The sequence below is a fragment of the Mobula hypostoma genome, chromosome X2 (genome assembly GCF_963921235.1).
Source record: "Mobula hypostoma chromosome X2, sMobHyp1.1, whole genome shotgun sequence".
NCBI classification, from domain to species: domain Eukaryota; kingdom Metazoa; phylum Chordata; class Chondrichthyes; order Myliobatiformes; family Myliobatidae; genus Mobula; species Mobula hypostoma.
Window position 1 is genome coordinate 23,453,239 of NC_086129.1, and position 72,089 is coordinate 23,525,327.

Below are 72,089 nucleotides of genomic sequence, written 5' to 3' on the forward strand. Positions count from 1 at the left end.
TTTTACATTCTAGTCCTCTTGAAAATACTGCTAACAATGCATTTGCATTCCTTACCACTGACTCGACCTGCAAGTTAACCTTTAGGGAATCCTGCATGAGGACTCCCTTGACCTTTGCACCTCCAATTTCTGAATTTTCTCCCCATTTACAATATAGTCTATGTCTTTATTCCTTCTACCAAAGTGCATGACCATTCACTTCTCTACACTGTACTGTATTCCATCTGCCACTTTTTTGCCCATTCTCCTAATCTGTCCAAGTCCTTCTGCAGATTTCTTGCTTCCTCAACCGTGTCTGCCCCTCCATCTATCCTTGTATCATTTGCAAATTCAACCACAAAGCCATCAATTTCATCTTATCTTGTTTAGCAGCCTTTCATTCTGTTCAGAAATCCTTTGACAAGGTGCTGAACTACTGGTCATAGAATGGTCTCAACCTCTGACATAACTAAGGTGATGAATTGAGTGTCCTGTATGAAAGTTATAGAAGCACTTTCCCTAACTTGGCTAGTGCCATTTACAACTTATTTTTTTTTCCTGCAGGTTCCAAAAATGCACATTCTTCAGTTTCTCATTCAGAAATTGTGATTCCAACTGGTACAAGTGCCTTTATTTCCATGTTCAGTGGTACGTACATTGACAAGTAAACTAAACTGTTTTGTGAAATCCTCAGACTGACAGGTGCCAAGGATCTATCCTCAGTACAAAAGCATACAGTGTAAAACAACTTGTAAAACTTTATACAAGTTCACAAAACACCACACATTAAGATATGTTTTTATTTTAAAATTAACCAGCTTTAGCTTCCTGTAGTTTGAAAGCAACATGCTTTATGAAGTTTATAAATGTACATTAGAGATAGTTTAACATTGTCCTTCATAGAAATAAGTACAAGCAGCTTGCCAAGGAAACATTTTAACTCAGTCTTTCAGCACACCTGTAACCACATATTTAACATCCCTTTTTCGGTTTGTTGTGGGAAAAGTATTTATCATTGTGGATATATCCCCACCTCAAACCACTCAGTTGACATTGTTATAGCCAAGTAACTAGGGGCAGCACAACCAATTGCTAGACCTGCACCGAGATGAGTAACAGTTAGTGTTCAGCGTCCCTGCTGCAGGTGGTGGATGTTGGGAAGAGGTGATGCCCTGAACCCACCCCTCATCTTTAAACACCCTGCATATACATAGTGTTAAACATGTCACACAGAACCAGCATCAATGCAACAGTACCCCTGACTGACTTGGCCTCTCAAAAGGTGGGACTTGGTTAAAGAAATATTTCATTAGCTTTGTCCAGCCCTCAGTAATTTAACTGCAGAAAGATTTCATCAGTCAGTGCAGCAAGTGTAATTTGATAGCTGCAATCTGTATTACAAAACATCAGAAATGGAAGTAGATGAATGAAATAGCAGTGTTTGGGAGTTGTGTGTGCAGTGGTGGGGTGAAGGAATCTGAACTGACAACATCTAGTTGAACCTTTTTAAGCTTCAAGGATGAAAGTTAAAACATACATTTTTACAGAATGTACAAGGATAGCACAATAATCCATCAATTACTAGAACCTCACAGCTTAACATTTCACATTTAGAGATGGTGTTTCAAATGCATGATAAATCGCAACCATATAATATAAACAAGATTCCAAGTTATGTGCAATTAATTACATCAAACAGTAATGCTGTGAGGCAGATGCAACAGTCTAGAGGCAACTTAATGGAGAAGAAATATTCACTATTAATGCTTTTCTTCAGCAGACAAGACATGATCACTGCACAGTAAATTTAAGTAAATGCTGTTACAATTCCCACAGATTAATTCTTTACAGGAAATCTACAATGCCATCAACTTCACTCATTCATGGACCAAATGGACTGAGGTGGGGGGGGGGGTTAAGGTGAGGAAGACTGAGGACCAATGACATTGTGAAGTTTCTTCACCTGTAGTTAGTTACAACTGCATGTAATGAGGGTGGACTTCATTCTCAGTACAGGTGATCTCTGGAAGTGAAGACCACATGCAATAGTTATAAACCAAAACCAAACCTACTTTGCTTGGAGGGCTGCTGTTAATCAAAGATATACTAATCACACCAAGGCAGTCTTTTTTTGGATCAACTCATTTGTTAATTAAAAAGTGAATAATAATGATGAATATATTTAAGCTACAGGCTGGAGTGAATCATGCTGTAAAATGTAATTAAGAATTTCGTACAGAAGTCCCACAGTGTCAGCTACAGAGAAGTATTCAGTATAGGGAAGTGATGGATGCATTAAAAGGGGGAAAGAAATATGAGTAAGGAAAAAAAAAAATCAACATCTGAGAGAGTCAATGCAAATTTTTGTCTTTATTCTAATATGGCCCTTTGCTGCAGTCTGCACCTGAGAATGGCCTTCCATTTAATTCTACACATTCAAGGTTAAGAAAGCTTGGTAATAACTAAGCAACCAGCTTGATGAACAGCATAGATCAAATAAACAAAGTGCAAAATAACTAAGACACAACTATACTAGTTATGATTTTGCCTCTGACATTGAGGTTTATCATATTCAAAACTTTTCTTTGCAGAATTATGCACTAACATCATTACTGAGCTAACTATGCATATTAAGCTTCATATTATTCATTTGAGAACAGGCGATGCACAGCATCTCAGTTGGGCAAAATAGCAAATCTCTTCCACACATTTGTTCTCCTTCCTTGGTACACGTATTATTGGCAGAACTAGTTGTGGTAATTGGTGCTTCCAATCTCAGAGCGGGCAGCAGGGGGAGGAGAAGAAAACTCCTTATCATCATTCCCATATTTGTTAGTAACCTTTATCCAATGTCTCTGAGATTATCATAGGATGGGCCACAGGAGTCTGTTGAATTTGGCCAATGGCCAATCACTAGGACAGATATAGAGGGACTAAGAGGTACATAAAATATAAGTTTTCAAATACCAAGTGCATTAAATCTCAGTGTTAGAACATGTTTAAAAGCATTTTACCCCCACTAGTTGAAATTAGTTGAAGTAGATTTGTTGCCTCCACCTGTAATGCTGACTTCTGTTCATTGGAGTTGCAAAGTATTCAAAAAGCCATGTTTGGAGAACAGTTAGGTGGAAAGGCTAGAGAAATAACTTTTCGACAACAAGGAGAAATAACAAACAACAACCTTACAAAAGCATGTCTGGCCACTAAGACGTGGAACAATTTTAAACTCTAAACGGATGTAAGGGGAAAAAATGGAACTCATTCCAGGAAATTTTTTTTTGTAACATGATCTATCCACAGTGGTAAGAATGTGAAAATGAAAGCCCTGGAACATTTGAATCACATTTAGCAGAGACCTTCAATGTCTTTCTGGATAGGTGAATGGTCTTCCTACTTCATACCTGTACAGTGATCTGGTTGTATGTTGGGTGCTGGGTTAGATAGTACCCTATCCCTCACCAAACAGCTATCACTTTTTATGACGATGATGGGAAAGCACAAATTTAATAGAAAAATCTGTCACATTAAGTCATGTGGAATTGGAGGTCAGGGAACAAGTATGGCCAAAACTTGAGTCAAGTTCACCTAAAGCTAATTTTACAGTAACTTTATTTAGCTTCAACCTGCAGCCCTCTGTATACACAATGCAGTAGATTATTCTGTTAATCAATAGCTGCCCACATCACTGACACAAGCAGTCGATTTCATACATGGTGGCTTTGATCACAAGTACACTCAGTGGCCACTTTATTAGGTACACCTGCTCATTAATGCAAATATCTAATCAGCCAAATATGTGGCAACAACTCCATGCATAACCGCATGCAGACATGGTCAAGAGATTCAGTTGCTGTTCAGACCATACATCAGAATAGAGAAAAAGTTTGATTTAAGTGACTTTTAACGATGAATGGTTGTTGGTGCTGGATGGGGAGCTTTGAGTATCTCAGAAACTGCTGATCTCCTGGGATTTTCACACATAACAATCTCTAGAGTTTATAAAGAATAGTGTGAAAAACAAGATAACAGACTGGTTCAAGCTGATAGGAAGGTGACAGTACCACCCATTATAACAGTGGTGTGCAGAAGAGCATCTTTGAGCTCACAACATGTTGAACCTTGAAGTGGTACCTAATAAAGTGACACAGAGTGTCTATCTTTGATCTTTCTTACACTTTTGAAGAGATCCTGCATTCTCTCTTGTTCACCAGTGCCATTCTCCAATTAGGATAAAGATAGTTATAGTTCTTCAATATTTCCCTTTCCCTTCCCCTGTCTGACATAAAGATACTCTATTTCCTTGAAATCAGATATATACATTAAGGACTTGACAGCCAACTCATACTGGCTCTTCATTACAGATGTAACTTGCTCTTTTAATTTTCTTTTTAAATTTAGCTATTGAAAATCAACCAAAGGATAATCATTAATAATGAAATACCTTAGCCAGATTCATAAACCTATATCTGTTAGATGAGATATAGCAGCCCACTGAACAGCAACCAATCCAGGGGGAAAAAAGGCCAAAGTCAAAAAGCACACGAATGAACAAAACTTCCAAGTTTGCAAAGCATGATGCTACCATTTGGGGGATAGGCTGGGAGAAGAGGGCACCTGATCTTTCATGTTCCAGTCACCAAATTTCCTACATTTTGTTCAAGTTGTACTCTTCAACACCACATTGTTTAACATCAAGTAGACTCAATAATAAAACTTTGATCATTTGACTTCTTAACGTGAATAGTTTAGTTTTATAAGCAGGAAGGGGCTGTTTCAATGGATTTGCTACAAAAAGTTTGGTCTTATGATCAGGATCACTTGCCTGGAACATTACTTGTGACAAATTCTGGGTTCCCCACATTTTGTGGTTACTTTCAAAGAATTTTTGGTTCATCATTCAATAGACTTAAAATTAAACATCCAATCTGGTAGAGTTTAGCAAAAGAGACCTAACCCTCTTTGGTACAGTTTACAGAAGGCATGTCAGGTATGGAACAGTTCAGTGTCTTCTCCCAGTCTTAGATTAATGCAAATTAACTTTACTTTCACTGAGCTTGCATGTCAGTAAGTGACTCAGCCATAGATCCAATAGTCAGTGGTGTGAACATTTATCCTAACCATAACAGAGCAGATTTGAGGACATCAGCAGAGAAAAAAAAAGTTACATTAAGAATACATTTCACTTTTAGTTGAGGAGCAAGATCTTGTAAAGTCCATTGTAGTACACAATTCTTCCTTCTTCAAAATATCATTTTTCCAAAAACAAAAAAAAAAAAAAATCAGGCTTCACTAATTCAAGAGGATCACAAATACACTTACCATTATCATTATTGGTTTAATGTTGAGCTGGAACACAAGTTCCATTACGATATCCCTGATGGTAATCTGGACTGAGACTAAAACTGACACAAGCACAGTTACACTTTTACTATCCCATACACAGTTCCTCCCATCTTCCAACTCCCTGCCCAAAACTCCCTCAAAGCAACAATAAAACGTAGCACTGTATTCTGTAAGTCACATACTTGGCACAAATGTGTACACAAAAAAAAATTACATTTAGGCACAAGTCAGAGAGTATTTGCTGCAATTTCTGTCTCACTCATACATCTTCTATAAAATGCTTTTTCACATAAAATTTACCACATTAAAATCTGATGGAAGTTCAAATCTTCTACCTCCCAGCTCCACAGCAGGAGGACAAATTCTTACATTGGACGTTGGAACTGCCAGGTATATATACACACAAGCAAAACGTGGCTACTCAAAGCCTCCTTGAGAACTGTCCTGCCTTCATAGGACAGGTAGGAGGTGTACCTTGTGCAAAATGCCAAGAAGCAAAGTGTCCTGGACTGGAGTTTACTGTTGCATCATTAGCCTTTGTTTGGCAGGGGACGGATGAGGAGATGGCAGATGCTCTGATGATGCTGTTGCTATCATGGCAGATTGAATATGAACGGTCTTGTGAAAGAGTTTGTTGCTGAGCATTATCACAAAGGAGAAGAGATGCAGCTGAAAATGACTGGAATGAGAGAAGGGCAAACAACTTTAATCAGTTCTGTTTATAAAGAGTAACTGCAATTCCTCATTCTCCTAACAAACTTCCACCCATCCCCTCCACCCAATAGAGTCACAGTAAGGAGTCCTACATCTTTAAAAATCAATAAATCAGTAAGTGTATCGCAACTTCTTAGGAACTAACAAAGGCTCTGATTATTGATTTCCAATTGCTTTTGGTTACCAGCACAGTGCTGGAGTATTCCTATTGGTGATATTGTTGCTTAAAAAGGGAGAAAATAATTTAGTCAACTACAGATCAGGCTGCCTAATGAAGTTATGCTAAAAATTCCGAGGGACAGTATAAATCAACCAGTCAGTATACATTTGCCTGGTGTAGTTAATAGAATTTTTGATGTGGTGATGCTGGGGATTTATTATAGCAACATATTTGACAAAGTTCGATGTGGAAGACTGATAAGCAAAGCAAAAGACATTGGGATCCAAGACATCATAGTAAGCTGGATTCAAAATAAGCTCAGCAGGACAAACTGTAACAATGTCAGGAATTTTACAGAATTCAGTGTATTAAAAGGAGGATTAGAAGGAAGCAGAGGAGAAAAATGTTTTCACCCAAGATGTAGGAAGAAATCTGGAACTAACTGAAAAGGCAGTGGAACTTTCATAATACACAAAAAGCATGAAGATGAGCACTTGAAGAACGTAACCTAGCAGAAAAAGAACTAGAACACAAGATTAATCCAAACAACAGTCCTGCTGAATGGTCTTAGCCCGAAATGTGAACTGTACTCTATTCCATAGATGCTGCCTGGCCTGCTGAGTTCCTCCAGCATTTTGTATGTGTTGCTTGGATTTCCAGCATCTGCAGATTTTCTCTTGTTTATGATATTCTTAGCTACCCACGTCAAAGAAATTCCTGTGTTACAGTGAATTGTTCGGTATGGATGCAATTAAAGCTAAATCTTCATATTATTTATCATTTGAAATATCAGATCAATATCTGTGAATCAGAGTCAACTGCAGGCTGAAGACAGCCTGTCCTGGGGTTTGCACGGTTGGGAGGGACTGTGCATGTTTTCCTGTTGTTTTGATACTTGTTGCGTTCAGCCAAGCATTGTGAGCATGCTATGATGGCACTGGATTGTGTGGGACACTTGCAGGGTGCCTCCAGCACAACCTTGGCTGTGTTGGTTGTTAATGCAAACAACACATTTTACTGTATGTTTTTATGTACATATGATAAATAAATTTGAATCTTGAATCATTTCAAAATCTCATAATTTTCTTCCTACTTTTGAATAGCTTACATACCCTTTGACAAGATAAGAGGACTAACCAGGCAACTGAGTGGCATCAATAGATTCAATGGAAAGGGAGTTTGCCAAAGTTGGATGCATCAGCAAGGGAGATGAGGCTGAATACAGGGCTACGGTAGGAAACTTTGTCACATGGTGTGAGCAGAATTATCTGCAGTTTAATGTGTAAAAGACTAAGGAGCTGGTGGTAGACCTGAGGAGAGCTAAGGTACCGGTGACCCCTGTTTCCATCCAGGGGGTCAGTGTGGACATGGTGGAGGATTACAAATACCTGGGGATACGAATTGACATTAAACTGGACTGGTCAAAGAACACTGAGGCTCTCTACAAGAAGGGTCAGAGCCGTCTCTATTTCCTGAGGAGACTGAGGTCCTTTAACATCTGCCGGACGGTGCTGAGGATGTTCTACGAGTCTGTGGTGGCCAGTGCTATCATGTTTGCTGTTGTGTGCTGGGGCAGCAGGCTGAGGGTAGCAGACACCAACAGAATCAACAAACTTATTCGTAAGGCCAGTGATGTTGTGGGGATGGAACTGGACTCTCTGACGGTGGTGTCTGAAAAGAGGATGCTGTCCAAGTTGCATGCCATCTTAGACAATGTCTCCCATCCACTACATAATGTACTGGTTGGGCACAGGAGTACATTCAGCCAGAGACACATTCCACCGAGATGCAACACAGAGCGTCATAGGAAGTCATTCCTGCCTGTGGCCATCAAACTTTACAACTCCTCCCTTGGAGGGTCAGACACCCTGAGCCAATAGGCTGGTCCTGGACTTATTTCCTGGCATAACTATTTAACTATTTATGGTTTTATTACTATTTAATTATTTATGGTGCAACTGTAATGAAAACCAATTTCCCCCGGGATCAATAAAGTATGACTATGACTATGACAGTGCATTTGGATGTGGCAATGCTGTGGTTGACTAACATTATTCCTGTAACACTGGGGCAACATACTTTATCAGGGTGAGACAGAACGGATACAATGAAAATAAGTGTCTGTTTTTAGTACAAATTGCCAAGGCCACTGGCATCATCCTTGAAACACATTACTCTGCCCACTAGATGTCGAGGGAAATGTATGAACTGTGGACAGAGGGACAAGGCTGGAGCTCTGTAAAACAGATAATGTATCCTTATGAGAGAGAGCATGTGATAATTGTCATCAGGCACAGTTAGATTCAAAATCTCCTATCAGGTGAAGTAATATCACTCTTATTGTCCCACCTTCATGCTTCTGGAGATGAAAAGTGTTGAAACATCACAGCAGAGGAGCAAAATCTGGGAGACGGTCTCAAATCAGCATCAATCTCACTTAGCCTGTGGAAACTTGTTTGCTGTCATACTTGTAGGATTGCAGAAAATTCTTAACCTTCCTCTTTAATTCAACCTCTAATAGTGAACCTCAAAATATTTGGACTGCTTCAGAGGAGCGAAGAGAGAATAGAATCAAAGTATACTCACAATGACCTCACTGGGACTTTTGCTTCATTTGCACTTATTATAAACAGAGGAAAAAGAATGGAGAACAAACAGCCACTGTAAAACACAAAAAGAAATACTCTGTTGCAAAGTGGTCATTTTAATACACTGCTCTAGGCAGAATACTGTTTCCACTGGAAGTAGACTAGCAGCAACACTTACTGGTTTCAACATTTGGGCCCAACCCAAACACTGAACTTTTCAGACACTGTCTGTAAGGAGCTTGTATGTTCTCCCTTTGACCATATTGGTTTCTTCTGGTAGTCTGGTTTCCGTCCACATTTCAAAGACGTGCAGTTCAGTAGGTTAATTGGTTACATGGGTATAATTGGGTGGCGGGGGCTCATTGGGCCAGAAAGGCCTGTTACTGGAGCTCTAAGTAAAATAAATTTTAAATCCACCCTGGTCTAATCTGATTTATTTAGCCAGGAAATGTTTCTCTCTTCCTGTAACACCGAATCTCCACATCTGTGTCTCCTTCTCTTCTCTGAATACTCACTTTGTCCAATTTTCACATGTGTTGTCTCATTACGTGTATTTTTTTGATTTCTTTCTCCTTTATCCCTAATTTTCAGGGTTTTTGCTGCAAACTGGGGAAGGAGCTACATAGGACTAATATGCACAGGAGAGGGGAGCATGCAAAGACACAAATACAAGCTCAGATTCAAATCTGAGATGTTGAGGGACTGAGAGGTGACAATGAGGACATGGGTACTGGGTGGTCCAGAATGGAATCAAAGTGTACTCACAATATATATTTGGATGAGCTGAAGTTCACAGGCAGCTAAGGATAGAAAACCAGTGTAGATACCAAAGGAAAAAGCAAATGTGAAGGTTATAAAATCATGAGAAGTTTCACAGGTGTGTTCAGGTGTAAAGGTGATGGAGTTTGTGGATCTGTGTGCTGGGGAGGACAAAGCTTGCACACATGTCAAAATTTCACAAATGATAAATGATAAAACAATGGGCAAGGGAGATGGTTGTAACCAGTGGCTAGGTGGGGTTGTGCTGGGGCCTGCTGAGTAAAATTGGACATCAATTTTATCTAGGTTTAGCTGGAGAAAACTGAACTGGCTTGGAATATGACAAGCAGAATCTGAGGAGCAGGGAGGTAAACCTGGTGAGATTCAAATAGATGTCTTGGAGGAAAAAGTACAGAACTTGGAAGCATCAACATGTTCAGGACTTCAAAAAGAACCACTGAGGTGAAAGTATGCAAGAGTTTCCAAAGTAAGACGAGGTCATAGATTTTTGTGTTTGGTTGTGGTGTTGAAAAGGAATGCAAGTTAATGAATCTTAGAATTTACAGCTCAAGAAGGAGCCCATTTGGTCTATACTTACTCTAAGAAACAGCCATCCAATGAGTTATCGATCTGTTTCTCAAAGCTTTGTAATTTTCAATATTCATGTACTCATTTCTCTTTAGAGAATTATAGCTGTAGCTCCTTAACCAATCTTTCAGGCTATGCATTCTAGATCACATTGCAAGTTAACTTGCAGGATGAGTCGATGGTGAGGAAGGCAAATGCAACCTTCGCATTTATTTTGAGAGGACAAGAATATAAAAGCAAGGATGTAATACTGAGGCTTTATAAGGTATTCGTCAGACCACATTTGGACTATTGTGAACAGTTTTAGGCCCCTTATCTGAGAAAGCACGTGCTGGAATCGGAGAGGGTCCAGAGGAGGTTCACAAAAAGAATCCCAAGAATGAGGGTCAATGTATGAGGAACACATTCGATGGCTCTGGACCTGAACTTATTGGGAGAGAGGGTGGAATTTCACTGAGACCCATCAAATATTGAAAGGCCTCCATAGACCAAGACAGAGTGGATGTGGAGAGAATATTTCCAATAGTGAGAGAGTCTAGAACCAGCAGGCACAACCTCAGAATACAAGAACATCCCTTTAGAACAGAGGTGAGGAGGAACTTCTTTAGCCATAGGGTGATGAATCTGTGAAATTCATTGCCACAGACAGCTGTGGAAACCAAGTCATTAGGTATACTTAAAGAGGAGGTTAATAGGTTCTTGATTAGCAAGGGTGTCAAAGGTTACAGGGAGAAAGCAGGAAAATAGGGTGGTGAAGGACAATAAATCAGCCATGATGGAATGACAGAGCAGACTCAAACTGCTGAATGACCTATGTCCTATGTCTTATAACTAGTTACATATATTTTTCTCTCATTTCAATTCTGGCTTTTGATAATTACTCTAAATCAGTGTTCTTTGGTTTACTGACCCACTTACCATTTACACTACTTTTAGTTTAGTTACAAAGACCTTTATGATTTTAAGGAAGAAAATCCCAATTTCTCCAACCTCTCCACGTAACTGAAGACCCCTCACCTTCCATATTCTGCTCATAAATCTCATGCACCCCATTAATGGCTTTGACAAGCTTCCTAAAACAGACAGCCACATCTTTATACAATACTTTAGCCTAGCCCAAGTAGCAAATTGTAAGGTTCTTCATGTCAAAGAACTTGTACTTTTTCATCTATTTTTACTGACAGTTTCGTATAGCACAAACCTGATCACATAGGATGAGGGCAGAGCAGTGAGAATAGCCAAGGGTAATCCAAAACCAAAGTAATAGGGCCAATTCCTTTCAATGTTGGACAAGCGCTGATGCATCTCCACCCCTATACAAACAGAGGAAGAACAAATGTCTCAAGATAATGTTTTGCATTTAAAATATACACTAAAGGCATTGAAACTGAAGAATCTCAAAGATCAGGCAAGTCGATACAGCAATCTGACATGCTTCACAACAATCCATTTGTTATCTCATTATAAATTGTTACAGATGCTCCATTCAGGTTATTACAAGGCTAATGGGCCACAGACTTTCCATTATGAACCTACAACAGGTACATTTGACCAGAAATGCCCAGATTCGGAGGCCTTCCAACCACAATGTTACCACTGTCAGGGCCTTCAGCTGGGTTTACCTAAGAACCAGGAACAGGAATAGGCCAATTGGCCCATTAAGCCTGCTCCATCATTCAGTAAGCTCAAGGTTGATCCAATAATTGACAATACTAGTTTACCCACAATATCTCCATACTCTTGAAGTTGAAATATCTGTCAATGTATGCCAAAAGTATATTCAATATCTCTGTCTCTACAACCACTAGGCTGCAGAATTCCAAAGTATTCACAACCCTCATAAAAGAAAATCCTCATCTCCTGTAATGGGTGCAGTTAAAACGGCACCAAATGGCTGCCTCTTTGAGTTCATCTGCGGAAACAGATTAAACTTCTCTCCTTAATGCCTGTTTTTCCCTTTTCAAGGTGGCTGGGGTTCTATCGAGGTCCCCGATCTGCAAAGGCACTCAAAACTGCAGGTCTTTCACTGCGATGAGTTCCCACTCCTGGACCAACCGGCCGTTTTCCGACATTTTCCAGGCGTGGCATGGAAGATGGGCCCTCTGGGGTGTGGCCCTGCGTGGCTCTGTGGACGACTGATTCCTTGCCAGTGTTGCTGACTGAAGCATCGCGGGAGAAGGAACATCAGGATTTTGCTGTGATGGATGTGCGGAAGGGGGGGGGGTCTCTAGTTTACCAAACACTTTCTCTCTCTCTCTTTAAGATTTCGAGTCTGGAGAACCTCGGAATAAAAAACAATGCGGCAGACTGTAACAACGTAACTGCGACTGCTAGTCTCCCCTTTCGCTGTGCAATGGGTGACATCTCTCTGTCCCTTATTAATGAGAGAGAAAGCCCGTGGCTGTCGAACTGTTGGATAAGCGATAGATTTTGTTGACTGCAGATCATGGTCTCTCTTTGGGTGCTTTGTTACTGTTTGGTGGGTGGTAGGCGCTGATACTTTTTGCTGAAATGGATGGAGGGGAGAGATTGAAGCTTTACTGCTGCTTGTGCAGGGGAGGGGTGAGGGGGGCTTTGGGGTTCTAATGTTTTTTCGGTCATTCATTCTTTTGGGGTTCTTCTGTTTCTTGTGGACATCTGTGAAGAACAGACATCAAGTTGTATACTGTATACATTCTTTGATAATAAACAGAGCCATTTGAACCCTTATTGGGAAACTATGCCTCTTAATTCTAGGTATCACAGAATTCACCCTGTGAAGTTCATGTTTTAATAATATCACCTTGCATTCTGCTCTACTCCTGGTATAGGCACAACATTTTCAGACTCTCTTGATAGTCAACCCTTTCATCCCAGGAATCAACTTAACAAGCCTTTTCACTTTGCTTGATAAAAACATAAAAGGAGCAGAAGTGGGTGAAGGTTCATCAAATATTGTCCCCATCTAGAAATAAAACATACCTCAAAAATAAATTTTCATAAATTTAAATGGAATCAACATTTTTTTCCCAAGTTATTGATTTGGTTTTTCAGATCTCAAGTTACTAAGAAACTGACAGTCAGAGAAACCACAAGTTGTGTCTCAGAAGTTACCTTTTTGCTACCACACCTGAAGATTGTGTGGTCAAATGCCTCCTCAAAGACTTGGTCATCAGACTCACATTTTATTACTACTCAAATATGCTCAACATTTCACATGCTACGTTACATTAAAACTTCACCTTCCTGTGGCTGGGCATGGAAAATTGCACAACAAGCATAAGCTATAGCAACTCACAATAAGGTATAGCTAAATTTTCTCTGTACATCATTTGAAAAGGACATTTGGAAGATGTCAATAATTACAAGATAACTAGGAAGGCATCAACATCTGTGCATAAGGGGTAAGGAAGGGTATCAATATTTGCAGGAGGATCCCACAAAAAAATGTTTGGGGGGGGGTAAGAAAAGAAAACATGTTATTGAAATACATATCTTACATTGCTAATAAGCAAAGTGTGTTCTGTATAATCCTGAATGGAGTCGTGCAGTCTTGTACCTATCTACCTCCTCATGTTAGTCACGGACCAAGGAAAAATAATGCTTCCACATCGGTTCCCAACCAGTACTGTGAAGGTTAAATCAACTGCCTAGGTTTCCTTTAAGGTTGAGAACATGCCTCAAATTAATTTTAGACAAAAGGACACAGCCACTAATGTTTATCGGATGTAGGATCTAATCTTAGACCTTTGTGACATTAAGTGTATCCAAGAGATTTATATTAATTACTATTAGTCATACTCAGGTAGCATGCATCAGTTGAGAGACATTTGCACCCATTGGCATAGCAGGTGACCTGAAGGGAAATAAATCTATTTAAGCATACATACAATATGGTACCTCTATGAATAAGAGCTTGTTACTGATAATGTCTCTAACTGGGCTTAGAAAAGCTAACCCTCAGATAGTCTAATTTTAAACTGCCGCCCTTCCAGTGGGGACATAAAATTTATCAATTCAGTAGTTTTGCTCGGCTGCAGCCCTGCAAGTGGCTTTTAAACCACAATGACCATTATTCAGCTGTGAGCGGCTTAGTTACTAAGCAATTGCATCATGCGTTTTCCCTCAGCCTTCCCTATCGGTCTACTGTGTTAGTTCTGTAATAAAATGCTACAAAGGCCAGCTGTTGGTGTTATCAGGCTTGTCTTAAATTATCATTTATCCGGTGAACTGATTTTACTCTTGTAATGGGATCTTGCAGAGGAAGTGCCAAGCAGCATGAGCACAAATTAGCTAAGAGGAAGAAGTGAGAGGTCAGGTGAAAACAGTTCCAAAAAAAAAGAAAAAATAAAATAAAATAATCAACTTAACTACTCAATAAGTTGCTATCTTTTGAAGTCACTACCAATTTAATGTGATCATTCACAAGGAATTTCTAATGTGGCCAATACAACAGGACAGGTGGTGTCCCTCTCCAGTTTAGGTGCTCTTTCGGAATTTACATAATGGCCAGCATGGTCAGAGAAGAATTTTTCCTGGTGTGCTTTCACTAAATAAATAAAAATATTCCTGTTTTCCCTTTCCCTACAGGCAGGTTACGTAGTTGATTGGGGTTTTGGCAGTGATAACAAGGTACCAAATGTAGAAACTTAACATTGGGGCTCACTGGTCAAGCTTGTCTTTTCCTTTTCATACCTTACACCCAACTTACTATCAGATGTCAGTGGCAAAAGCTTTACTTACCATTGTTGAACCATTTATACTCAAAGCAGTACAAGGAATACAGCATTGACATATGAAACAGACTGCCCAGCTGTCCAATAATTTCAATAGGAAAATGACTCACAATCAGTCCCTAGAGTAAAGAAACAGTGGTTAACCATAAAAGTACCACTCCAGAACCCATCTTATCCTCAAACTTTTCAGCAGAAGGTGTTGAATTACTAAAAACTCCAGTTTCTTTTTACATTAGTATAATTCATAGTTACAACTCAACTGTTTGCTGGACTATGGTTCCAATCTTATCTGACTTGGGGGTTTGACGCCCACTCCACCAACTTCAGCAACACCCAATGCACTACAAGAGAAGTGCTTGACTGCTGCAAGTGCTCTCATTTTCTAGAATGTCACCATCAGGATTTTTTAACTAAACAGCAGGCAGCATTAAATTCCATCAACCATTCTTCCTAACACTGAATTCATAAAGTGTTGATCATTCTCCCTCTACAGATGGGCATTAAAATTGCACAGTGCTATCTCAAACATGGCAGGGTTACTTGCTTCTTTGTCTTAGCCAATATAAACCCCTCAACTAGTGAACTAAGCTGTTGAATGTTCTCCTTACACTGACTGCTGAACTTCCTATGTTACACTGCAATTGTGACTCTATTTTATATGTAATTCATTGGTTGGAGAGTTCTGTTGTATGTCCCGGAAGACAAAGTATTTCTTTCCCCCTGAGGGTTTTAACTTAACAATAAAACTACATTTATCACAGTTTCATAATAAAATATAAGAATTGTGTTGTACAGAAAAATGCCAGTATACACCTGTGTAAAGAAATTGAGACATAATGACAGAATGGACCAAAAAGATGATTGTGAGAAACATTTCTCATCAGCAGGCAGTTTGAGTTTCATCAATACCACATCAGCACATAGTTCAGGAGATTAAACAGGGCATAGTCAAAATTAAAACAATTCTATCGCTGACAAAGAAAACTACACTCATGCTCAGCTTGGAGTTTATTAATCCAGCATTGTATCTCTGATCCAATCATACCTGAATGAGGAACAAGGCCTGCAGAAGCAGATTGAAGAGCATGTCTGCAATAATCTTACTGATACTGGGGAAGGGTTGTGCTTTCCTTCCAGACACTTTAAATGCTAAATCAGCAATGTCCTGTAAAATAGAGGACAATGTTGTAACATGTGAAGCAGTGTTATAGATAATTTAACTTGAATTGCAGATGCCAGAAATTTTAAAGAAAAATACAAATACTCAGCAGGTCAAGCAGCATCTGCGGAAAGAGAAACATTTAACATATCAAGTCACAGACCTACAGAATGTTTCAAGCATTTTCTGTTCTTACTCTAAAGAATCAAGATTTTCCTGCATAAATGTTGTGACTGAGCAATGAATGGTAAGGAATAAACGTAAACATATACATTTTCCATCTTCCAACAACCAAGGTTACTTTTTCCTCAATCATTTCTGTAGTTTAGCAGCCTCCTCCCAAGATTCTGATGTCTGAATGTGCACTATCAACTCAGTTACAAACTGTTTAAGCACTTCTGCATTTCCAGAGGTTCTCCATCTTTAATGTTAGGTTACCAATTTTTCCAGCTTTAATACTAGGTTACCAATTTTTTCCATTTCATTTTTCAAATAATCCCATGCCAACCTACCAGCTGGACATATAGGTTCTTTGCTTTATACTGTCAGAAACAGTAGCCCCTAAAAGCCAGTAATATAACTTTACAGCAACATAACCCCAGATTGAAAGCTCTGTAAAACTGATCTTAAATGGATTACAGTTAGGATTAAATAATAATGAATAAGTAATATAAATTTTAACTTACATTATTCTTTAATTCTTAAGATATAGTTCTTAAAAAATCATTTGATCAAATAGACTTTCATGATCAGGATTCTATTTAACTGAACAGCATGTAGCAGTAAATCAACCTTTCTTCCCACCACTAAGCACTACCTTTTGACAAAAATTCAAGGAAATCGCCATCTCTCTGGGCTGACTGAATCAAAATCAGAATCAGGTTTATCAAGGACATATGTCGTGAAATTTGTTGTTTTGTGAAAGCAGTACAGTGCAGTACCTAAAAATTACTGAAAGTTATAACAAGAAATATAAGAAATAAATAAGTAGTGAAAAAAGAACAAAAAAAAAAGGTGAGTCAGTGTTTGTAATCTGTTCAGAATTGTATTTTAGATATTTTAATTAATCCTAACAAAATATAGATACTATTTCTGACCGCTTCACTGTTATATTTGTCTTTTTCACAAATGGTTTGTCCTGCTGCATTTTCGCTATCATTATCCACACACAAGAACTATTTTACTGGAAGAAAACTAGACTTTAAGGGTGGTTTTCCTTTTTGAAAAATCTAATTGTTGCACGTCTTTGGTGCACTGGTATCCAGTCAGTGGTGGGGTGGGGGCTGATAACCAGAGAAGCTGTCCTTTTTTGGCCAATAAAGTGAGGTTTCAAAAGATAATCATGTTGGTGCTGTATGCAGACAGAGGAGCAAATAAAATATAGGCCTTCATTGCAAATAGATTGGAGTATAAAAATCTTACTGCAATGCTGTAAGGCGAAAAGCAGGGAATATTGGCTATTGCTTTTTTATATAACAAGAAGGATATACTGGTCTAAGAAGATACAAAACATTTAATATATAGCTTTGAGTGATGAATAAATTGTCTGATGTGGTGAAGATAAGTCGACTAGATGAATTTACTGATGTATTTAAAATGATGCAATATAGGTGCCTGGGGATTGGCGGAGGCCAAAAAAAATTCGGATTTAAATATTTAGATCCTTGTTATGTGAGCCAAACAGGGAGGACATTAACAAAATGACTGATTGCATCACAGGCTATATCAATTTCTGTGAGAACACCATCCTGCCAGCCAGGACTGTATGCTGCTTTCCCAACAATCCCTGGATCACCAGTGACCTGAAAGAATTTTGAATAAGAAAGCCTTCAGGTCTGAAGATAGATAAATACTGAGGCGAGTACAGAGTGAACTAACAGTAAGGCTGAGGGAGTGCAAAGACTCCTACAAGAAGAAGCTGGAGTACAAGTTCCAGCAGAATAACATAAGGGACATGTGGTCGAACACGAAACAGATCACAGGCTTCAACATTAAAGAAAGGAAGATTGAGGGCTGCCTGGGTAGGACCAACAAATTGAATTGTTTTTCCAACAGGTTCAACATGGGACCTTCAGCTGTCCCCTCCCCCACTTGCCCAAACCAAGCACCCTCCCTGCCCCCAAAGCCTCCTCCATCCATCCCTCCCTCCTCTCTGGTGAGTGCTTGTTTTCCAAACCCCCTCAACTTCAGAGTATTCAGCTTCCATGGGGATGCCCACCCTCCCTCACCTGACTGTGACCACAGGCCAGGTTAAGAGACAGCTGGAGCAACTACATCAAGGCAAGGCTGCAGGACCAGATGGTATCAGCCCCGGGGTACTGAAGGCCCGTGCAAGCCAGCCATCTGGTATTTGCAGCACCTTTACAATCTGAGTCCGACTCAGGAAAAGATACCAGTGCTATGGAAGACTTCTGGCTTTGTTCCTGTACGCAAGAAGGTGACTCCATCTGAACTTAATGACTACAGACCAATTGCCCTCACATCTTGTGATGAAGGTGCTGGGGAGGCTGGTCCTGACTTACCTTGGACTGCAGGTGAGATCTTCATTGGACCCTCTACAGTTTGCCTACCAACCTCATGTGGGAGTGGATGATGCCATCATCTACCTGTTGTAGAGAGCTCACTCTCATCTGGATGATGCTAGTGGCATTGTGAAAATCACATTTTTTGATATCTCTAGTGCCTTCAATACAATCCAGCCACTTTTTCCTGAGTGAGAAGCTGCAAAGGATGGGCGTAGACAAATCTTCTATCTCCTGGATTACTGACAGATAGACCCCAGTTTGTATGGCTGGGTAGTTCTCTGTCCGACGTAGAGGTGACTACACTGGAGTGTCACAAGGAACTGTCCTGTCTCCATTTCTGTTCACTCTGTACACCTCAGACTTTTAGTACAACTTTCAGTCTTGTCACTTGCAAAAGTTCTCTGATGACTCTGCGGTGGTTGGGTGTATCAGAGATGGGCAGGAGTCAGAGTAAAATAGACAAGGTTGTGGAATGGTGCGGAGAAATCACCTGTTCCTGAATGTGGCAAAAACCAGGGAGATGGTGATTGATTTTAGGAGGAAGAGGACTGCGACGAGTCTTGTCTACACGTCATAGTACAATAGTTGCTGTTTTATCATTTTGTATGTTATTGCACATTGGTAAATTAATTATTCTGTACTTTATTAGTTAATATTATTATATTTATTATCATTGCTAAATGTGTTTTTAAAATGTTGCTGCTGTAACAATAATTTCCCACTCAAGATCAATAAAGTACTTATTATTATATCTAGACCAGTCAGTGCCAATTTTCTTACATCTTGGCACTAAGCTGAAACAAGGCTTATATTTACTTATTTAAAGCTGTGAATTTGGTATTCTTGACCACTGGGATTGTGAATTTTGCTATTGAGTATATTAAACACAGGTAGACAAGATTTTGAATGCTACTACAATCAAGAGATTGAGAACCTAGCAAATGAAGGTAGAATTATGGAGGACTATCTGAAATCCATGACTTCTGGAGCAGGCTAAATGGGCATTACTACCGACTACATCTCATATGCTGAATTGAAATGATCCTGCAAGCTTATGCTATGAAAAGTAAAGTTGGCTCAACTGCCCAAGCAATAGGATGCTTGGCAACAATCAGCTCTAATTAACTGTGGAATTATAATAAATTAAAGCCAAAGCTTCATTTCAGCCAATGAACACCAGGACTTGGGCCTGCCAATTCGAGCTTGGGTTAGTACAATGCATTCTTGCTGGGACAAATTACTTTCTAAATTGGGCAAATAAATCAATGTGGGCTCAAAGATATATTCCATACCCATCATAAATGTCCATAAAATTTTCCAGCCCAAAGTAAATTTAATCAAGGAATTATGGAGAATTAAATCTATTGACATTTTGTTTTGTTCAGACATTAGGATTGTTGCTTAAAGTGTATTCTTACAGTTGCTTTCAGTACAAGAAACATACCAGTTTTTCATTTTCACCATTTTTATGTCTGATGAAAGGTTATTTCAGCTGAAATATCCCCTCCCAACAGAGTCTGAATGACCTGCTGAGTAATTCCACAATTCTTGAATTCTTCTTTTTAAATCAATGTCTGAAATTTGCATTTTCAAGTTCAGAATTTTTTTTTGAGTCGGGCTGACATTTACAATCTACAGTTAGTCACTCAAGAAGGTAGAAGTGAGTTGCCATCCTTAATCAGAGCAGTCCATGTTGAAATTAATTCCATGTGCAGGGGAGTTTGACTGAGTAATAATGAATGACAGAATAAATTTCCAAGTGAGTTTGGCTTGTGACTTAAATCAACACCTGTGAGTTCCGCTCCTTTCAGGAATGGTGCAGTTATATGGCTACTGCCTCACAGCTATCGATAGATACCTGGGTTCAATCCTGACCTCCGGTGCTGTCTGTGTAGAGTTTGCAAATTCTCCCTGTGATTATGTGTTTCCTAACAAACAGACCTCAGATAGTCAGGATGTACAATCGCTCCTCCCTCCCCATCATCCTCAGCACGGGTGTCCCCCAGAGCTGTGTGCTGAGCTCACTGCTTACACATGACTGGATGGCCAGACACTCAAGCAATCACATTGTCATGTTCACTGATGACATGACAGTGGTGGGGCTCATCACCAACAATGATGAGACGGCCTACTGAGAAGAACTTGCACCACTCACATTCCCCCTTGCACTGGTGGTACAGCAGTGGAAATGGCGAGCAGTCTCAAACTCCTGGGAGTGCACATCACACACACAACCTCTCACAGTCCCAGAACACATCCTACACAATCAAGAAAGCTCACCAACGCCTCTACTTTCTGAGGAGACTGAAGAGAGCTGGACTTTGCACATCTATACTCATGACCTTCTATAGGTGAGTAGTAGAGAGCATCCTAACATGCTGCATCACTGTATGGTACGGAAACTGCACTGCGGCAGACAGGAGGGACCTACAACGGCTAGTTAAAACTGCCCAGCGCTTCACTGGCACCAGCCTACCCACCATCAAAGACGTATCTACAGAAAGATGCTGGAAAAAGGGCAGTAATGTCATGGAGGATCCCAACCACTCTGCCCATGGGCCGTTTGCCCCTTGGGAGGAGTCTACACAGCATCCACGCTGGGATCGCCGGACTCAATAACAGTTACTTCCCCCAAGCCATCCAGCTGATCAACACCTCCACTCATTAACCCACTCCTCCACACCTCCCACCACCATTAACTTTACCATCTCCTCAGTCACCTTATGTATAGGCACTCCTTATCAATCAAACTACGCATATAAGCTAACCTTATGTATTTATATTTGTTGTGTTTTTATTGTAGCCTCTATGATTATTGTGTTTTTATGCTGCATTGGATCCAAAGTAACAATCATTTTGTTCTGCTTTATTCCGGTGTACTGAAGAATAACAATAAAAAATAAACAATCTTGAAACGATCTTGAACAATCTAAATAAATAGTGCAAAATGTGGAATAAAAAAGTAGTAATCATGAAATTTGATGGCATCGGGGAAGTGCTGGTCTTCAGGCTCCTGTATCTGTCTCCTCCCTCGCAGTAGTAATGAGAAGCAGGCATGTCCCCAATGGTGAAGGTCATTAATGATGGATGCCACCCCTCTTTAAGTCAGTGGCACAGCAGTGGAAACTGCAAGCAGTCTCAAACTCCTGGGAGTGCACATCACACACAACCTCTCATGGCCCCAGAACACATCCTACACAATCAAGAAAGCTCACCAACACCCATACTTTCTGAGGAGGCTGAAGAGAGCTGGACTTTGCACATCTATACTCACATCATTCTACAGATGAGCAGTAGAGAGCATCTGAACAAACTGCATCACTGTATGGTAAGGAAACTGCGCAGCGGCCAACAGGGAAGCTCTACAATGGGTCGTCAAAACTGCCCAACACATCACTGGCACTGGCCAATCCACCATCAGACATATACAGAAAGGTCCTGGAAATGGGCCAGTAACATCATGAAGGACCCCTGCTCATGGACGACTTGTCTCACTCCCATGAGGAAGGAGGCTACATAGCATCCACGCCAGAATCACCAGACTCAAAAACAGTTACTTTCCCCAAGCAATAAAACTGATGAACATCTCCACCACTACTTTATTATTTCCCATTGGTCACCTTATGTACAGCCAAACGTCACTTTATGGACATAAAATAAATGTACATAAGCTATTTTATGTACTTATATTTATTATGTATTTTTTCTATTATTATTGTTATTATTATTATTGTGTTCTTCATCTTTTGTGTTTTTTAGTGCTATATTGGATCTGGAGTAACAATTATTTCATTCTCCTTACGCTCATGTACAGGAAATGATATTAAACAATCTTGAAACTATATGAATCTAACAGATTTGGGAATTGGGAAGTGCTATTAAAGAAGCCAGCAAATTGTTGCAGTCATAATGCAGATTCCAATGCTAGCTGTATTATCTAGGATGATGTCCATTTTCCCTGATGCTATTAGAGATTACACTCATCTATTGAAGTGATCAACATTTCATCAAACACTTGATATGCCCAAATGAGGCAAAACCTTTTTGAGTGACTCAGGAAAAGTCCGACAAACCATGGAATATCCGGCCTCAAGACGATAACTAAACAATCTTCAGTGAAAATCTGCTTCAGTACTAAGTCCTTACCTGAAACCAGATGGCATTCACTATTTTACTGAGAACAAACAGAGGCAGTATCCACAAAGCACTAAAGGTGGAGTTCAGGATAAATTCCAACCAGGACCACACATCTCCATGTAATGAGGGATCTCCTGCTCAGGCAAAAGGAACATCAGTTACATAAATGGTTAAAAATAAGCACCTTCCAATCTGATAAAAGCAGTGATTTCACAATTTCCCTCGGGATCAATAACGTATTACTACTACTACTTAACCACGAAAACAGCCTGAGGCAAAACATTTGGTTTGGGGATGCTTGAAGGACAGGAGGTGAAACAAAAGCAGATCCCATGGAAGTATAGAAACAACAGAACTGTGAAATGGAAGCAGTGCAAATTGAAACTGAGTAAATGAAGTGGGAAAGAACAACTTACAAGACATTTAAAAACATTTCTTCCAATGCACACAGAAATCATAATCACTTTTGATTCTCTAAAGTATTAAGAAATTAAGTTAATATAGTTTCCAGCAACACACATCAAAGTTGCTGGTGAACGCAGCAGGCCAGGCAGCATCTCTTGGAAGAGGTACAGTCGACGTTTCAGGCCGAGACCCTTCGTCAGGACTAACTGAAGGAAGAGTTAGTAAGAGATTTACTAGCTCTTCCTTACTCTTACTAGCTCTTCCTTCAGTTAGTCCTGACAAAGGGTCTTGGCCCGAAACGTCGACTGTACCTCTTCCTAGAGATGCTGCCTGGCCTGCAGCGTTCACCAGCAACTTTAATGTGTGTTGCTTGAATTTCCAGCATCTGCAGAATTCCTCGTGTTTACGTAATATAGTTTCCATTTGCCTTTATGGACTGCAAAAATACACCTCTCTCCCACCTTGTTCCTGGGCACCCAGCCACATTTTTTGCTTTCAACTGGTCAGGTCAACATGTTGGAACAATAGTCCACAAAACATCACGTAGCAATATTGCTGGAATTTTAAATATATTTGAACAAGCACAATTTCAACAAAGTACAGAGCACGAGTTAACGCTTGTGTGTTGCGTGGACCAGCTTGCGAAAATACTGGAAAGGATAGCTAAAATGTGTCCAGATTAAATCTGTGATCCACCTCTTCTAATTCTTTGACATAATTGTAAACTGTCAAATTAATTTCCAGTATGTTCTCTGCCCTAGAAAATGGTAACATTATTGCAAATGTGCAGAATAGGGGTATGTACAAGACTAAGTAGTTTTGCAAAACCTTGATGGTCAGCACAGAGTTAACTGATATTCTCCCATGCCCACTTAGGTGCAAAACGGACTAATCAAACAGATCAAATTATGTTATCAACATGACACTGTACTCATTAACCTTGAAATTTAAAATGGAGTCTTAAGTAAACAAAGAGTTTATGCAACAGCTTTGAAATAGAATCAAGACTTCAGATTCCAAATACATGTATTACTTTCGACCTTTGGTTCCTTTTCTTCTTAATAATGTGGGCTTTGGCTCACTCACACACAAGGCAATTGTTCATGTAATCAAGCCAACTGGAGCCCTCTTTGCACCACTCTGTTGAACTTTGCACCGTTCCATTGTTTTGTGCTTGTCACTATTTGTATCAACGTATGCTGTTTACCCTGTGAGCTTCAAGCAAGAAAGAAATTTCTTTACAACTGGGCGTATATGACAAGAAACTAATATAAACCTTTACCTTCCATCTAACTGACATTCACCTTCCAACATTCACATTAATGAAAATCGGAAAAAGGAACCCCAATTTACCACATACCCTAGTGAGGTTACATTCTATCCACTACAGGTGTCCCCCGCTTTTCGAATGTTCACGAAACCTCGCTGTTACGAAAGACCTACATTAGTTACCTGTTTTCACTAACAGAAGGTGTTTTCACTGTTACGAAAAAAGACAGTGCGCAAAAAAAGCAGCACGCGATAAAAGGCAGCGCGCGCTCCGGGCAGCCAAGCTCCTCCCCCGGAACTGCATTCTAGCCGGCATTGCTTAAACAGATGCCTGTGAGCAGCCGTTTGCAAGATGAGTTCTAAGGTATCGGAAAAGCCTAAAAGAGCTCGTAAGGGTGTTACACTTAGCGTAAAACTAGACATAATTAAGCGTTTCGATCGTGGTAAACGAAGCAAGGACAAAGTGAGTTTGTGGAAGTTGATGAAGATGATGTTGAAGAGGTTTTGGCATCCCACGACCAAGAACTGATAGATGAAGAGCTGATGCAATTGGAAGACGAAAGGATAACAATCGAAACCGAATGCAGTAGTGAACGGACCGAAAGTGAAGTCATCCAGGAACTGAACGTGAAGCAACTGCGTGAGATTTTCGCTGCAATGATAAAGTACGACTTTAATTTTGAAAGAGTACGTCAGTTTAGGGCATATTTGCAGGATGGTTTGAGTGCTTACAAAGAACTGTATGATAGAAAAATGCACGAGGCTAAGCAGTCAAACATACTGTCGTTTTTCAAGCCTTCCACATCAGCCACAGCAGATGACGAACCTCGACCTTCGACATTGAGGAAGGCAGACATAGAAGAAGATGACCTTCCTGCCCTGATGGAAACAGACGACGATGAGATGACACCCCAGTGTCCCGACACCCCAATCCCGGGCTGCGGACCGATACATTGCGGCGGAGAAAGCAGCGGTAGCCGGGACGCACCCAACACATCTTTAAGAAAAAAGCTGAAGTTAATTAATCAGGTGCCGCCTGGCACGTAAATGTCGGCCCAGATCAGAGGCGAATGCCGATTGATTAATTAGCTTGTTTATTTCGGCTTTTTTCTTAAAGATGTGCTGGGTGCGTTGCGGCTACCGCTGTATTCTTCACGGATCGGTATCGGTCGGTGGCCTGGAGGTTGGGGACCACTGCACCACGCCAACCTCCAATGACTCAGCCTAACACACCATCATCAGTGTGCTCGACGCTGTCTTCCCAATTCCAGTAAGTGATACTACACTGTACATACATTATTTCTACTTTCTATAGGCTGTGTATTTTTATGTGTTATTTGGTATGATTTGGCAGCTTCATAGCTTAAAGGTTACTGAAGAGAGTGTTTCTGCCGAGAGCGCTTGCGCCGTGTTTCTGCCAAGAGCGCTTGCGTGAGATTTTCGCTACGGAGAACAGTGCGGCAATGATTGTAGAAAAGTATTTCTACTTTATATAGGCTGTGTATTTATATCATTCCTGCTTTTACTATATGTTACTGTTATTTTAGGTTTTATGTGTTATTTGGCATGATTTGGTAGGTTTTTTTGGGTCTGCGGACGCTCACAAATTTTTCCCATATAAATAAATAGTAATTGCTTCTTCACTTTACGACATTCCAGCTTACGAACCGTTTAGCCGTTTCATAGGAATGCTCTACCTTCGGATGGCGAGGGAAACCTGTACCTCCTGGCTGAACCTTCATACAAACAGGACTCAATTTCTTGGGCAATTGTTACATTCTGTTAGATTGTGGGCAATTAGTATTTCAGTTGCACCTAAATCACAGCTTACACCATCCTTCCCAACAAAATAGTTCACATAATTCAAAGCCTGGAGATTAACAGCTTTGTGGGCTGAAGGGCCTGTATTGTGCTGTAGGTTTTCTATGTAACATGGAATCTTTTTGGTCTATCATCTGGTTTACACCATTTCATACATTCACTGAACAACCAACTAGGGGTGTTTGAAGGAATTTTTGTTTTCATGGGATGCTATGGCTCAGGAATTTCACTTTTGTATTATTTACTTACCTATAATATGTGCAGTGATGGCCTGAAGCAGAGGGATAAAGACCCGGTAAAAGACAAAGATACTCAACTGTGAAGAAAGAAAATGAAATAGATGTTACAGGAAACAACAGCACAGTGTTGTGTAAAATATTCAAAGATTCAGGATCTAAAGTACATTTATTATCAAAGCATTTATAAATTATACAAACTTGAGATTTGTTTGCTTACAGGTAGCCACAAAGCAAGAAACCCGGAAGAAGTCAATAAAAGAAAAAAATAAAAATAAAAGACCAATACCTGATGCACAAGGCGAAAAAAGCACCAGTCATGCAAACAATAACATTCTGAACCAAACTGAGTCCTCAGATCCGAAACCCGGAGCAGCCCAGAGTAGGCCCAAAGCCTCGTTTATTAGTTTATCATATTAGCAGGCATGGAGCACAGCAGCCGGGGCAGACTTCATAGTTTCAGCACCGTGGAGAGAAAATTGACCATCGTGGAGAGTGAGCAAAATCTGCCCTCACTTCGGATCCCGATGCCCTGTCTTTTCAGTTTATTTGGGTCTGCATTTAAATTGATCAAACAACAGAACAACAAAAGGCTCCAGCACCCTGGAGACAGGAGTAACATCATGGAGAGCAAGTGAAATCGGCTCTCACCTCCGATCTGGGCTGGTGTTCAAATTGTCTAAATAACAGATCATACCTCGCACTAGGACCTGGTTACTGTGAAGGTCTCGGGGCCTAGACCACACCGCCCAGCAACTCGCTCCGGGCCCAGATTTCGCTACCCATCCTGAAGCCACTCACAAGCTCTTCAAATCAACTTGGCACCCAGAGCGATCCAACCTCACACCTGGACCAGTTGTATGGGCATCGGTACTCTGCCCCAACTTCTCCTCTACGAATGGCTCACTCTATCTGCATCAATTCTACAATACACTATCTTGGCTCATCCCCCGAACTTGCCTCGCCATCTCTCGTCCCCTCACTGTTTGCGGCAATAATTTAACATAATTTACTTCAGAAAAGATGTTTTTAGTCGAATGTCTTGCCTTTTAAAAAAAAACGACCAGTGAGCTGTCGCACACGTTCGGTAGCACTATCTTAACCGGAAGTAAATATTCACTGTAATAAAAGTTACAACTGGTTTTTTTGTTACTAATTCCATTCTTTCAAGATGGTCCAGCATAGGACACCGCTCCGAGAACTATAGTGATGTCTTCTGGCTGACTTCCAACAATAATTTCTCATTGTACAAAGTACAACCATTCTGCCAGAGCTACTTGCTGCAACACTTAGTCATTTGTGGTCTTATTGTCAAAGGAAATACTCTCAACTCATCTCCAGAATTCAGCCTATCAAAGTAGGCACTGGTGAGCATGCTATTGTTGTACTAATGTTGTATGGATACAATATTGTCAATGACCGTTTCCATCACTTTGCTGAAAGTTGAGAGTAGATTGATTAGGCAGATAAATTAAGTGTGTTCAGATTTTGTGAACAGGACATACCTAGGCAATATTCCCACTGTAAGGTCAGAATCAGAGTCAGATTTAATATCACTGGCATATGTTGTGAAATATGTTGTTTTGCAGCAGCAGTACATTGCAATACATCATAAAAACTATAAATTACAATAAGTCTGTATGTATAAAAATAAATTAATTAAGTAGTGCAAAAAGAGAGGGAAAAAATAGTGAGGTTGTGTTCATGGGTTCATTGTCCATTCAGGAAATCTGATGGTGGAGAGGAAGAAGCTGTTCTTGAAACGTTGAGCGTGTGTCTTCGGGCTCCTATACCTCCTCCTTGATGGTAGCAATGAGAAGAGGGTATGTCCTGAGTGATGGGGCTCCTTAATGATGGATGCCACCTTTTTGAAGTATGGCCTTTTGAAGATGTCCTTGATGTTGGGGTGGCTGTTGGGGTGGCTAGTGCTTATGTTGGAACTGGCTGAGTTTACATCTTTCTGCAGCTTTTTCCAATCCTGTGCAGTGACCCCTCCATGTCAGACACTGATGCAACCAGTTAGAATCCTCTCCACAGTACATCTGTAGAAATTTGCAAGTGTCTTTGGTGATATAACAAGCCTCCTCAAGCTACTGATGAAATGTAGCCACCCTCATGCCTTCTTTGTAATTGCATCAATATGTTGGGCCCAGGATAGATCCTCAAAGATGTTGACTTCCAGGAACTTGAAATTGCTCACTCTTTCCAATTCTGATCCCTCGATGAGAACTGGTGTGTGTTCCCACAACTTGCCCTTCCTGAAGTCTATGATCAATTCCTTTGTCTTACTGACATTGAGTGCAACATTATTGCTGCGACACCAAATCAGCTGATCTATCTCACTCCTCTATACCTCCTCGTCATCATCTGAAATTCTGCCAACAATAGTTCTGTCATCAGCAAACTTATAGATGGCATTTGAGCTGTGCCCAGCCACACGGAAGTGAGTGTAGAGACAGTAGAATAGTGGGCTAAGCACCCATCCTTGAGGTGCGGCAGTGCTGCTTGTCAGCGTGATGTTATTTCCAATATGCACAGACTGTGGTCTCCTGGTGAGGAAGTCAAGTACCCAGTTGCAGAGGGAGCTACAGAGGCTCAGGTTTTGGAGCTTTTTGATTAGAACTGAGGGGTATGATTGTGTTGAACACTAAGATGTAATCAATGAACAGCAGCCTGATATAGGTTATTACCATTGTCCAGGTGATCCAAGGCCAAGTGGAGAGCCAGTGAGATTGCATTTGCCGTAGATCTATTGTGGCGATAGGCAAACTGCAGCGCGTCCGGATGCTTGCTTAGGCAGGAATTGATTCTGACCATGACCAACCTCTCAAAGCACTTCATCACAGTAGATGTGTGTGCCAATGGGCGACAGTCATTGAAGCAGCTCACTCTGTTCTTCTTGAGCACTGGTATGATTGTTGCCCTTTTGAAGCAGGTGGAAACCTCTGGCAGCAGTGAGAAATTGAAGATGTCCTTGAACACTCCCACCATTTAGCTGGCACAGGTTTTCAGAGCCCTACCAGGTATACCATCAGGGCCACCCTCTTGAAAGATGTTCTGATGTCGGCCTCTGAGACAGCGATCACAAGGTCTCCAGATGCTGCAGGGATTTGCAAAGATGTAGTTTTGTTCTTCTTTTCAAAGCGGGCATAAAAGGCATTGAGCCCATCTCGCAATGAAGCATCACAGCTATTCATGATGATGGATTTCACTTTGTAGGAAGTAATGGCCTGCAAACCCTGCCAGAGTTGACATGTATCCGATTCCATCTCTAACCTCAATTGCAAATGTTTTTTCACTCTTAAGATAGCCTTCCGTAGGTTGTACTTGGAATTCTTGTATATTTCTGGATCACCGGTCTTGAATGCCACAGATCTAGCCCTCAGCAGACTACGAATCTCCTGGCTCATCCACAGCTTTTGGTTTGGGTATGCTTGGTACGCTCTTGAAGGCACACACTTCATCACTGTCTTGATGAGGATGGCGACAACTGCGGCGTACTCATTTAGACTCAGAGATGAATTTCTGAATATTATCCAGTCCACCGACTTAAAGCAGTCCTGTTCTTTGCGCCCCTTACTATACCTTCTTGGTTCTCACAACTGGTGCTGCTGTCTCTTTAGGCTCTGCCTGTATGCTGGGAGAAGTACCGTCAGGTGATTGGACTTTCCAAAGTGTGGGTGTGGGATAGCATGGTAAGCGTTCTTGATGGTGGTGTAAGTGTGTTGGTTCCTCTGGTTCCATAGGTGACAAGTTGATAGTAGAAGTTCACTTCTTCAAGCTGGTCTGGTTGAAATTTCCCACAATGATTGAGAAGGCATTAGGGTGCTCTGTTTCTTGCCTGCTGATTACGTTACTCAGTTCCTCCAGAGCCTGCCTGACGTTGGCCTGAAGTGGAATGTACACCACTACCAGGATGATGGTGGAAAACTCCCTCAGCAGAGAAAAAAATAGAAGACAATTGACCGCTAGATGTTCCACATCAGGTGAGCAGGACTGAGACACGAATAGTTAATCATAAAGCATACTCCACCTCCCCTACCTTTAAAAGACTGAGATGTCCTGTCTTTGCAGAGAATGTTGAAGCCTTTGGGCTGCAGCACTGCCTGCAAAATGCTGGGTGTGAGCCACATTTCCGTAAAGTACACAGAAGTCCCCGATGTCTCTCTGGGACAGCCTTCTTACTCTGAGGTCTTCAATTTTATTTTCTAGAGACTGTACATTTGCCAGCAGGATAGTCAGGAGCAGAAGTCTAAAGCTTCTGTGTTTCAAACGAATTTGTAGTGTCCCCGCTTCCTCAAAGAGGAACTACACTCGTGACCAGAGCCTGCATCCAAGGTTTGTCAATTTTGCATATTGATAGATTTTTTAAACATCTTAAAATGATGCTGCTTACTGAAAACCCCATGGCTGTGACTGTGGATTTCAGCTGTAGCGGCAAAACCAAACAACTGCCACTGCTTGCAACCCCAGACAGATTTGGTATACTTGCATGACATGCCCCCAGTTCCAATGGTTGCTCCAAATGATTATTTCAGAAGCTGAATCCTTTATTCGATCCTTTACTAGCAATTAGCATACAATCCTGAAGCAATGAAACTTAAGCATACCCTACCCAAGTGAATACCTAAATGATATTCAGCTTATTCAGCGGTCAAAAAAGATATGACTGTCACCAGTCCCAAGCTACAAACTGCCACGAAATAAGCAAGAGTATGTAACTTATTCTCTTCGTTTTTACCACACCCCCACTCACATGACAAGTTACCATAAATGTAATAAACACGCACACAGAATACCAAGCAGAAAGAGAACAGATACATGGCTCTCAAAAGTCCTACATGGAAATATTTGATGATTCCCATTGGAGCTCCATGCAAACAGTCGCCATTTAATGACACCATCTTGAAACAAATACTGGTTTATCGCTGTACTGGAAAAGCCTAACTACAGGGGCAGCTACATCTGGAGCAAAGATCTTCAATTGGATGTTGTTTGGCTCCAAAGCCTCTGTTGTTTCCAGTGCCCTGGGGCTCCTGATATAAAGGGGCAGCATGGTAGCGTAGCGGTTAGCATAAAGCTATTACAACGCCAGCGACCCAAGTTCAATTCCACCATTGTCTATAAACAGTTTGTATGTTGTCCCGTGAATGCATAGGTTTCCTCCAGTACTCTGGTTTCCTCCCAAAGTCCAAAGACATATGGGTTAGCGGGTTAATTGGTCACATGAGTGTAACTGGGCAGCACGGGGTCGTTGGGCTGGAAGGGCCTGTTACTGTGCTGAATCTCTAAATAAAATGTGAAGAGAATTGAACTGGCTTAAGACTAGCTTCTTTAAGTGATGATCTCAGGAGGAATTGGCCATGCATCTTCCAGTTAGTAACTGTGGTTGACAATGGCTACGGATCTCTAAAATGAATCATTAACTTTGTTCCTCTTTCCACTGATGGTGCCCAAGTGTTTCCAGCATTTTCAGTTGTAACTTGAGTCTTGTTTCAAGGTGGGCTCTGCAGCGGGTGGGGATGTTTGCGGAACTATTTAACTCTCTAGCGCCATTCCCAACTGGTTGTGGCTGGACTGCAGAACTTTAACTTGATGCATTGGTTGAGAGATAACTGTGTTCTGTTTTTGGCAATAGCCCAAATTTTCAGACTCCCCCCCGCAACACCAATCGTAGAAAATTGGAAACAAAGTAACAGTAGTTTTAATAAAGAACAACAGCTTAGAGACATATTGTTATGTTTCCCCTCTCACTGTGAAATGGGTCACCTCTTTTTCCCTTATTAGGGAGGGAAAGAGCCTGTGGTATGTTGAATTACCGGGTGAATGAGTAGTCTTTTGGTTACCGCAAGTCTGTGTCTTTATTGATGCTTTGCCACATGCTTGAGTGCTCCGGGGGGGGGGGGGGCGCTGACGCTTTTTTTGTTGGTGGGGAAGGGGGATCGTTGCTTTGTTGCTGCTTATGCATGGCTGAGGGGAGCTGGGGAGGGGGCTTTGGGGTTTTAACATTTAACTGTCATTTATTCTTTGGGGCACTCCTCTGTTTTCGTGGATGGTTGTGAAGAAAAAGAATTTCAGGATGTATATTGTATACATTTCTCTGACATTAAATGTACCTTTGAAACCTTAGCCACAAGATAATATAGAATTCTATAAATCTTTCGTCACAAAATAATACAACATTCCATTCACAAAAGCAACAGAAAGTCTGATGTCCTTTATCTACTAACCTGGAGTTTAGAAGAATGAAGGGGGAATCTCATTGAAACCAATTGAACACTGAAAGGCCTAGATAGAGTGGATGTGAAGAGAACGCTTCCGTTGGTGGGGGAGTCTAGGACCAAAGGGCACAGCCTCAAAATAGAAGGGTGTCCCTTTTGAACAGAGGAAGAATTTTCTTCACTAGAGCGTGGTGAATCTATGGAATTCATTGCCACAGATGGCTGTGGAGGACAAATCATTGGGAATATTTAAAGCGGAGGTTGACAGGTTCTTGATTATTAAGTGCGTCAAGGGTTACAGGCAGAAGGCAGGAGAATGGGGTTGAAGTGAATAATTCATAATCCATGATGGAATGGGGAAGCAGATTCGTTGGGCCAAATGGCCTGCTCTGTCTTATGGTCTGTGGTCTAACCTTTTCTAATTTGAACTACACATTTACTTCAGACGCAATATCCTTGGAAAGAGGCCGACACTGCCACTGAATTTCTTCAAGCCACTTCAACAAAAGAATAAAGCCACTTTCCCCCTCTATTCATTGATATTATTCTTTCATCTCTTTCCCACCCTGACATCAACATTTTGAAAATGTGGCTCAGAATTACTTCATTGTGGGCAATTAGGATAGGTAATAAAACTATCCTTATTTACCATGGTAACATCCAGGAATAAATCCAAAGCTAGTATCACAAACTGCAACAGTGAATGCTGTAATCATATGTTATAATTATGTTTACTATTACTCTAATGAGTAGAATAATCACCCTTTACAAATCACCCACAGAGGGTTGCTACGGATGGTTACCAATTGAATTGTTTAAGTGGTAAATGTAGGTGCACAAACGTGTTGAACTTTGGATAATTCATATGAAAGGAGGCTCCTAAGCCACCCAAAACAAAACATACCTGAAACTGCTGATGGATAAATAGTTTTAGTACTGTCAAACTCCCCATTTTTAGGAGGACCTGACAGCAAGTTAAATTAAGTTACTTACCCAGAATATCCCTCCATTCCAAGCACAGCACTGCACAATCCTGTTTGCTATTCGGGGCTCACTGGAACACAGAAGCAAGGTGCTCTTCATTAGTTGTGAGAGTCTTTCGTCCTGCAGACAGGCCTACATATCTACATGGCCCTGGTATATCATTCAGAACATAAACATTTCAATAGAGGAGGCTACTCAAACTATATCTCTGTTAGTTCTCTGAATGCAGCTGCTCAGTCTCACTGCATTTATTTGTTCCCCATTTTGATCTTTATATTTAATTTCAATCTTCTTTGCCAGCACCGTAACCAAGTTTGTTTTTAGCAAAGTATTCCAAATCTTTACTTCAATCAGAATTCCTTGTAGCCTCTCCATATCCCTGTAATTTGTGGCACATTGTTACCAGCCCAGGGCTGCTCATCAAATTCCCAGCGCCCACTCCAACATCTTCACTGTAGCTGCCTTTCCCCTGCATGACTCAGCCTTGAAGCTTATCTGCACTTCTCACCTAATGGAAAAGGCAAGTTGCTAACCACTGTTATTCTGAAATGGATGAGTAGCACGGGATCCTAGAATGCTAGCTTATATGCAGGTATCACACTTCTACTGCCACAGTGCCCTCAGCTCCCACTTTATCATTTTAATTCAATCACCCCATGTTCCAATTAGGTATTATCTTAAAGTAGTATTTAATTCACTTAAGAATCATCAGCAGGCCTAGAAGACTAGTGCGCCTCCAGGGTTCCAGGATTTTGTGGCTCTGGAGGTGGGCAGACTTAAGGTCGCTGTTGCTGCCTGGTGCGCCATGGGAGACGGAAAATCGTAAGCAGTGAGCTGGCTGCTGACTGTGTGCCCAGAGACCTGAGTTCTTTGGGCACAGAGCTTGGAAGAAGGATGCAACAGAAATTTAACACCATAAATCGGTGACTTGTTTGTTATATCTCCCTCCTCACTGTGAAACGGGGACACCTCTTTTTCCCTTATTGGGGAGGGGGGGAGAGGGATAAACTGTGGTATGTCGAATTACCAGGCATATGAGTAGTCTTTGGAGTATTGCAAGTCTGTGTCTTTATTGATGCTTTGCTGCACACTTGAGTGCTCAGTGGGGGACGCCGATGCTTGTTTTGCTGGTGGGGGAAGGGGGGGGTCATTGCTTTGCAGCTGCTTATATGTGGGAGGGGGGAGCTGGAGGAACTTTGGGGTTTTAACACTTAACTGTCATTCATTCTTTGGGGCATTCCTTTGTTTTCGTGGATGTTTGCAAAGAAAAGGAATTTCAGGATGTATATTGTATACATCTCTCTGACATTAAATGCACCTATTGAACCTATTGAATTGAACTTGTGCATTAAATGACACATTGTAATAAATGGAAGAAATTACATTTCTCTGATATTGATGTATTTAGACAGCAACTCAATGCATAAAAGCATGTATACATGGTCAAGAGGTTGTGTAATTGTTCAAACCAAACATCAGAATGGGGGAGAAATGTGATCTAAGTGACTTTGACCGTGGAATAAATGATGGTGCCAGACGGGGTGGTTTGAGTACGTCAGAAATTGCAAATTCTCCAGGGATTTTCACACACAACTTTGTCTAGAGTTTACAGAGGATGATGCAATAAAACATCCTGTGAGTGGCAGTTCTGTGATCGAAAACGCCTTGTTAATGAGAGAGGTCAGAGGAGAATGGCCAGACTGGTTCAAGCTGACAGGAAGGCGACAGTAACTCAACTAACCACACATTACAACAGTGATGTACAGAAGAGCACTTCTGAACACACATGACAAAACTTGAAGTGAATAGGCTACAGCAGCAGAAGACCCCATCGGGTTCCTCTCCTGTAGCTCATAAAATGGCCATTGAGTGCATACCTTGAGGAGCTTTTGTCTCTTCTTTAATGAGAGACAAAATCAATTTGATGACTAACATTAACCCTCAACAACAGTTGATTAGGTCTAAACTGACTCTGTGAAAAAGAAGTGGAACTCACCTCTAGGGACACACAATTTATTAATCCCAGTGATTGTGAAGTCAGGTCATTTACATTTCAACTGACACATTAGTTAAAAGCATCCTCGTTAATTAACTGTTCAAAATTTTTGTTTTGTTTTATGACAATCTCCTCGGATATTTTGATAATGATGTACCCGTCTTGTTCAGATGGTTAGTTATGTTACTATTCTCATGGAATTTGTCAGTTCTTTTATCTGCATTTTCCCCAGTGTTACTTTTTAACCAACACATCATTTAACAATTACCCACTTTAAATATATTCATACCTTTGAGAAAATGTTTAAAAACAATTAATAGCTCATGAAAGTAAATCATGGTGTTATCCTTTTAACAATTCCAAATGACTGAATCAAGTCAGTTCCTGCCAGTACCAATGCTCCACTAAGACCATATTTCTCATTCTGTTATTGATAGCTATTCATTTTCTCCTTCTCATCAACAGCATTTCATGAAATGCATTCATTGCCAAGAAATGTTTTACTTAAGGTATGTATTTTATTCTGCTTCTCAACACAAGGGCTTTCAAGCTTTATATCCATGCCACATCTTTCACAAGACCATAGGCACATTAGCACATTCTCTTTAAATTTTTAATTCAGCAACTTACATTTAGATTTTTTTTAATTAACCTAAATTATCCTTTGTGACTTCTACATTCTTTCAAGCTTGCTCTCATCTCTGTTAAAAAAAAAATCATGTAAGCGTGTGCAGCAAAACTGCAGAGAAATGTGCAATTTCTACCCAGTTAAAGAAAGATGAAGTTCACATTTCTACTCTTATTGCACTTGTTTGACGGATACATCAACACAAAACTCTGGTACTTTAGTATATTCAATCCCTCAAACTTGCATACCTCTCCACATTTTATATTTTAATAGCCTTGGTAACAGTTAGCCAGTGGTTACTCACTTCTCTTCCCTCTTCTCTTCTATTTGAGCTCTGCGGTGTGCCAATGCACTACGTTGCTCTTTCTTCTTTCTTTGTTCTTCTCGCTTCTGGTGAATTCGTTCATCAAGCTTCGAAATTGTTCGTATTCCAAAGACAGAATCCCCTATCCCCTGAAGGAAAAAGCAGGTGGGATAGGAGAGTTCTTAACCTTTTATTACTTCTGTCCTTAATGAGGAAGCCTTTCATATTAAAGACAATGATGTTAGATGTATCTTGTGGTGGATCAACATGACACTGTGGCACCCAGGCATGAGAAGCTGAGCTGAAGATGCCAATAATTAACTCAGCAATTTGCAACTGACATAAATTGAGGAACTGTGATTATCTGAATGGAAACTGATAAATATTAAAAATCCAGGAAAATAAGCATAAACTGATATATACAATTATGTACATTATAATTTTTAACAACTACTTTGGTTCTGATCTTCACTTCCTTCAAATATTTTGGCCACCTTAAAATTCCTACTCAGAGTGGCAGTGTGGTAACATTACCAGACTAGTATTCAGAGACATGGTCTCTGCACATAAGAACTTTCAATTTTTAAATTCAATTAATCTGAAATCTAAAATAGTTGATATCAGTAAATGTACTAATGAAAGTACCAAATTGTCACAAGAGCTTACTTGGGTCAAATGTGCCCTTTAATGAAGGAAATTTAGCTTAAAATCATCTGGCAAGCTACTCAGATGCAACCAGCAGTGTTCACATCCCTATCAAATAAACTCCAATGAAGGAGTTACATGAGAACCAGAATTGCTTCAGGTTTGACCTGCATCAGCAGATTGAACGTGGAAACCAAAAATAACAGAAAAGGAATTAAAATTAGGATGTGAAACTCAGCTGGGTGAAGACAAGATTAGGAACATTTGTGACAGCTTAGTGAAAAAATTCGAAGTCTTTCTCGGGGTCAAAATGGGCAGAATAGCTGTTCATTTAGTCAGATTCAGCACACATTTGAGACTTGAGCACATATCATCGTCATGGAGTTGGACAGAACAGAATCAGGCTCTTTGGTCCACTGTATCAATGCCATCCCAATGCCCATCGATTAGAATCCCACTTGCCTGCATTCATTCCATATTCCTCTATGCTTTGCTAAATCAAGTGTTTATCCAGCTGCCTCTTAAATCTTGTTACTGTTCATACCTTTACCGCCTCCTTTGCTAGCTCATCCCTGACACCAACTAGTCTTTGTATGAAAAATATACCCTTAAGGCCCTCTTTAAGCCAACACTTTACTGCATTTCTGAGAGTGCCGTTTCTCAAATAAGATGTCAACTAAGGGCCTATATGCTTCATCAGATGGACGTGAAAGATGCTGTTAAATAGGTTCTCTGTTGTCTTGGCTAATATTCCTCTTTTTTAGCAACAGCAAAATAGAGCTCAAATGGTCAATTTCATTAATGTGACCATGTCGTATCCTCTGGTTCCTGCATTTGACTATGGTGTCGCATAGTTAAGTACAGCAGCCAGAGGCTTTATTCCAAAATAATTCATTAATTATGTGGCATACCAAGTATATAAATTGTACTGTAATTTCTAGCTCCACTTGTGCACAAAATGGATCTAAACACATCCCACTGCAAGATATCGTAGTTTGCTCAAAAATAGCCTTTGTTGTAAATTTAACACATATCTAAAATGGCAGTTACCCAAGTTAAATAAATCTACAATAATGATCGTGACTGTGAAACTATGAAGTTGTCACCAAAACTTATTGGTTTCCAGTGCCCTCTACAGAAGGTTACCTGCTGTTTGCTCAGTCTGGCCTATATATAAGCAGACTCACAGCAATGTAAAACCAGAAAAGGTTGGAAATACTTAGCACGTCCAACAGTATCAGCAGAAAGAGAGACTGAAGATGCAACCTGACTACTGACTGTTTCTAGCATTTTACTTTTTTTTAAATTTACTTCAAATTTCCAGCATTTGCAGTTTCTTTTCTGATCTTCACCTACATTAAAGTGGCTTGTAACTTCCCCCAAATGATTGATCAAACTATTGAGTGGTTAAGAGAATTTTTACCACTATTTCTTCAAGGACAATTGTGGGTGAGTAATACACCCAATGAAAACATAATCTATGTCAAGTCTGAAGATTTGACTGTGTGGAATTTTCTTCTGGACATGGTATCTCAGAATAGGTCTAACTTAATAGAGGACACCCACCTTCACAACATCCAGAAGGAATGTCCTGACACTATCCGCCATGGCCAGAGGAGCATCAACTGTACACCACAGCAAAAGCACCTTCACAGCAGGATTTCATCATGGGAGCTTGCTGTCTTTTCTGCCATCTGATGAGAGGATATCAATGGATGAATCAGACAAATCACAGACAAAGAATGAGTAGCTGGAGAAAGAAGGGTAACACGTATTAAAAGTAAATTTATTCAGCTGACTTTTCAGGCATTTCTACCTATACTATGCAGAAGTTTGGAAGGGCAATAATAGATCTCATCTGACTTTGTTTGGAAGCACCTTGTTTGTCAGACTCAGCTCAATCACCAAAGCTTGTAAACAAAGCCCTTTGATGATTGCAGCAATATCACCATTTTTGCACATAAAACTGTGGTTTGATTTTCTTTTGATCTGACAAAACATGTTTAAAAGATCGGCATTTTGATTTTTCAGCACATTTGCAATGGCAACCACAGTATTTCTTTAAGAATGCAATTTACAAGTGTCGATAACTTACAAATGCATAACATCCAAGTGTCTGTGGATGCGCAGTTACAATACCTTCTTTATTGAAAGTTAATTGTTGGAAGTGATCGGGCAGGGAATGCCCGGGAGAGACAAATACTGCAGCAATGAATCAACAGGTTTCATTATTATTAAATGATACATCAGTTCTATTTCCCTTATGAAAGAAATAGTATTCCTTCAGGTAAATTTTACTAAGTGAAAGAAAGAAAGGCGCTGTAATTGCCTGAAGGCTTTTCAATTTTTACCAAACATTGATAGTATCTGAAAATACAGTCACATCTGAACTGAATATATAACCTGAAAAATTAAATCACAGGGGCCTATAAAGCAAGGGAAGTCCCCATCACATTATGCTGTGACAATGACAGGAATTCCAGCTGCTACTAACACACCCATTGGACTATCAGTTGGAGACAAAGTACTCTTGCAAAACAAATCTCTTTTCATGTTTGAAAATAATCAAATTCTTCAACAGCAAGAATTAAGCAATGTTAGCAAATTACTGACTCATACACCATGGTTATAGTTTTAATTAACAACTAAATAGACTAAGCTGCAATGGAGGGTGGTATCAGTGTGGATGGAGAATCTTTTCTGAGCGAGTTTGGTTTTCAGGTGGAAAGGTAATGTTGCCCAAGCCTAAATGTGCTCTAATTTTTGGCATCAGGACTATGGGCCACCAACAGTACCCTAGAATGCTGCCAAATGAGTGGCACAGTTGTGGGATTTCCAAATAGAAATACAAACATTTTCCATCACGTGCTGGTTATCAATTCTGATAGTACATAACGCTTGAGCTAGGGGGAGGTGCAGTGACTTAATTAAATAAATTCCATTCACATCACCACAAGATGGGTCTCTATATAATCTCTAACTACTATCCTACTGATTTGGTTCAGCTCATTTTAATTTACTTTTCAGTCAGAATCAGTCCATTGAATCCATGCTTCCTTATATGGATGGAGCCTGTACTATGAGGTCACTTTAAGATCGGCTTACTCATTGGACTTTAGAAGAATGAGAGGTTAAAGATTCAGGACTCAGGAGGACTCTCAACAAATATTGATTCCAAGTGGGTGGGGGTGGGAAATTAGTGCTTTCTCTGGCTGAACAGCTTACAATTAGCAGATGCTATCTCACAATCAGGTGGCTTAGCACCCCCCCCCACCCCCGGATCAGGATCACGTGAAGCCATGGGAGCAAGTGGTGGATGGACGTTTGACCAGCTGGTGAACATCTCAAGTCCTGGTTATGCGATTATTGATGTCAGGCAGACAATCTCTGAAGAGTATTGATAATGGTTGGGGTCAAGTCAAGTCAAATTTATTTATATAGCACATTTTTAAAAACCCCAAGTTGACCAAAGTGCTGTACAGATCACAGCAGAATAGCTAAAATTACAAATACGAGAAACACAGACATTGCCAATAAGGCAAACAGCTTATAGGCACAAAAGAAACAACACAAGGGCCTAGGCACAAGCCAAAAATCGGCCACTTCAGGAGGATTCAAACGCTAGTGAATAAAAGTAAGATTTCAGCCTGGATTTAAAAGAGACAATGGAGCTTGCTTTGTAAAGACACTGCCCAAAGAAGGCAAAGGTAAACCACTTCTGCAGAAACAGAAACATTTGCCAAGACCAATCATGGTCAAGACCCTGATCACCTACATCATACAACATGGCACATAATGATGATACCTCACAATAAAAGATCACATATTTAGGACTGAAATAAATTCGATATACAGATGATTGCAATATTTGGAATTCTTTACCACCAACAATGGATATTCAGTTAAAAAGTGAACAATTAAAAATCAGAAAATAGAGAGACCTGGTAGAAAACTGGACAGGACACAGACAGATTCAGCAACTGTCTTATTGAATAGCAAAGTAAACTCACAGTGTGACCTATCCTACTGTATTTCCCTCACATTCCAAAGGAAAATTACAGCACAACTATGCACAAAGTCAGGGCCACTCGGACAATGACAATTGATTTGTCTCCTTGTTTGCAAGTTCCATTGTTTTTTCAATTATGATGTAATGGTAATTTGGTGTCATGTGTCACATAACAACTTTTCGCTCAATGTCAGCAAAGCAAAAGAGCTGGTCATTGACTTCAGAAAGAGTGGCAGTGCACATTCCCGTTTACATCAACAGTATTGAGGTCATGAGGGTTAAAAACTTCAAGTTTCTAGGAGTGAACATCGCCAGTACCTGTCCTGGTCCAACCACGTGGATGCCACAGCCAACAAAGCTCACCAGCACCTCTACTTTCTCAGAAGGCTAAAGAAATTTGATATGTCCCCTTTGACCTTCACCAATATAATTTTAATCACACCTTATCCAGATGTATCACAGCTTGGTATGATAACTGCTCTGCCTGTCACTGCAAGAAACTACAGAGTTGTGGATACAGCTTCGCACATTGCAGAAGCTAGTCTCTCCTCCATGGATGCTACATGTGCTTCACTGCCTCAGTAAAGTAGTCATCATTATCAGTAACCCCACTCACCCCAAACATTCTCTCTTCTTCCCCCTCCCACTGGGCAAAAGCCTGAAAGCACATACCACTATCCCACTGTTAAAAGATGATTGAACAAGTACAATGAGAAGGACTCTTGACCTGAAAATCTACCTCAGTATGACTTTCCATCTTATTGTCTACCTGTACTGCACTCTCTCTGTAACTGTAACATGTTATTCTGCACTCTGTTATTGCTTTACCTTGTACTATCCCACTACACTGTTATAACGAATTGATCTGTATGAACAATATACAAGACTAGATAATAATCAAGTGTACTAATTGTAAGGACTCGATGCTTGATGAGACTTTAAAAAGTGAAATTTAGAACTTTAAAAAGTGGAATTGAGATTGTAATAATTATAGAAAGCAGGCAGGTCCAAGGCTCAACATTTTGCCTTTACAAAGTCAAGTGATTGCAAGGTGGTGTCACAGCTGAAGGAGAACAGATTTTCTGAGGCACCTTTTTCAAATTTCTTTGCAATCAGGAATATTTAACAAAATATTTAAATAAGTGATAAACACAGATGAGCTGTTTTCAAACTGGTTGAAGTTGTGTGACAGCATGGAAACTAAGAGGTTAAAGTGATTCACCAAAATGTTTCCTCCCCCCACCCCACTCCAAAACTGCTCCATCCAAAATTAAAGTCAAATGAAATATGCAAAACGTTATAAATCAATACAATTGCACAATGGGTTTATCAACACATGGAATATTCTACACGGGTATGGTAATAAACCCTTGTGACATTTATAGCCATGTGGCCCAATGTATCTTTGTGGCTCTTTACCAGAGTAACAGAAATCATCACTATTTTGTTCCTGAACAGCATTAACCCATGATGCATCTTCAATATTTTCCTGCCTCAGCAAGAGTGACTCTTCCCAATAAAAAGATGTTCATGAATACTTTGCATACTTTTAAGGCTTATTGCCACATTCAATATTCAGCAATCAAGTAGTTTATAGAATTCTGTATGATTTTGAGATACATCCTAGGATGTGCTGGGATACATCATCAGTAATGGAACCTGGGGTCATCAGGTGTTCGGCTTTTTCAAAATCAGACACCCTTGCCCAGACCATCCAGGGCTGATTAGGCCCTGGCTAGTGTCCCAGCAGCAGTGATCCATAGATCACATTTCTTGATCCGTAACCATCAGCAGCCTCTGTGACAGTCCTGATGGCTCTTTACTTTGCAGCACTGCAATGCCATGGAGAGAGTAGGTCCTGCAGAGTGAGCAGCCAGCAAAACCTCTACACCCCACCTCTAAAGGCTCACAACTTAGCCTCCACCCCTGTCTCTGGCACTGCTCTACCAGCTCCTGGGATTCAGCCTTGTTATGCTCAAAACTGCTCCAATGCTTCCTCAATCTGGTCTTCCCAAGGGACCATTAGTTCTTCCATGACCACCTGCTTCGAGGTTTCTGACAGAATGACCATGTCAGGCCTCAGTGATGATAAAGCGACAAAGTCAGGGAAGATTGACTTTCAGTTGCCAGTCAGATGCTGTGGTGAGCAAGCCTGCTGGTGATCTGCGCTGAGGCTGTGGTTGGTCTCCAGCTTTGACAAAGGCTATGGGCTTTCTGGGTTGGTGAAGTTTACTGTTATTAATGGCTGAGGAGATATTTTCTGCCACTGCCTTCAGCACCTGGTCATAGCACTAGCAGTAGCAGCCTTTTCCCAGGGCTTTTGGGCAGCTGCTGACGATGTGTTCCAGGGTCACTCTGCCAGGGCAGAAAAGACAGCGTGGTGTTTTGTGTTTGCCCCAAACAAAAAGTTTCACTCGATTAGGCAGGACGTCATACACAGCCTGGATCGTGAATTGGATGCGCAGGGGTTCTGCCTGCCAGATGCTGAACCAGGATATTGTCTACTTCAGCACATCCTTCCACCCTGCCCAAGCTCCCTGCTGCCCCATTCTTATTATCCTGGTGGTACACACTTCCTTGACAGCTGCTTGCACCTCTTCCTGGACCAGTTTGTTGTCTGTCCCTGCCCTGGGCCCTGACAAAGTGGGTTGAAGGGAAGCTACCCAGCCCTGACTGACCAGACACCACTGTCCCTACCAGATTCCTGTGCCTCAGACATGACTCAGCCACCTCCACTGTGTCCTGCGTGCCTACTGTCGAGACCTTGGGGTCATTGGAATCTCTGTACAGCAGCAATTCTCTTGTAAGGGAACCAATGAGCTACTGAAGGAAAGCTATAGTTTATTCCTCTTCCCGTACAGAGCAATGCTGGTCAGGCTATGTGGGAGGCCCAGCCATTTTTTGAAGGTAGCCATTGATCTTTCTTTCAAGAGCCTCAACTGTTGACATGGGTTTCTCACACACTAGCATTGGCCAGAGGATGCGAAAGAGGATGCCATGCTGGTAGATCCAGGCCTTGAATTTGCCAGGTAGGCCTGTCTTGTCCACACTGGTCAGCCAGACTGCTAACTCCTTGGTGGTCTTCTGGATAGCAGCTGTATCTCTTAGGCTGCAATCAAAGACCTTCCCCAGGCACTTGACTGGTTTCTCAGAGATGGATGGGAAAGCAACACCATCCAAGGAGAAACAGAATTTGTCCATGCCTGCCTTCTTTAACAACAGAGACCATGATTTCTCTGGCTTAAAGTTCATCCTTGCCCATGCGATGAGCCTTTCTACCCCCTAGAGTAGGGGTCGCCAACCCATCAATTGCAATCGACTGGTTGATCTTTGAGACTTTCCCAGTAGATCCCGAAAAAAATCAAAAATAAATACACAAATACTGTTCTTAATGTGAGCATTATAAAAATAAGTAATACTAATTAGGATAATGGTAATATAGCAATACTTTTGCTACAAAGCTGTTTGTAAAGAGAGATTATTTCCGGATTGCGGGGGTTTAGTTCCATTCTTTCTGCCCAGTGCGCAAGTGTGTAGCTCCCCGCCATGAACTGCGTTTTCAGCGTAGCCTGTGCTGCATCAAAGTGACCAATTAAATTAGATATGCAGTGGTCCCCAACCACCGGGCCGCGAAGAACGCAGCGGTACAGCAGTGGCCAGAACGCACCCAGCACATCTTTAAGAAAAGAGCCAAAATAAACAAGCTAATTAATTAGGTGCCGCCCAGCACGTAAATGTCGGCCCAGGTCAGAGGTGATTGCCGACTGCGTCTCCTCTGATCTGGGCCGACAGTTATGTGCTGGGCGGCACCTAATTAATTAGCTTGTTTATTTCGGCTTTTTTTCTTAAAGGTGTCCTGGGTGCGTTCCGGCCACTGCTGTACCGCTGCATTCTTCATGGCCCGGAGGTTGGGGACCACTGGATAAGAGTACAGACTGTTGCAAACATCAATATACGTCACTCGCTCGTGATATCCTGATAGCATGGCGGAGGCTCCACGAAAGGCGGCGAAAACGTACAAACTCCATCCAGAATGGGAAGAGGAATTTCTGTTTACCTTGGTGAAAGACAAGTGTGAATGTATGTTGTGCCACCAAACACAAGCACTGACTAAAAGAGGGAATTTGGAGCGGCACCACAACACCAACCACCAGAAATTTAAAGACACCTACCCGCCCAAAGAGCGCAATTTGTGCCAGGAAAGTTGAGGAGGTGAAATCAGGGTTGGAGGCCCAGCAATCGTTCTTCACAAAACATGCTGCTCAAAATAAGACTGCTATTGAAGCATCATTTCGTGTAAGCCACCTTTTGGCTAAACACAAGAAGCCTTTTACAGATGGCGATTTATTCAAGGAAGCAATGGTCATTACCACAGAGACTGTTCTTAATGACTTTAAAAACAAAAACGACATCACAACCGCAATACATAATATACCACTTGGCCCTGCAACAGTGACAAGGAGGGTAGAGTCACTGTCAGAGGACATGGATATTTTTCACTACAGTTCGATGAATCCCTGGATGTAATGCAAACAGCTCAGCTTGTTGTATTTGTCAGAATGGCTTTCCAGAATTTTACAACGAAGGAGGACTTCCTCACTCTTTTGCAATTAAAGGTGAGAACGAGAGGTGAGGATATTTACAATGAGTTTAAAAAATATGTCCGTGAAAATTACAACCCCATTCATAAACTGGTGGCAATTACTACTGATGGAGCCCCAGCAATGTGTGGTGTGCGTGTTAGTTTTATAGCACTAAAAGTCAGTGCCTACTTCAGGTCAACTTATTTATGCGAAATTGCATTTTCACAGATGAAAATTATTAAATCTATGTACAGGAGCTGTCTTACTGACAGACACCTCTCAGACTGGCTGTCTGTAGTTATGAGCCAAATTTCAGGGAACTAGCAATAAGTATTCAGCCCCAGTCATCACACTGAGTGCAACAGTCAATTTTTATTCATTTATTTTTTGTGTTGAAATAAAATTAAATAATGAAACTTAGAATTAAAGGTGTGAAGTATTGTAATATTCTTAAAGAAAGATGTGCTAGTTGCAGTGTTTTCTTGTTTGAATTAATTTGAAAGTTTGACAAAAGTATTTTGTGTAATTCAAATACAATTAGCCCAAATTAAAGGCCTCAAATTGGAAGTACAATCTGAGCTGTTTTTTCTCCAAACGATTTAGTAGGTAGATCTCGCCTTTCACTAAGGTCGAGGTAGGGGATCTTGGGCTTAAAAAGGTTGGTGACCACTGCACTAGAGGATCCATCTACTGCCTGGGACTGATATAGCTGTCACCAGGAGGTCATCCATGAAGACTCTGGGGGCTGCCACATGCCTCATGCCTGTCTTCTACCCTCCACTTTGGCTGCCTTGACCAGCACATTCATGATCAGGGAGAAGAGGATCACTGAGATTGTACAATCAGTTATAATACCCTTCCTGAGCCACTGTCAGCCTGATGTGGTCATTCCTGAAGAGACTCTCAAACTTCCCATAGTAGTCCAAGCTGAGATCCTTTATCTTCCTCGGACCATAACGTTGGCTCAACATGATCTCCACCAGCTTATGTAGTGATGACCTGTACAACAAATAAACTCTTCTTGGGCTCCCAGCTGGGTACCGGTATCGATTTTAACCTATCTTTCAATGACAAACTCTGCCAACTTCATCAGGGGTGATGCCTGGGCATGTCTTGTCTGGCAGTATTTATACCTCCGTCATCCATCCCTCCTGATTAGTTAGTCCTCATCCAATCAGTTTTCCGCTGTCCCACCTTGTTTACAATCGAATTCCAGTTCTTTTTAGAGTGAGACCTACGCCTTTATTAAAATTATTTTCCTCTAGTTTTATTTCAAAGACTTCCTTCACCAGGCGGTCCCAAAGCTCTGGTTGCTCTGACTGCTTCCTGGATCTCCTTCCAGTTGGCCTCTTTGCCACTGAACTCAACCACAGGAGGAGAAGGATTTACTAGGGTGCTATGGTGTCTTAGCTCCCGCTCCCTCTCGGAGTTGCTGAGGGAGTTCTGAAGGCGAAGATCCATCTCTTGTTTGGAGTATGCAAGGTGACCACCATGCTTCTGTCCTAGCAACACACAAAAAATACTGAAGGAACTCAGCAGGTCAGGCAGCATCTATGGAAATGAATAAACAGTCTACGTTTCAGGGCAAGATCCTTCATCTTTCTTGCAGCTGCTTGGTGAATAGATAGGGATTCACAACGAAGGCAGCTTGGCAAACGGTGGTGTCTCTTCTTCACTTGCCCCTCTCCCTCTAGACTGGGAGCTCTTGACGTAGCTTGTGCATTTTGGCTGTCCTACGGTTCATCATGTAGGGGGTTTTGCTGACTTTCTTCCCCACTAGGTCAAATCTCTCAGTAACAAAGCTGACAACGATAGTTGACATGGTCTGGAGTCGTCTACCGACATCTACCTTGGCTGCTGCTTAATGATATGGACTATGTCCTCTTTAAACTACAGCCACTCCCTCCAATGGCATGCTGGAGGCCTGGGGTGGGAGTTTCCGGTACTTGGAGGTTCCGGGCATTGTGGGATGACTCCAGGCCAGGCTCCTCCTGCATCTCACCAGCTGCTTTACTCTCTCCTGCTTCAGGCATTTCATCTTGGCCTGCTGTCTTTGTAGCTGTAATGCTGAATGCAATATATGCTTTCCTGATTCTCAAAAATATCTACACATACGCAACAGAGTTACTAAAGCAACAGACACTAATTTATTTTACAAGTATAGCTTCCATTTGACAAAATGAAATGACTATTTGAGCAAAGCATGAACAGGAGAAATCAATTTTTTAGTTAGGAAGATCTGAGCCAGGGGCATAACAAGCATTTACAACCAATAACAGCTGTACATATCCAGATTACAGAAGGGAAGGTGCATGCTGTCTTGAGGCAAACTAGGATGGAGAAGTCCTCAGAGCCTGACAAGATGTCCCCTCACACCTTATGGAAGGCTAGTGCAGAAATTGCAGGGGCTCTGTCAAAGGTATTTAAAATATCCTTAGCTAAGATGAGGTGCCGGAGAACTGGAGGATATAGCTTATATTACTCTGTAGTTCACGAAAGGCTCTAAGAATAAGCCCGAAATTACAGGCCAATGAGCCTGATGTCAGTAGTGGGTAAAGTATTGGAAGGCATTTTAAGGGACAGGATAAATAAGTATTTGAACAGATAGGGCCTGATTAGGGATAGTCAACATGTCTTTGTGTGTGCTGGGTTGTGTCAAACCAACCATATAGTTTTTTGAGGAGGTTACCAGAAGAGTTGATGAAGAAAAGGCAGTGGACATGGACTTTAGTCAGGCCGTTGACAAAGTTCCGCATGGAAGGCTGGTTCAGAAGTTTTAGTTGCTTGGCATTCAAGATGAAATATTCAAGTGCATTCAACATTGACTTAGCTGGAGAAATCAGAGTGGTAATAGATGGTTCCCTCTCTCACTGGAGGTGCTGGGTCCATTGTTGTTTGTCATCTATATCAACGATCTGGATGATAATATGATTAACTGGATCAGCAAATTTGAAGATGACACCAAGATTAGGCAGCAAGGAAGGCTATTAAAGCTTGCAGCAGGATCTGGACCAGCTGGAAAATTGAGCTGAAAAATGGCAGGTGGGATTTAATGCAGACAATAGTGAGGTGTTGCACTTTGGGAGAACAAACCAGGGTAGGGTATACACAGTGAACAGCAAGGCACTGAGGAATGTGGTAGAACAGAGGGACCTGGAAATATTGATCCAGAAATCCATGAAAGTGGTGTTATAGGTATATAGGGTTGTCAAGAGAGCTTTTGGCACATTAGCCTTCATAAAGGATGTAGCCAAGACTTGAGGACCCAAGTTAAAGGGAAAGGTTGAATAGGTTAGGATTTCATTCTCTGGAGCGTAGGAGAATGAGGGGTGATTTGATAAAGGCATACAAAATTATGAGTGGCATAGGGTAAATGCAAGCAAGCTTTTCCAACTGAGGTTCGATGAGACTAGAACTATAGGTTAAGGGTGAAACAGTCAGTACAGACTGGCAATATCATCTCCTCCACAATCTCCATCAGCACAGATGCACAAGGCTGTGTGCTTAGCCCCCTGATCTACTCACTTTATTCTTAATGACTTTGAGGTTAAATGTAGCTCCAATGCCATATTTAAGTTTGCTGGCAACACCACTGTTGTTGGCAAAATCAAAGGTGGTGACAAATTAGCATATAGGAGGGAGACTGAAAATCTAGTTGAATGGTGCCACAACAACCACTCACTCAACGTCAGCAAAACTAAAGAGCTGATTTAGAAGGAAGGAATCAAGGTTTCATGAGCCAGTCCTCATTAGGGGATTGGAGGTGGAAAGTGTCAGTAACTTTAAACTCCTCGCTGTTATCATATCAGAGGATCTGTCCTGGGACAAGCTCGCATGTGCCATTTCAACGAAGGCACAGCAGCACCTCTATTTTCTTGGAAGTTTTCGCGGATTCTGCATGTCATCTAAAACTCTGACAAACTTCTCTAGATGCACAGTGGAGGGGATCCGGACTGGTTGCATCACGGCCTGATATGGAAACACCAGCCCCCAAGAACAAAAAAACCAACAAAAAGTGGTGGATACAGTCCATCAGAGGGAAAGACCTCTCCACTACTGAGCACAAGGAGCACTACCACAAGAAAGCAGCAGCCATCGGGAAGAAGGTAGAGGAGCCTTCAGTTCCACACTACCAGGTTCAGGAACAGTTATTACCCTTCAACCATCAGGGTCTGAAACCAGTGTGGATAACGTCACTCACCTCAAAATTGAGTTGATTCCACAGCCTACGGACTCTCTTTCAAAGACTCTACAATTGATGCTCTCACTTTCATTATTTATTTAACTGAAATTAATTATTTATTATTTTTGTTTTGTATTTGCAAAGTTTGTCTTCTTTTGCACACTGGCTGTCATTCTTTGTGTACTTTTTCCATTGAGTCTATTGTGCATCTTTTTTTCTGCTGTAAATGCTTGCAAAAAAATTAATCTCAGGATAGTATATGGTGACATTTACATACTTTGATAATGAATTTACCTTGAAATTTGAAATATTTGAGGGGGACCCTCGGAGGAACTTCTTCACTTAGAAGTGCAAGTGGATGTGGGCTTAACTGCAACATTTGAGGGAAGTTTGGATAAGTATGTGGATAAGAGTGTGGAGGGCTATGGTCCAGGTGTGGATCAAAAGAACGACACAGTTCAGCACAAATTAGATGAACTGAAGGCCTATGTCTATGCTGCAGTGCTCTATGACACTATAAATGACACTGAGCACCCACAATATACCAATACCACTGCATGGTTCTGGCAAACCCTGTTTCAGTTGAAGAATTTAGTCACTGCAACACTGATCTAAGAAACTTAGGCAATTTTAACCATGGGCCATAATATTAAATTTCATTTTTACTAAGATATACTCTTATACCATGTACAAAAATATGCATTTTATTAAACTGCGTTAATTTAAAAACTCCATCAGACCCCATCTGCTTTCCAAACATCGAAGCCAAAGCACAAGAATTCTACCACTTTGTACAAAAGATGACACACCATCGCACCCTCAACAACATTAAAAGCGGTTCACAAATAACAATGGGCACCTCAATACTGTTCTGCCAGGGTTCTGATCTGTTTCATGTCGCTTCTCTGACGAAACATAATTCTTTTACACCAGTGAAACGAGCAGACGCCTCTTTCTCACATCTAAATATTTTAAAAATTACGTTTAAATCCTATTTCTAACCCTCTCCCCTTCGGAATAATTTAACTAGCTGCTCTCCCTCCCTCAACCAACCATAGTAGCCGTTGTTTAAGATGTAAATAAATAAATGTACAGAAGGAATGAAAAGGCAGAGCAAGGGGGGTAGATCACAACCCTGAAAGGTGCCTGAGAGAGAGAGAGAGAGGACAATGACCCGAGCACCAGCCGCGAACCCCCGCCCCTGATTCCACCAGTGACTAAATACACAACCTGTATGCACCAATCCTCTTAATAATACTCTCCTCTACCCTCACATCCTTAAACCGTCCACTTGACCTCGTACCGCCAGTTAAACGGATAAATACTCACTCATTTCCCGCAGGTCGAGAGCTTTTCACTCAAGGCCTGATCAGTATCCATTTCCGCGCGTGCGCATAGAGCACACAACGGGAAATGTAGTTATACGCCTACACATCCCAGCATGCAACCCAAAGGCAGCCGCAGCTTCGGTTAAAGTGAAACTACAGAGCCCGGCTTCCATTTCGCTGGCTGAAAAAAAAGGTGGTGAAAGGCTGGGGTATGAATGACAGGTGTGCAGGGAATAGTGAAATATGTTTCCGCGTTGTTGTTAATGCTGGTCAGCTTCACAAAGCTGAGGGCTCCAAGTGGGGAATTCTCTCCATATTTTACTTACAAAGGTGTTTGTACTTGGGTATATGACTTCATTTAGAGCAATACAAAGATAAAAGGGAAATTTGTATGGTTCAAAAAGTTGGAGGCCGCAGCCCAAGTTCCAAATTTATTATTTCCTAAAATAAGTGAATCCAGCTGTTTATCTTTCCCTTCTGTTCTTAAACCTATGCAGTCTAATTCTTGATTCCCTATCCCTGGGGAAATGACTGTGCATTTACCCTACCTATGCCCTTCATGATTTTGTACACCTCGATATGATTACCTCTCAATTTCTACACTCCAATGAATAAAGTCCTTTGTTGTCCACCCTGAACACTTTTGCTGTTCGATCATGTTTAAGATTCCTTCTTCCTCTACGTCCTAGATTCAGAGCATAAGCTATTTAAGCATGTTTTTATTTATGCCACTCTTAATTCTCTTCCCTTTTGTTTTATGTACAGAGTATAGAACTATACAGAACAGGAACAGGCCCTTTGTCAACAATGTTGTGCTGAACTAATTAAATTAATAATCAGATGCCTAACTAAATTAATTGCACTTGCAACAAGCTGGAGGAACTCAGCAGGTCGGGCAGCATCCACAGACATCCCCCCTTGCAAGAACTCATTTCAGGGAGGTAGCACCCCTGCCCCCCGCAACCCCATATCCTCCCCCCCCACCCCCACCCCCACCCCACCCCCAGTCGACCTCCAAGGGTGTATGTAAAACTTTGTTCAGTGATTTTGTCTAATCTGTAAACCAAGTTGGGTATATGCAGAAAATGTGACATTAAAATATGTATTTATATTATATTATCATTCTGTTACAACTTTAAGCAAGTCTACAGGGAGTTTGGCCTCTTCATGTAGGACATCAATAGAGTAGCTCCTTAGCATCCAGCCAGCTAGTTTAAATAACGTTAGCTATGCTAATGGACAAATGACACCTGTTAAACTCACCTCAACATGTCTTTTACATGTTAACCCACCATGGGCAATAGAAAAGTCACTGTTGCAAACAGTGCAGCGAGCAACACTCTCATTATTTTTGAGGTCGACTGTAAAGCCCGCCCACAGAGAAAACTGATAGGTCCCCAATCTTTTTTTGCACTGCAGACCGGTTTAGTATTGACAATATTCTTGCGGACCGGCCAACCGGGGGCGGGGGTGTTAATTACGACCGGAATATAGGTGATAAGTCAATAGCATCATAACATTTTAAATAACGTTTGGATATTAAACACACAGCGCATATTTTCCCCGTATGAACATATAAAATCATTGCAACACACCAACATCGCTGAATCAGGGCGAGCCCTGGGCTTGTTTCCCTGCAACAAGACGGTCCCATCGAGGGGTGAGGGGAGACAGTGATACTCGAAGGGGGTTCCTTATGTCCAGTCTATTCCGCAATTTAGTTTTCATTGTACTCATTGCAGAAAACCCTGCTTCACAGAGGTATGTTGGAAATGGAAGCAACGTTTTCAGTGCTTTCGTGGCTATCTCAGGATATTTAGCCTTGACTTTGATCCAGAATACCGGCAGAGATGTTATGTCAAACATACTTTTCAGCCCACCGTCATTTACAAGCTCGAGGAGTTGATCTTTTTCCCGCGCTGACATGGATGACGTGTATGTAATGACCTCGCGTGTCTTCAAGTTCAACAGTGCGTGACAGGGAATGAGGGAAGGTGCAAATGACTCATATCATTTCATATAGTTTCCTCACAGCCCCGTGGTTGGGGACCACTCTTAGCACGAAGAGAGACCAATCAGGATGCTTGCTCTCCCTCTCCCGCTCAAAAAATCTAGTTCCGGGATATTGTATATAATTTCCGGGTATCAGGGAGCCACTATCGATATGCAGGAGTGCTGGGAAAATGGGAGGTTTCAGCGGGATACCTTTAGTCGGGTAGGGGATGATTTCGCGAAAGAATGTGGAGTATTTGATCTGAGGATAAGTCCTTCAGTAGTTTATCCGGTTGTAGCTCCATGGAAGCTTGTATGGCCTGACATAGACTGGCATTTGTTAGAGGTAAAAAGGAAAGAAAGATATAAAACAGATTTGGTAAATGCATTTAACTGTCATGTGATGGAAAAGTATAGTGATTATACTCACATTTATACGGATGGTGCGAAGGAACCTGAAACAGGAGTGACAGGGTTTGGGGTGGTAATACCAGCAAAAGAAATTGGAATCAGCAGAAGAACATCTAATAAGTTAGGGGTGTTTACAGTGGAGATGCTGGCAGTGTTGGTTGCGTTGCAATGGGTGCAGAAAGCCAGACAAGCCAAAGCATTGATATGTTCAGATTCATCCTCAGTTCTAGCAAGTTTAAGGTCTTTTCACACAAACAGTCGGCAAGATGTACTTTATGAAGTAAAGTTAGTTACAAGAATTGCAAATCAGGGAGGTCAGGTAAAATCTCTATGGGTTCCAGCACATGTAGGGGTGAAGGGGAATGAGAGGGTGGATGAGTTGGCAAAGAGGGCGTTAAAGAAAGAAAATGTGGAAATGCACATTAGCATCAGTAAAGCAGAGGTTAAGTGTGTAATCTGGGAAAAAGTCAACCGAATGTGGCAAGAAAGATGGGACAGGGAGGGGAAAGGGAGGCATTTATATCAAATACAAAAGAGTGTTGCAGTTACTAGGGTAGGTAATGGAAACAGAAGAGAGGAAATTGTGTGGACTAGGTTAAGGCTGGGGCATTGTGCATTAAACAAAACATTGAAAATGATAGGGAAACACCAGACAGGATTGTGTGAGGAATGTCAGGAAGAGGAGTCAGTAGAACATGTAGTTTTGTGTTGCAGGAAGTATGGGATACAGAGAGAGATGATGAGAATTAAACTAAGGGAGTTGGGGGTGCAGGAATTCACATTAAAAGGGTTGCTGGGCATGGGTGAGAGAGCACAAGTCCGGGTATTTTTAGCGTTTTTAAGGGGTACAGGGGTTTTTTATAGAATATGACGAATCAACAGGAATAGGATACTAGGATGGTCAAAGATGGAAGGGTGAAGTGTAGGATTGTATATGTGTGTGTGTGTGTGTGTGTGATTGGGTGAAGGGATTTAGAATGTCTGTCTAGTGCACATTCTGGAGCAGAGGGTGGCGGTAATGCACCATTAAGCTGGATGCCAACCGCCGTAAAACAAGATACAGACAGACAGACAGAGGGAGCCACTATTGATATGTGGGAGACTCCCGGAACTTCCGGGAGAGGTGGGATGTCTGCATCCACGGAAACGAACAGTCAACATTTCGGGCTGGAACCCTTTGTCAGGACTGTAGGGGGAAGGGGCAGAGGCCCTGTAAAGAAGGTGGGGGGAGGGTGGGAAGGAGAAGGCTGGTAGGTTCCAGGTGAAAAAACAGTAATGGGAAAGATAAAGGGGTGGGGGAGGGGAAGCAGGGAGGTGATAGGCAGGAAAGGTGAAGAAGGAATAGGGGAAAACACAATGGGTAGTAGAAGGAGGCAGAACCATGAGGAAGGTGATAGGCGGCTGGGGGAGGGGCAGAGTGAAACTGGGAGAGGGGGAGGGAATTACCGGAAGTTGGAGAATTCTATGTTCATACCAAGGGGCTGGAGACTACCTTGACAGTATATGATGTGTGGCTCTTCCAACCTGAGTTTAGCCTCATCGTGGCAGTAGAGGAGGCCATGTATGGACATATCTGAATAGGAGTGGAAAGCAGAGTTGAAGTGGGTGGCAACCGGTAGATCCTGTCTGTTGTGGCGGATTGAGTGGAGGTGCTCGACGAAGCGGTCCCCCAATCTGTGTTGGGTTTCACCGATGTAGAGGAGGCCGCACCGGGAGCACCGGATGCAATAGATGACCCCAACAGACTCACAAGTGAGGTGTTGCCTCACTTGGAAGGACTGTTTGGAGCCCTGAATGGTGGCAAGAGAGGAGGTGTAGGGACAGGTGTAGCACTTGCACTTACAGGGCTAAGTGCCGGGAGGGAGATCCGTGGGGAGGAATGTGTGGACCAGGGAGTCGCGGAGGGACCGATCCCTGTGGAAAGCAGAGAGGGGTGGAGAGGGGTGCTTAGTGGTGGGGTCCTGTTGAAGGTGGCGGAAGTTGCGGAGGATAATGTGCTGGATCTGGAGGCTGGTGGGGTGGTAGGTGAAGGTAAATTAATTCCTTCTCCCTACTGGTGTCCATATCCTTCATTTCCTGCACGTTCGTGTACCTAGCTAAGAGCCTCTTGAATGTTTCATTTGTATCTGCCCCCACCTCTGCCCCTGGTAGCACATTCCAGCTATCTACTAGTCTCTGAGTAAAAGACTTGACTTGTACATCTCCTTTGAACTTGCCCTCTTCACATTAAATGCATGTCCTCTGGTGTTAGACACTTAAACCATGGGAAACCAGATACAGGCTATCTACTCTATCTAACCTCTCCACAGAACACATGCCCTCTAATCTAAGCAGCATCCTGGCAAACCTCTTCTGCGCCCTCTCCAAAGCTTTGACGTCCTTCTTTCAATACTCTGAATGCAGCCTAACTAGAGTTTTATAAAACTACAACATATCCTCCAGATTCTTCAGCTCAATTCCTCAACTAAAAAAGGCAAGTATGGAATATACCTTTGTAACCACCTTATCAGCCTGTGTAGCCACTTTCAGGGACCTCAATATCCCTCTGCACATCAAATTTGTTAACAATCTTTCCGTTAACAATATGCTGCTGTCTCTTTGCATTTGATATCCCAAAGTGCTTCACATTTCACATTTGGCTAGGTTATACTCCATCTGCCAATTTTTGCCCGTATCTCGAACTGATCTCTATCCTGTCTATCCACAATACTACCAATCGTCACATTGTTTGCAAATTCCATAGCCCACTCATTCAGGTTTTAATTGAGGTCCCAGTATGGAACCTTGTGGAACACGACTATTTCAATAGTTCAATAGTTCCATTTAATATCAGAAAACGTATACAATATACAACCTGAAATTCTTACTGTCCACAGACGTCCGTGAAACAGAAAACCTCCAAAGAATGAATGACAGAGAAAAATGTAAGAACCCCAAAGCCTCCCTGCCTGCCTGCCATGCACAAGCAGCATCAACCCTCCGCTCCCCCACTTATTCCAGCATAAAGCATCTGCATTCCCACCACCCACCATGCCAGCAACAGCAAAGCCCCCAGAGAGAGTCCATCAAAAACTAACTATTCACTCCAACATATCGACATCCCACAGACACTCGCTCTCACTTATAAGGGAGAGGCAGGTATTGCTCCTTCCACAGTGATAGAAGAGACAAACATTCACTATTTTGATGTTAGTCAATCTGAAGCATTGCTTTTTATTTCAAATTCCCCAACCTGAGAATTGGCAGCAAACTCTCTCTCACCATTGAGAAAGATCGATCGATTACTGAGCACAGAGCCCTCCAACAGCCATTCAAGCTGTCTTCAATGTTCCAGCTCCCACTATGCTTCAGTTTGCGACACCAGCGAGAATTCATGTCCTTTGGGGCCACACAGGGTCGACTTCAAGTCGAACCTGGACATACTAAAACACAGCCGACTGGCAAGTCTCATGAACAGGAACACGCCATCGTGCAGAGCCACAGTTTTGAGCGCCGTTGTAGAGCAAGATATTGGGAAGATATTGAAATTCATTATTAAGGATGAGGTTTTGGGGTACTTGGAGGCAGATGATAAAGGAGGCCAAAGTCAGCATGGTTACCTTAAGTGGAAGTCTTGCCTGACAACTCTGTTGCAATTCTTTGAGGAAATAGCAGGCAGGATAGTCAAAGGAGAGTCAGTGGATGTTGTTTACTTGGATGTTCAGAAGGCCTCTGACAAGGTGCCGCACATGAGGCTGCTTAACAAAATAAGGACCCTTGGTATTACAGGAAAGATACTAGCATAGACAGAAGTTTGGCTGATTGGCAGGAGGCAAGGAGTCAGAATGAAGGGGGCCTATTCTATTTGGCTGCCGGTGACCAGTGGTGTTCTGTAGGGGTCAGTATTGGGACCGCTTCTTTTCACATTATATGTCAATGATTTGGATGATGGACTTGATGCCTCTGTGGCTAAGTCTGCAGATGATACAAAGATAGGTGTTGGGGAAGCAGGGAGACTGCAGAAGGATTTGGACAGATTGGGAGAATGGGCAAATAAATGGTAGATGGAATACAGTATAAGGAAGTGTATGGTCTTGCACTCTGGTAGAAGGAATAAAAGTGCAGACTACTTTCTAAACAGGGAGGATTTCCTCTGACAGAGGATGGTGAATCTGTGGATTCATTGCCACGTCAGCTTTGGAGGCCATGCAAGTCATTCAGTATACTTAAAACAGAGATTGATAGGTTCCTGGTTAGTCAGAGCATCAAACATAACACAGAGAAGGCAGAAGAATGGGGTTCAGAGGTCAGCCATGATGGAATGGTGAAGTATACTCAATGGGCCAGGTGGTCTAATTCTGCTCCTGTGTTTTATGGTCACTGCCATGAGATTTAGTGATCTGTAGGTTATGGGATTAGTTTGGCAGCGGATTGGAACCAGAGCACCATATCATAAAGAGGAGGGATTGAGAGTAAGGTAGATCTCATGACCAGGAAGAACAAGCAGAAGAAAGTACTAGATACAATAAGACAGACGTATGTACCTTAATGCTATGAGTATTATGTGTAAGTATCTTAATGCTAGGAGTATCATGAGTAAGGGTGATGAACTTAGGGAATTGATCAGTACATGGAACTATGATGTTGTGATGTTCATGGTTCAATGGGTACATTTAATATCAGAGAAATGTATACAATATACATCCTGAAATTCTTTTTCTTCCCAAACATCCGTGAAAACAGAGGAGTGCCCCAAAGAATAAATGACAGTTAAACGTTAGAACCCCAAAGCCCCCCCAGCTCCCCCCTCCCAGGCACAAGTAGCAGCAAAGCAATGACCCCACCCCCCCCACAGCAAACAAGCATCGGCGTCCCCCACCAAGCACTGAAGCGTGCAGCAAAGCATCAATAAAGACACAGACTTGCAGTACCCCAAAGACTACTCATTCACCTGGTAATTCGACATACCACAGGCTCTCTCTCTCCCTAATAAGGGAAAAAGAGGTGTCCCCGTTTCACAGCGAGAGGGGAGACATATCAAACAACTCACTGATCTATGATGTTAAAAGTCTGTCACGTTGCTTTTTCCAAGCTCTGCGCCCAGAGTCGACCCCAGGGCTCAGGTCTCTGGACACACAGCCCATGGCAGCTAACCCGCTGCTCCCGATGTTCCGTGTTCTCCCGCGACACCTCAGTCAGGGACACTGGTCTTGAATCAGCACGTCTCCAGAGCCAAAAAAATCCAGAACCCTGAAGGCGCACTCGCCTTCCAGGCTGCGTCCTTGGGATATCAAAAAGCGGCTGGTCGTGAGGCCCTGAGAGCGGGTCCCATTCCTGCAAAGAACCGAAGTCAGAGTGTAAAACCTTGAAAGGGAAAATAAGAGATATCAAAGGTAGAAATAAAGCTGTTTCCGAAGATGCAAGCAAAGGAGTCACCGTTTAGCGCCATCTTGACTTTGCTCCACCCTCCGCGTTCCATGGAGGGTCTGGAATGGATGTTTAATATTCCAGGGTTTTAATGTTTTAGAAAAGATAGAAAAGGAGTTAAAAGTCAAGTGAGGGTGGAGTTGCACTATTAATCAGGGACAGTTGCACTGATAGGATATACCCCAGATTATTGAGAGAGGCAAGAGATGAGATTGCTGGGGCCTTGACTGATATTTTTGGGTCCTCTTGCCACAGATGAGGTCCCAGAGGCCTGTGAACTGTTTTTTCCTAATTTCTGTTTATAGCTCCACTGGCTGTTTTCTATGGCATGGCCCAGGAGGGGCAGATGCGAGTCTGTCCATTTGGGAGCCGGGGTTGGATCAATCTTCGTCTGGTATCTCGTCCACAGCCATTCCAACATGGGTGGCCCTGAGTTGCCATCGCCTGATAGAGTCCTTGAAGCACTGAAAGACTAAAGAGTCAGAAGTTAGTGGAAACAGGAAGGTTTTATTACAATACACAGGAGAACCTTTACCATCCAAAGTCCCTCAGTCATTCACTGTTGTAGGACAGTAAATACAGGGGTGTATCAGAAAATGCTGAGCTAGCTACTCAGTCTGCCTGTATTTGTCCAATATTTAAGTGTTCAAAACATATCCTGTCTCACACATACTGATAGCACAGAGAATTTGTGTGTTTACTGATAACACAAAACACAATTTGTGTGTTTACTGATAACACACACAATTTTAACAGAATAATGATCAGTGACTTTATTAATCCTGACAAAGGATCATTAGCGGAATAAAATTTAACAACCTTGCTAACATTTTGTTTTCACATCAGTTGATAGGTCTTTCTGCAGCAGCTATGCACTGCTTTATTTTAGGCGGACTTGTGAATAGAAATGAATATTGCAGAGTTACCAGTGGACATCCCCACTTCTAACCCCCAGGTTATCAATAAAACTCTTTTCAAGAAAAAAAAATATTTATTTATTTATTTATTTATTTATACATACATACATACATACAAACAAACAGTAATTTTTACATCTTGCACTGTACTACTGCCACAAAACAACAAATTTCCTGACATATGTCAGTGATAATCAACCTGATACTGGTTTTGATCTTGAGATAGTTGAGCCTAGGAGCTGTCCTGCTAAACTGCTGCAGTGAGTAAATTTGGCTGGAATGATTGACCTCTAACCATTAGAAGCATCTTCATTTGTGCAAGTTTCACACATTTCCCTTTTATTCTGCATTTTCCAATGATTAAGAAGACCATTTGACCTATTATGTCTATACTAGCTCTCAGAGTAGTCTCGTCAATGCCATTCTTGCACTTATTTCCCTGTTGTGTTTTCCCTCATACACGTTTATCAACATCAGCCTGATTTTCTCACCAGCAACAGCAATCTATACTTAGATGAATTCTTAATGTAAATGGGTCTAACAACTAGCTTGTCTTTGGAATGTGGAGGGGAAAACCAGAGCACTTTGGGAAAATCTTTGTGGTCACAGAAAGAATCTACACTCGTACCACCTGAGATTAGAATCGAACTTGAGTCTCTAGAGTTGTAAAACATCATCACTGCTTATAATGTCACTGCTGTCCCAGCAGCAAGAATTGTAGAATTTTCTCATTGATGCCATTGATCAAGAAGAAAACTTTCCCTGTGACATCATGATGCTAGGCTCTGCCAAATACAATCTTGATATTACTGCCAATTCATCTCTAGAATTCAGAATGTTAGTCCATATTTAGACCAAAAGCTCCGAAACGGATGTCCCAGCAAAGCACACCTGAACAAGAGTAGGTTATTGATGAGCATATGGCACTTGGCTGAATGATTTGACTGGATTGACCTTTTGTCTAGCTTTTCATGAGAAAGACGTACCTGAGCAATTTCTTATATTGTACTTTAACAGTTTGGATAGGGAACAGCTAGTTCTGGAGAGAACGTCTTCAGCGGCCTTGCTATCTGATCTCATTACCTTTTCTGTATCTCAGCTACTGTAATCACATGGAGTGAATCAAATTGGTGGTGGATTAGTTTCTGAGATGGTGGGGTACCAGGGTGAAGCTGAAAATGGATCACCTGGCACTTTCTTTTTGCTCTATCTGGTTGCAAATACTTCATCCCTATCTTTAGCATCCTCCATTTAGGATAGGATGTTTTCCTCTGTTATCTGTTTCTATGTCCACTATCATTCACAGATATGCCAGAGATTTAAGCTGAGACATTGGTGATGTGACCATTTGGCCCCAATCATTGCATGCAGTTTTTGGTATATAGCACTCAACAAATCCTGAGTTGTGGCTTCACCAGATATGACTGGTGCTGTTCTTTCATGGCCTTATGCCAACCATTGAACCAATAGTTCCCTTGGCCTGGTGATAATGCTAGAGTGAGGGAATTGAATTGACTTTATTACTTACATCCTTCACATACATGAGGAGTAAAAATCTTTATGTTACATCTCCATCTAAATGTGCAATGTGTAATTTATAGTAATTTGTGATAAATAATATGTACAACAGGACAGTCAATATAGCACAGAAATACAATTGTATCAGTGTGAATTAATCAGTCTGATAGCCTGGTGGAGGAAGCTGTCCCGGAGCCTGTTGGTCCTGGCTCTTATGCTGTGGTACTTTTTCCTGGATGGCAGCAGCTGGAACAGTTTGTGGTTGGGGTGACTCAGGTCCCAATGATCCTTTGGGCCCTTTTTACACACCTATCTCTGTAAATGTCCTGAATAGCGGGAAGTTCACAACTACGGATGCGCTAGGCTGTCCGCACCACTCTCTGCAGAGTCCTGTGATTGAGGGAGGTACAGTTCCCATACCAGGCAGTGATGCAGACAGTCAGGATGCTCTCAATTGTGTCCCTGTAGAAAGTCTTTAGCAATTTGGTGACCTCTCTGTAGGCTGCCTCGTTATTATTTGAGATAAGGTCAATCAATATAGTATCGTCAGCAAATTTAGTTAGCAGATTGGAGCTATGGGTGGTGACACAATCATGGGTATACAAGGCATAAAGGAGGGGGCTTAGGACACAGCCCCGAGGGGCTCCTGTATTGAGAGTCAGAGGGGCAGGGGTGAGGGAGCCCACTCTTTCCACCTGCTGGTGATCTGACAGGAAGTCCAGGATCCAGCAGCGCAAGGCAGGGTGAAGGCCGAGGTCTCTGAGCTTCTTGTCAAGCCTGGATGGAATTATGGTGTTGAATGCTGAACTGTAGTCCAAGAACAGCATTCTTACATAAGCATTCTTCTTAAATTTTTATTTATTTATTGAGATACAGTGCAGAAGAGGCCCTTCCAGCTGCACCACCCAGCAATCCCCAATTTAACCCTAGCCTAATCTTAGGACAATTTACAATGACCAATTAACCTACCAACCGGTATGTCTTTGGACTGTGGGAGGAAACCAGAGTGCCCGAAGGAAACCTACACATTCCACAGGGAGAACATACAAACTCCTTACATGCAGCAGCCGGAAGTGAACCCAGGTTGCTGGTACTGTAAAGCAATGTACGCTACTACTCTACCATTTTGCTCCTATTTTAATCTAAGTGGTAGCCTGGCCCTGGCTAAACTAACCATAAAATCTATGCATAGCCTACATATGATTGTTCACCACATTAGGTACATCTGTTGCCACTCTCAGAGATCTGTGGAATTGTATCCCTAGATCCCTTTATATATCAATGCTCCAAAGGATTCTGCTATTTACTCTATATATTTGCCTGCTGTCTCCTGATAACCTTTGATGACCTTACTAACCTAGAACTTATCAGCCTCTGCTTTAAATATGCCCAAACTTACTTTATATAATTTAAATATGTGTCAGTGGTTTCCTTACTCAGATGCATCTTCGCTAAATAGTCTGCACCACTAAAGAACCACTGCAGTGATCATTGACGTAAATGAGTATGTTCTAAATTCTGAGACAGCAGTTAACTCACTGCTGGAGTTTCATTCACAGCATACAGCAAATTTCTTCCTCATTTGGAATTAGGAAAAAATGACCATCAGTAGGTCAAAGTCCCTTGGTTTTACTTTTTTAATTCATGATTGATTTTAATTAAGTGAATTTAAATTCCCTGTCTGCTCATGTTCATTCATCTACTGTGTCACTGTACACCCTGCATTAGATAAAACACCAGTATACATATCTCCAAAGGAAAGTGATTCTGAACAACTAATTGACTAAAGAGAACTTGGATTTGGCTGTAGTTCAGTGCTGAACAGTGAGTGTAATTTTGTAAACTACTCAATTCTGAAAGTGAAATGTGAGAATTCGACACTGTGGGATTTGGCTCAGTATCTGATGTACTCATTTAGAAAATAGGGTCATGTTTGCCAGAACCAGCATTAACTGCTTCTCAAGAAGGTAGGTTCATCAGTGCTGGAGTGGTGCATCTGAAGCTTCAGCAGTGCGGCAAGCTGTCGAAAATTATATGAGCATTTCTTTTGACAGAATTCTACTACACACTGATTCCTTCACTTGAACGATAAAGCAAAAGAGAAAGGAAACGCAATAATGAGCTCCCAGTGAGCATCATAGTGCAAATTAACAAAACTTTACTCCTGGCATAGTTGTAAAAGTAACAAAATTAAATAGCACGGACAGTGATACCGAATAACAAAGAAATTAATGGGAAATAAAAAGACCATTGGAAATAAATATAGATTAGCTTTATTTGTCCTTCTGGTAAGATGGTGGCGCACTCGGATGCAGCAGCTTCAACAAGGTCCATCAAAGGTGTTATTGTCTTTTTTCGCCTTTTTAACTTTATTTTTTCGCAATCGCAAGATCCTGCTGGACATTAAGAATTTAAGGTACTGCAGGTCTACTCCATCAGTGAGTTGCTCATTGGTGGAGAAACTGAAGGAGCTGGACTTTGAGCGCACCACAATGCTGGCTGTGATAGAGAGGCGTCAGTGCGTGAAAAAAGTGTGCAGTCTAACAGTGAATGTTTTAGTTGCTTTTGGATACTGTTGGACATTTTGTGGTGTGGAATGTTGCAAGTGCAATTCATTGGTTTATTGGCGAATGGCAGGGGAGCTGCATGGCATCATTGGTAGCAAGGACTAGGCCTCAAGCCACAGTGTCACCTGTTTGCAGCCGCCCAGGGGGACACATCAGAGTCGGGTGCTCTATGGGAATGCCGGAGGCTGTGTGGCACTGTGTACATGCTGCCCCCAGTGTTCACTTGGCAGAAGACAAGGTGTATTGTATTTGACTGCAGACTGTTGCAACATCCATGGACTCAGGGACTTGGACTATTTTTTTTGGTGTGACTCTCTGTTACTGCTATCCTATATGTGCCTTGTACTGTGTATTGCACCTTGGCCCTGTTTTGTTTGGCTGAATGACAATTAAACTTGAACACACGTACATAGAAATATACAGTGACATGCGTCATTTATGTCAGATCAAATCAGCGAAGATTGTGCAACACAGCAAATTGAATTTTTCAGATTTTAATAGAAAGCTTTACTGCAATGTATTTATAACAAAATACAAAAAGTGTGGAATTAAAATTAATAGGGAAGCTTGTATTTAATAGTCTTCTTAGCTATTCCCTTGGAACTGAGGATGACTTGCATTTGCTTGTTTTCTGCATTCCAAGATGGCTGATTAAGGCACTATGGAAACCACAGACTCTCCTGCAGATGGTGCAATCGGTGTCTGATAGGGAGGGAGGACAGCTTGTGCAGTGGTACTCTTCCGTGGCTTTTTAAGGCACAGAGAGTTGCCTCATTGTGGCTCATTTTTGCATAAGGTGGATTCCACGGTTCAAAGCAAAATGCTCCCAACTGAGTCTACCTTATCCAAAAATAGGAAGCCGATAATAATCTCAGAGCTTCTTGTTTGTTATCATGAGCAATAAACTGAGATTTTACGGTTTTGGTATGGATATAGATTATCCTTGTTCCTTTGGCTTTTAGTGTTAGATTCTTGACATTTTTCGGAAACTGATATTCATAACTGCTTTATTAGTCACACACTGTATACCAATATACAGTGAAAAGCTCATGATTGCACACCAGACAGCTAATTCCTAACATAAATATTTAGAAATAGCAGAGAGGAAGACAGATTGCAGGATAAAATATCACTGATATTGAAAAAGTGGAATGCAAGTAGACAAAATACTGTTCTGCAATCAGAATTGTAATTCCCAGCCATACATCACTAGGAGACTTTGGAGTGTGCGTAGTGAGAGAGAAATTTTAAAAGAAGGAAGAGGGGACAATTGGGACATTCGGCGCATCACACATCACGAGGAGACGTTAGATGGTCTGTAGTTAGGATCTTGGCAAGGCCCAATAAAAAGAAGTTAGGTTTAGGCGGTGTGGTAATTGTGGGAGCGGCCATTGTATGAGTGGGTTAGTGTTAGGGAAAGGAATTGAGGCTATGCCTCATAGAGGCTTCGGCAAGGAAAGGCAGAGGCTGTAGGTAGATTTTTTAAGTCTCATGTTTCTTTCTTTCTTTCCTATTGTACAGTTAGAGCAGTGGAGATGCCAGGCAGGATAGTGGGATGCTTCTCTTCTGGGATTTAGAAGGCAGGGAGACCTCCACTGTCCCTGACGACTACACCTGCAAGTAGTGCATCCAGCAGCTCCTGACACACCATGTTAAGGGACTAGAGCTGCAGCTCAATGGGCTTTGGCTCATATGGGAGACTAAGGAAGCGATAGATAGGAACTACAGGAAGGTAGTCACCCCTGGGTTTTAGGAGGCAAGTAACTGCATGACTGTCAGAAGAAGGAAGGGAAATGGGCAGCCACCATAGAGTATCCCTTTGGCCATACCATTCAATAATAAGTATACCATTGTTTTGGTGGGGGGAGGGGGGAAAATGGCCTCCCTGGGGGAGCCGCGAAAATGGCCTCCCTGGAGGAGCCGCAGCGACCGGGTCTCTGGCACAGAGTTTGTCGCTGTGGCTCAGAAGAGAAGAGAAATGAAGAGGACTGCAGTGGTGATAGGAGATTCCACAGTTAGAGGAATAGAGGTGAGTTTCTATGGATACAATAGATTGTTGTCTCCCAGATGCCAGGGTCAGGGATGTCTCAGATCGGGCCCAGTGCATTCTAAAGGGGGAGGGTGCACAGCCAGAAGGCTTGGTACATATTGCCACCAATGACCATAGGTAGGAAAGGCGAGGAGGTCCTGAAGAGAGATTTTAGGAGGCTAGATAGAAAGATGAAAAGCTGGACCGCCAGGGTCATGATCTCTGGATTGCTGCCTGTGTCATGTGCCAGTGAGGGTAAGAATAGGAGCATTAAGCAGATAAATACATGGCTGAGGAACTGGTGCAGAGGGCAGAGATTCAGATTACTGGAACATTGTGATCCCCTCTGGAAGCCCAGTCAGCAGTTGGAGCAGAGCACTTTGAAGAGGTTACTCGCAGGTTAGCAAAGCTTGTATAAAAGGTGAGCTTATCGGGCGTTCGGACATTCTGGAGGCCCAATCAGTGGCAGAAGCAGAGCACTTTGAGGTGAATAAAAGTACAGAAGGAACAAGCGGTGGGGGCATTGTTGGGAGTCAGCCAGCAGCGAGAGTAGGAGCGTCAGCCTTTGACTAAAGAGACTTTGACTAGAAGAGGCTGAGGCCAAAGAGACAGGTTAGAAGGGTTAGTTTTTCCTTTCGTTATTACTGATTTGGTCTTGGTTGCCCAGTGTACAGTGCAGGCCAGGTGCAGATATTGCAGTGAAATTCTCCTCCTGTGGGATGTGGGAATTCATGGAACCTGATGTTCTCCCTGAAGACTACACCCACAGGAAGTGCAGCCAACTCCAGCTCATGAAAGGCCGCATCAAGGAGCTGGATGAACTCAAGATCATCCGGGAGGCAGAGCAATTGATAGATAAGACTTTTGAGCAAGTGGTTACACCCAGAGAGCAGAATTCCTGGAGTAGATTGTTGAACACCGAGACAGGTAAAGGGAGAAGAAATTCAGTGCAGGGTTCCCCTGTGGCCATTCTCCTCAGCACTTTGGATACTGTTGAGGGGCATGACCTATCTAGGCAAGGCAGCAGCAGCAGCCAGACCAATAGCACCGTGGTCAGCTCTGAGCCTCAGAAGGGTAGGGTGAAGTCAGGTGGAGCAATAATCACAGGAGACTCGATAGTTAGGGGGACAGATAGGAGATTCTGCAGCAGCAAAAGAGACGCCAGGATAGTGTGTTGCCTCCCGGGTGCTAGGGTCCAGGATGTCTCTGAGTGGTTGCAGAATATTCTTGAAGAGGAGGGTGAGCAGCTGGAGGTCATGGTACATATTGGCAGGAGAGGGGTAGAGGTCCTGTACGGTAAGTTTAGGGAGTTAGGAAGGAGGCTGAAGGGCAGGACCTCCAAGGTGGTAATCTCCGGATTACTCCTGGTGCGACGAGAAATCTGCCTCCCTATCTGTTCTTTGATGTCTCTGTTACCATTGGGGGGGGGGGAAAGAGTCTATAAAAACACCCAGCAGCACTATTACCCCCTTCCTATTTCTGACTTCCACCCACAATGACTCAGTAGACAATCCCTCCATAACTTCCTCCTTTCCTGTAGCCATGATACTATCCCTGATTAGCAGTACCTCTCTCCACCTCTTTTGCCTCCCTCTCTGTTCTTTTTGAAACATCTAAAGCCTGGCACAATCGCAGCCATTCCTGCCGCTGAGACATCCAAATCTCTGTAATGGCCACAGGGAGCAGGGTTTCAAGTTCTTGGATCATGGGAACCTGTTCTGGGGAAGGGGGTGACCTGTACAGGTTGCACCTGAACTGGAGGGGAACCAACATTCTGGGAGGGAGGTTTGCTAATGCTATTGGGGAGGGTTTAAACTAGACTTGCAGTGGGGTGGGAACAGAAGTGAAGAGGTTGAGGATGGGACATTTGGTACAGAAGCAGAGACCGCTTGTAAGGAGTTTGTGAGGAAGAATAGGCAGATATTAGAGCAAAGATGCACTCAGCCTGGTGGTTTGAGATGTGTCTATTTTAATGCAAGGAGTATCATAAACAAGATAGATGAACTTCAAGCGTGGATCACTACACGGAACTGTGACGTTGTGGCCATTACAGAGATTTGGATGTCTCAGCGGCAGGAATGGCTGCGATTGTGCCAGGCTTTAGATGTTTCAAAAAGAACAGAGAGGGAGGCAAAAGAGGTGGAGAGAGGTACTGCTAATCAGGGATAGTATCATGGCTACAGGAAAGGAGGAAGTTATGGAGGGATTGTCTACTGAGTCATTGTGGGTGGAAGTCAGAAACAGGAAGGGGGCAATAATGCTGCTGGGTGTTTTTATAGACCCCCCCCCCTCCCAATAGTAACAGAGACATCAAAGAACAGATAGGGAGGCAGATTCTGGAACAGTGCAATAATAATAGTGTTGTTGTGATGGGTGATTTTAACTTTCCTAATATTGACTGGCATGTTCTTAGACCAAGAGGATTAGATGGGGTGGAGTTTGTTAGGTGTTTTCAGGAAGGGTTCATGATGCAATATGTAGATAAGCCAACTGGAGGAGAGGCTGTACTTGATCTGGTATTGGAAAATAAACCTGGTCAGGTGTCAGATCTCTCCGTGGGAGAACATTTTGGAGGTAGTAATCACAACTCTATCTCCTTCACCATATCGCTGGACAGGGATAAGAGCAGACAATTTGGGAAAACATTTAATTGGGGTAGGGGGAAATATGATGTTATTAGGCAGGAACTTGGGAGCATAAATGGGAGCAGATGTCCTCAGGGAAATGCATGGCAGAAGTGTAGCAAATGTTCAGGGAACATTTGCATGGCGTTCTGCATAGGTATGTTCCATTGAGGCAGGGAAAGGATGGTAGGGTAAAAGAACCAAGGATGTGGAAAATCTAGGTAAGAAAAGCTTACAAAAGGTTCAAGAAACTGGGTACTGTTAGAGCTCTAGAAAATTACAAGGGTGCCAGGAAGAGCTCAAGAATGAAATTAGGAGAGTTAGAAGGGGCCATGAGAAGGCCTTGGTGAGCAGGATTAAGGAAAACCCCAAGGCTTTCTACGAGTATGTGAAGAGCAAGAGGATGAGCTGTGTGAGAATAGGACCAATCAGGAGCGATAGTGGAAACATGCATGGAGCTGGAGGAGGTAGCGGAAGTATTTAATGAATACTTTGATTCAGTATTCACCAGTGTTGTTCATCAGTATTGATAACAGATCTATCCTTGCCCATGACTGGAGAAGCAATTTACATTACCAGTGCAGGAGGTGAAACAATGAGGGTAGAGAGAGGTCAGCTCCATGTACTCAAAGTCGGCGGAGTGTAGCTTCCAGTGCATTTCTGGGTCTATCCAAATAATGAGGATACTATCCTTGGAATAGACAACCTAAGAGAAGTAGGGGTCATTATAGAGTGAGGAAAGGGAGCAATAACGTGGACAAGGTACAGGGAACATGTGTGGCCTGCACAGCAGCTAACATAGCCCACAGAGAGACAGCAGCCACAAGCAGGGAGGAGCGACAGGGAGATGTGTGCGAATCATGTCAGGAGGTCCCAAGCGTAGGGACCAATCACAGTCAAGAGTGGTTAGAGGTCGTACAGCTGCCTGAGGTGATTACAGCAAGGGCTCACCAGAAAGGGGATAGTAAGGAGCAGAAAGGGAACGAGTGGCCAGACATCAATGTGAGGTGGGCAGTGGAACAGAACAAGAACAGAAATTACAGGTGGATAGAAAGAAACTACAACTGCCAGGTTAGTAGATTACATGGAGATGTGAAGAATCGAGCAAAACAACAGCAGTACATTGCTGATCAGAGAGAGCGGCAGGGAAAGGAGATAGTCCTCCCACAGCTGAGTGACCAAGTCATGGTGAGGGTGCTGCCTGAAAAGGCGGGGTTTGCTCCCAGATGGATAGGACCACAGATGGTACTTTTAACAAATGACACATGTCTGTGTGCAGGCTCGATGAGGCAGACTCGCCTTCTTGTCGTCACAAAAAACATAAATATATATACTTTGATAATAAATGTACTTCTGAACTTTCAGTCTGAAATTGTTTGGAAAATAATTGAAAACATTTTAATAATATCTTTTATTAATTGTAACATCAGCAGCAAATGATTAGACATAGCACCACAGATGAGAGATATGAGAGATGGAAAGGGGCAGTGGTGTTGAAGACTGAAGTTAGCTCCCAGGTGAATATAACACAGCAGTAGCAGAGGTACGTCAGCAACTACTGTAATTAAATCTGCTAATTAAATTTGCCAACGACACTACATTGATTGGCTTTATCTCAAACAATAACGAGGTGGCCTACAGGGAAGAAGTCATCTCTCTGACACAGTGGTGTCAAGAAAACAACCTCTCCCTCAATGTCGCAAAAACAAAGGAATGAAGTATGAGAACTGTACTTCCCTCAATTGCAGGATTCTGCAGAGAGAGGTGTGGACAGCCCAGCGCATCCGTAGTTGTGAACTTCTTACTATTCAGGACATTTACAAAGGCGGGTGTGTAAAAAGGGCCCGTGGGATCACTGGGGACCTGAGTCACCCCAACCACAATCTATTCCAGCTGCTACCATCTGGGAAATGATACTGCAGCATAAAAGCCAGGACCAACAGGCTCTGAGACAGCTTCTTCCACCAGGCCATCAAACTGATGAACTCACGCTGATCTGAGTGTACTCTATATTAACATTGACTGTTCTATTTTTTTTATAAATTACTATGATTGCATATTTAGACAGAGATATAATGGCCGTGACATTAATGCTGAATGTAATATTATGTCAAACCTGCCTTCACCTTACAGAAATATCAATAGGAAATATAGAAACACACGAGTCAGGCTGCAAATGTGGAAAGTGGAACAACTAACATTTCAAAACAGTTGCAAACCATCCAGCTCATAATTATACAAACTTCTATGAGGTCACTCCTGTGTCACTGCTGCCTGCTGGACTATGAGTGTTCTGTAGTTTGTGGTCTTGATCTTCAAACACACTTTTCCTCAGGTAGGCGATGCTGGGGTGATGATGCAGCCTTGCATGGTTAGATTTGTTGTTTAGGATCACCACTGCCCGCCATCATAAACCAAATTGAATTGCTGTACATGACCGCTTCCCAACTCTCAATCATTCTCTCCCATCTTCTGTTACTGTTATTTTCACTAGTGTGATGGCTCAGACCTGGGGATTCAGAACATAGAAAGTGCATGTGATCAATTTTTGCAGCAGTATTTTTATTCTGCAGACAAATCTTTTTGAAGATATATTATATCTGTATTACGTAAACATACCAAACTCCGTGATAGTGCTCCTCCAAAGTTCTAGGAAACAGAACAAATTCAATTCAAAAATGTTGCAGTTTCAAAACTAGCAACAGAATCTGCCAAAGTACATACCTCAGTAAACTTTGTTAAGCAATGTAACTTATATCTGACATGAGTACGTGGTGGGGGAGGAGGGGGAGAGGATTACTCGTATGTCAACTGCTGCATATTAAAGTTCTCTTCCCACAAGCCACTCTTTTGGGAAAGTTTAAAAGAAAATTCTTGCAACCAGCTCCATCACAGGCACAACCCTCCCCACCATCAAGAGTACTTTCATGAGGAGATGCCTCAAGAAGGCAACGTCCATCACTTAAGGACTCATGCCAACTGGGACATATGTAACCTCTTCTCAATACTACCACCAGGAAGATAAAGGAATCTGAGGACCCAAACTTAACAATCCAGAAACAGCTTTTTCCCCTCTGCTCTCAGATTTCTGAATCATCCATGAACCCAGGGACTGCATCATTTTTTTTTTTAAAAACACACGATTTATTTTTATAATTTATAGTAACTTTGCTTTGTCTTTGCAATGTATTGCTGCTCCAAAACAACAAATTTCATGTCATCTAAGTCAGTGAGAATACATCTGATTCCGATTCTTGCCTCCATTACAGAATGAATGTGTTTATGTCACTGACACTGTGTTTATTCTGCAATGCTCCTTCTATTGGGCCTGGTGAGCAGAGATGAC

At 41.9% G+C, this 72,089-nt stretch overlaps 1 protein-coding gene across 3 annotated transcripts; it reads right to left on the bottom strand.

Moving 5' to 3' along the window:
- Positions 1-589: 589 nt before the first annotated feature.
- ei24 (EI24 autophagy associated transmembrane protein) lies at positions 590-51,352 on the bottom strand. 3 transcript variants are annotated; one of them, XM_063038630.1, is made up of 12 exons: positions 51,281-51,352; positions 38,743-38,870; positions 36,532-36,680; positions 33,613-33,673; positions 26,412-26,478; positions 22,677-22,801; positions 15,892-16,011; positions 14,854-14,965; positions 11,333-11,444; positions 8,783-8,857; positions 5,797-6,001; positions 590-5,217 (listed from the first exon to the last, which is right to left on the bottom strand). In XM_063038630.1, exons 2-11 carry the CDS (start codon positions 38,782-38,784, stop codon positions 5,839-5,841), a joined length of 1,026 nt encoding a protein of 341 aa, XP_062894700.1. In that variant the 5' UTR covers positions 38,785-38,870; positions 51,281-51,352; the 3' UTR covers positions 590-5,217; positions 5,797-5,838. The 3 variants fall into 3 exon arrangements, with proteins under 3 accessions (XP_062894700.1, XP_062894698.1, XP_062894699.1); XM_063038628.1 differs by having other exon boundaries at positions 590-6,001; XM_063038629.1 differs by having other exon boundaries at positions 590-6,001; positions 38,743-38,926; positions 51,281-51,344.
- Positions 51,353-72,089: the final 20,737 nt, after the last annotated feature.

What these genes read in the sequence shown, in the direction of transcription:
- ei24 (XM_063038630.1), bottom strand. Translation starts at nt 38,784, where the DNA reads ATGGCGGATAGTGTCAGGACATTCCTTCTGGATGTTGTGAAG. An exon ending in TCCTTCTGGATGTTGTGAAG is followed by an intron (nt 36,681 to 38,742) that starts GTGGGTGTCCTC and finishes TTTTTCCTTCAG; the next exon opens with GGGATAGGGGATTCTGTCTT. An exon ending in TGAATGCCATCTGGTTTCAG is followed by an intron (nt 16,012 to 22,676) that starts GTAAGGACTTAG and finishes TCTATTTTACAG; the next exon opens with GACATTGCTGATTTAGCATT.